Source organism: Mesoplodon mirus (assembly GCF_964341445.2).
Source record: "Mesoplodon mirus genome assembly, contig: SUPER_3_unloc_2, whole genome shotgun sequence".
NCBI classification, from domain to species: domain Eukaryota; kingdom Metazoa; phylum Chordata; class Mammalia; order Artiodactyla; family Ziphiidae; genus Mesoplodon; species Mesoplodon mirus.
The window spans coordinates 4,089,872-4,161,960 of record NW_028295808.1 but is presented as its reverse complement, the minus strand read 5'-3'; positions in this window follow the sequence as shown (position 1 = coordinate 4,161,960).

The window sequence follows — 72,089 nt, the reverse complement described above, 5'->3', positions numbered from 1 at the left end:
TCCATAGTTATAGTTTCCACGGTGACAGTCCTAACAGTGAAATTGTCCATGGGGACACTGCCCATGGTGAAAGTGCCCATGGTCACAACACTCACGGTGATAGTGCTCACGGTGAGAGTGGCCATGGTGACAGTGACCATGGTGACACTTCTAATGGTGATACTGCCCATGATGACAGTGCTCATGGTGACAGTCCACATTGTGCCAGTGCCCAAGGTGACAGTGCTCATGGTGACAGTGCCCAAAGTCACAATACCCATGGTGACAGTGCCCAGGCTGACAGTTCTCAAGGTGATAGTGCCCATGGTGACAGTGCACATGGTGATACAGAGAATGGGGACAGTGCTTATGGTGACAGTGGTCATGGTTGCAGTACCCATGGTGATAGTGCTGAAACTGACAGTGCCCTTGGGGATAGTGCCCATGGTGAGTGTGCTCGTGTTAATAGTGCCCATGGTGGCAGTTCCCATTGTGAAAGTGCTCATGATGACAGTGCCCATGTTGGTAGTTCCCATGGTGACAGTGCTCATGGTGATAGTGACCATGTTAACAGTGCACATGGTGGCTGTGCCCTTGGTGACAGTGCCCATGATGACAGTATTCATGGTGACAGTGCTCACGGTGATAGTGCCCATGGTGACAGTGCACATGGTGGTAGTCCACATGGTGGCAGTGAAAAATGGTGACAGTTCCCATGCTGACAGTTCTCATTGTGACAATGCACACGGTCACAACCGATGCTGACACTGCTCATGGTAGCTGTACCCGTGGTGACAGGGCTCATGGTGATAGTGCCCATGTTAACAGTGCCCATGGTGACACTGCCCATGGTGACAATGCCCATGATGACAGTGCCCATAGAGTCAGTGCCCACGGAGCCATTGCCTATGGTAACAGTGCTCACAGTGACAGTACCCATGGTAACAGTGACCACGGTGAGAGTGCTCATGGTGATAGTGGCTATGGTGACAGATCACACTGTGACAGTCCGCATTGTGCCAGTACCAATAGTGACAGTGCCCATGGTGACATTGACCACGGTAAGAGTGCTCACGGTGCTAGTGCTCACAGTAATAGTGCTCATGGTGACAGTGCCAACAGTGACGGTGCTCACGGTGACAGTGCCCATGGTGATAGGGCCCATGGTGAGAGTCCGCCCATTGATAGCGCCCATGGTTGCAGTTCCCATTGTGAAAGTGCTCATGATGACATTGCCCATGTTGATAGTTCCCATGGTGACAGTGCTCACGGTGATAGTGACCTTGGTAACTGTGCACATGGTGGCCGTGCCCTTGGTGACACTGCCAATGATGACAGTACTCATGGTGACAGTTCTCATGGTAATAGTTCCCATGGGGACAAGGCTCAGGTTGGCAGTGAAAAATGGTGAAAGTGCCCATGTTGACAGTTCTCATGGTGACAGTGCACACGGTGACAACCCATGCAGACAGTACTCACGGTGAGAGTTCTCATGGTTGCAGTACCCATGGTGACAGTGCTCACAGTGATACTGCCCATAGTGGCAATGCCCATGGTGACAGTGCCCATGGTGACACTGCCCATGATGACAGTGCCCATGGTGAAAGTTCCCACGGCGCCATTGCCTATGGTGACAGTGCTCATGGTAACAGTGCCCATGGTACAGTGACCATGGTGAGAGTGCTCACAATGATAGTGCCCATGGTGACAGGGCTCATGGTGCCAGGCCGCATTGTGCCAGTACCCATGGCGAAAGTGGTCATGGTGACACTGACCACAGTGAGAGTGCTCACTGTGATAGAGCTCACGGTAATAGTGCTCATGGTGACAGTGCAAATGGTGACAATACCCATGGTGACAGTACTCATGTTGAAAATTCCCATGGTGGCAGTTCTCATGGTGACAGTGCTCATAATAGCAGTGCCCAAGGTGGCAGTCCTCGTGGTGACAGTGCTAATGGTGACAGTGCTCTTGGTGGCAGTTCCCATGGGGACAGTACCGATGGTGACCCTGTGCATTGTTACAGTGCCCATGGTAACCGTGCTCACGGTGGTAGTGCACATCGTGACAGTGCCCATGGTGGTAGTTCACCTGGTGACAGTGCTAAATAGTGACAGTGCACATGCTGACAGTGCTCACGGTGATAGTGCCCATGGTGACAGTGCCCACGGTGATAATGGGTATTATTACAGTGTTCATCGTGACAGAGCCCAAGGTGGCAGTGGCCATGGTGACAGTGCCCACAATGACATTGCCCATGGTAACAGTGCCGACAGTGACAGTGCCCATGGTGACACTTCTCACAGTGAATGTTCCCATGGGGACAGTTACCATGATGAGATTTCTCACGGTGATAGTGCCCGTTGTGACAGTGCTCACAGTGACAATGCCCATGGTGCCAGTGCCCATAGAGACATTCCACACGGTCACATTTCTCACGGTGACAGTGCCTATGGTGACACTGCACCTGGTGGCAGTGCAAAATGGTGACAGTGCCCATGGTGACATTGCTCATAGTGACTTTGCTTACAGAGATAGTCCTTACGGTGACAGTGTGCATGGTGACACTGCACACAGTTGCAGTGTTTATGGTGACAGTGTTCACGGTGATACTTTCCATGGTGATAGTGCCCATGGTGACACTGCACATGGTGGCAGTGATAAATGGTGACAGTGCCCCTGTTGACAGTTCTCATGGTGAGAGTGCACATGGTGACAACCCGTGCAGACTGTACTCACGGTGACAGTTCTCATGTTTGCAGTATCCATGGTGACAGTGCTCACAGTGATAGTGCCCATGGTGAGAGTGCCCATGATGACAGGGCCCATGGTGCCATTGCCTATGGTGACAGTGCTCATGGTAACAGTGCCCAAGGTGACAGTGACCATGGTGAGAGTGCTCACACTGATGGTGCCCATGGTGACAGTGCTCACGGTGCCTATCTACATTGTGCCAGTACCCATGGCGACAGTGCTCATGGTGACAGTGACCACAGTGAGAGTGCTCATAGTGATAGTGCTCACGGTAATAGTGCTCATGGTGACAATGCAAATGGTGACAATACCATGGTGACAGTACTCATGTTGAAAATACCCATGGTGGCAGTTCTCCTAGCGACAGATCTCATGGTGACAGTGCTCATAATAGCAGTGCCCAGGTGCCAGTGCTCGTGGTGACAGTGCTAATGGTGACAGTGCTCTTGGTGGCAGTTCCCATCGGGACAATACTGATGGTGACGCTGTGCATTGTTACAGTGCCCATGGTAACCGTGCTCACGGTGATAGTGCACATCGTGACAGCGCCCATGGTGGTAGTTCACCTGGTGACAGTGCTAAATAGTGACAGTGCACGTGCTGACAGTGCTCACGGTGATAGTGCCCATGGTGACAGTGCACACGGTGATAATGGGCATTGTTACAGAGTTCATGGTGACAGCACACGGTGGCAGTGGCCATGGAGACAGTGCCCACAATGACAGTGCCCATGGTGACAGTGCCGACAGTGACAGTGCCCATGGTGACACTTCTCAGGGTGACAGTGCCCATGGGGACAGTTAGCATTGTGAGATTTCTCACGGTGACAGTGCCCGTTGTGACAGTGCTCACAGTGACAATGCCCATGGTGCCAGTGCCCATAGAGTCATTCCGCACGGTCTCATTTCTCACAGTGAAAGGGCCTATGGTGATATTAACCATGGTGACACTGCACATGGTGGCAGAGCAAAATGGTGACAGTGCCCATGGTGACATTGCTCATGGTGACTTTCCTTATGGTGATAGTCCTTACAGTGACCGTGCGCATGGTGACACTGCACACAGTGACAGTGTTCATGGTGACAGTGTTCACAGTGATAGTTCCCATGGTGAGATTGTCCATGGTAACTGTGCCCATAGTCACAATTCTCATGGTGTAGTGCTCACAGTGACAGTGCCCATGGTGTCATGCCCATGGTGACAGTGCTCATGGTGACAGTGCTCATGTTGGCAGTGCCATAAATAACAGTGCTCATTGTGGCAGTGCTCATGGTGTCCGTGCTCATGGTGACAGTGCCCATGTTTACAGTGTTTATGGTGATAGATGTCACGGTGTCAGTGCCCACGGGGACAGTGCCAAGGCTGACAAAGCCCAGGGTGATACTTCCCATTGGGACAGTGCCCACGGTGACAGTGCCCATGGTGACAGCGCCCAGTGTGACAAGGCTCATGGTGACAGTGCTCACGGTGACGGTGCCCATGGTGACAGTGCCGATGGTGAGAGTGCCATTAGTTACAGTGCTCATGGTGAAACTGCCCACGGAGACTTCGCCCATGGTGATAGTGCTCATGGTGACAACCCCACGGTGACAGTGTCAATGTTGATAGTCCCCGTGGTGACAGGTCTTACATTGAATGTGACCATGGTGTCTGTGCTCATGGTGACAGTGCTCTAGGTTATAGTCTCCATGTTGACAGTGCCGATGGTGACAATTCTCACGGTGACAGGGCCTATGTTGAAAATTCTCATAGTGACAGTGTTCACGGTGACAGTGCCCATGGTGCTATTACCCATGGTGACAGTTCTCATAGTGAAACTGCCCATGGTGACACTGCACATGGTGGCAGTGCAAAATGGTGACAGTGCCCATGGTGATATTGCTCATGGTGACATTGCTTACGGTGATAGTGTGTATGGTGAAACTGCACACAGTGACATTGCTCATGGTGACAGTGTTCACGGTGTTAGTTCCTATCGTGAATGTGACCTTGGGGACAGTGCCCATTGTCACAATTCTCATGGTGTAGTGCTCACGGTGACAGTGCCCATGGTGACAATACACAGGGTGACACTATTCATGGTGACATTGCTCATGGTGAGAGTGCCCATGTTCACAACTGTCACGGTGATAGTTCCCATGGTGACAATACCCAGGGTAACAGAGCTGATGGTAAAAGTGTTCACGGTGACAGTGCCCATGATGACAGTACCTAAGGTGACAATTCCCATGGTGAGACTGCTCATAGACAGTGCCCATGGTGACAATACCCAGCGTGTCCTGTCCATGGTGACAGTGATCATGGTGACACTTCTCATGAGGACAGTGCCATAAGTGACAGTGCTCATTGTGGCAGTGCTCATGGTGACCGTGCTCATGGTGACAGTGCCATGGTGACAGTGCCTATGGTGATAGATATCATGGTGGCCGTGCCCAGGGTGACATTGCCCACGGTGACAAAGCCCATGGTGATACTTCCCATTGTGACAGTGCCAACGGTGGCAGAGCCCATGGTGACAGTGCCCAAGATCACAGTGCCCATGGTGAGGGTGCTAACGGTGACTCTGCCCATGGTGACAGCACCCAGTGTGACAATGCCCATTGTGACAGTGCTCACGGTGACCATGCCGATGGTGATAGTGCCAATAGTGAGAGTGCTCACGGTGACACTGCCCATGGAGACACTGCCCATGGTGATAGTGCTCATCATGACAACCCCTCGGAGGCAGTGCCAATGGTGAGAGTCCCCGTGGTGACAGTTCTCACGGTGAAAGTGATCCTATTGATATTTCTCATGGTGACAGTGCTCTTGGTGACAGTGCTCAAGGTGATAGTCTGAATGTTGACAGTGCCCATGGTGACTCTTCTCACGGTGACAGTGCCTATGGTGATTATGCTCTTAGTGACAGTGCTCATGGTGACAGTGCCCATGGTGACAGTGACCACGGTGACTGTTCTCACCGTGGTAGTGCCCATGGTGACAGTGTTCATGATGATAGTCCGCATTAAGGCTGTGCCGTGGTGACAGTGCTCATGGTGATAGTTCTCACGGTGATAGTACGCACGTTGACAGTGCCAAAGGTGACAATACCCAGGTGATAGTAATCATGGTGAAAGTGCCCATGGTGGCAGTTCTCATACTGACAGTTCTTGTGACACTGCTCATGGTGGCAGTGCTCTTGGTGACAGTGCTCTTGGTGACAGTGCTCATGGTGGCAGTGCCCATGGTGAGACTCCCGATGGTGACACTGCCCATGGTGACAGTGCACATGGTCATGGTGCATCTGGTGGCAGTGCAAAATAGTGAGAGTGCCCATGATGATATTGCTCATGGTGATAGTGCCCATGGTGAGAGTGCCCATGGTTCCAGTGCTCATGGTGACAGTGCCCATTGTGACAGTGGCCCTGGTGACAGTGCACACCGTGAGAGTGCCCATGGTGTCTGTGCCCATGGTGACAGTTCTTATCATGAGAGTGTTCACGGTAGCAGTGTTCATGGTAATAGTGCTCACGGAGACATTGCCCACAATGAGAGTGCCCATGGTGAGAATACTGACTGTGAAAGTGCCCATGATGACTTTTCTCTCTGCGACAGTGCCCATGGGGACAGTTAGCACGGTGAGATTTCTCACAGTGATAGTGCACATGGTTTCAGTGCTAATAGTGAAAAGACCCACGGCGCCAGTGCCCATCATGGCATTGCTCACGGTGATAGTTCTCATGGTGACAGTGCCCATGGTGATACTACCCATGGTGACAGTACTCAGTGATCAAGTGCTCATGGTGACAGTGCCTAAGGTGATAGTGCACACGGTGGCAGTGCAAAATTGCGACAGTGCCCATGGGGACATTGCTTAATGTGATAGTCCTTGTGGTGACATTGCGCATGGTGACATTGCCCACCACGACAGTTCTCTTGTTGACAGTGCTCATGGTGATAGTGCCAATGTTGGAAGTGCCCATCGTGAAAGTGCCCATGGTGACAGTTCTTATGATGAGAGTGGTCAGAGTGGCAGTGCTCATGGTGAAAGTGCCCATGGTGACAGAGCCCACGGTGACAGTGTCCATAGTTATAGTGTCCACGGTGACAGTCCTAACAGTGAAATTGTCCATGGGGACACTGCCCATGGTGAAAGTGCCCATGGTCACAACACTCACGGTGATAGTGCTCACGGTGAGAGTGGCCATGGTGACAGTGACCATGGTGACACTTCTAATGGTGATACTGCCCATGATGACAGTGCTCATGGTGACAGTCGACATTGTGCCAGTGCCCAAGGTGACAGTGCTCATGGTGACAGTGCCCAAAGTCACAATACCCATGGTGACAGTGCCCAGGCTGACAGTTCTCAAGGTGATAGTGCCCATGGTGACAGTGCACATGGTGATACAGAGAATGGGGACAGTGCTTATGGTGACAGTGGTCATGGTTGCAGTACCCATGGTGATAGTGCTGAAACTGACAGTGCCCTTGGGGATAATGCCCATGGTGAGTGTGCTCGTGTTAATAGTGCCCATGGTGGCAGTTCCCATTGTGAAAGTGCTCATGATGACAGTGCCCATGTTGGTAGTTCCCATGGTGACAGTGCTCATGGTGATAGTGACCATGTTAACAGTGCACATGGTGGCTGTGCCCTTGGTGACAGTGCCCATGATGACAGTATTCATGGTGACAGTGCTCACGGTGATAGTGCCCATGGTGACAGTGCACATGGTGGTAGTCCACATGGTGGCAGTGAAAAATGGTGACAGTTCCCATGCTGACAGTTCTCATTGTGACAATGCACACGGTCACAACCGATGCTGACACTGCTCATGGTAGCTATACCCGTGGTGACAGGGCTCATGGTGATAGTGCCCATGTTAACAGTGCCCATGGTGACACTGCCCATGGTGACAATGCCCATGATGACAGTGCCCATAGAGTCAGTGCCTACGGAGCCATTGCCTATGGTAACAGTGCTCACAGTGACAGTACCCATGGTAACAGTGACCACGGTGAGAGTGCTCATGGTGATAGTGGCTATGGTGACAGATCACACTGTGACAGTCCGCATTGTGCCAGTGCCCAAGGTGACAGTGCTCATGGTGACAGTGCCCAAAGTCACAATACCCATGGTGACAGTGCCCAGGCTGACAGTTCTCAAGGTGATAGTGCCCATGGTGACAGTGCACATGGTGATACAGAGAATGGGGACAGTGCTTATGGTGACAGTGGTCATGGTTGCAGTACCCATGGTGATAGTGCTGAAACTGACAGTGCCCTTGGGGATAGTGCCCATGGTGAGTGTGCTCGTGTTAATTGTGTCCATGGTGGCAGTTCCCATTGTGAAAGTGCTCATGATGACAGTGCCCATGTTGGTAGTTCCCATGGTGACAGTGCTCATGGTGATAGTGACCATGTTAACAGTGCACATGGTGGCTGTGCCCTTGGTGACAGTGCCCATGATGACAGTATTCATGGTGACAGTGCTCACGGTGATAGTGCCCATGGTGAGAGTGCACATGGTGGTAGTCCACATGGTGGCAGTGAAAAATGGTGACAGTTCCCATGCTGACAGTTCTCATTGTGACAATGCACAAGGTCACAACCGATGCAGACACTGCTCATGGTAGCTGTACCCGTGGTGACAGTGCTCATGGTGATAGTGACCATGTTAACAGTGCCCATGGTGACACTGCCCATGGTGACAATGCCCATGATGACAGTGCCCATGGAGTCAGTGCCCACGGAGCCATTGCCTATGGTAACAGTGCTCACAGTGACAGTACCCATGGTAACAGTGACCACGGTGAGAGTGCTCATGGTGATAGTGGCTATGGTGACAGATCACACTGTGACAGTCCGCATTGTGCCAGTACCAATAGTGACAGTGCCCATGGTGACATTGACCAAGGTGAGAGTGCTCACGGTGCTAGTGCTCACAGTAATAGTGCTCATGGTGACAGTGCCGACAGTGACGGTGCTCACGGTGACAGTGCCTATGGTGATAGTGCCCATGGTGAGAGTCCGCCCATTGATAGTGCCCATGGTGGCAGTTCCCATTGTGAAAGTGCTCATGATGACATTGCCCATGTTGGTAGTTCCCATGGTGACAGTGCTCACGGTGATAGTGACCTTGGTAACTGTGCACATGGTGGCCGTGCCCTTGGTGACAGTGCCAATGAAGACAGTACTCATGGTGACAGTTCCCATGTGGACAAGGCACAGGTTGGCAGTGAAAAATGGTGAAAGTGCCCATGTTGACAGTTCTCATGGTGACAGTGCACACGGTAACAACCCATGCAGACAGTACTCACGGTGACATTTCTCATGGTTGCAGTACCCATGGTGACAGTGCTCACAGTGATACTGCCCATGGTGGCAGTGCCCATGGTGACAGTGCCCATGGTGACACTGCCCATGATGACAGTGCCCATGGTGAAAGTTCCCACGGTGCCATTCCCTACGGTGACTGTGCTCATGGTAACAGTGCCCATGGTGACAGTGACCATGGTGAGAGTGCTCACACTGATAGTGCCCATGGTGACAGGGCTCATGGTGCCAGGCCGCATTGTGCCAGTACCCATGGCGACAGTGGTCATGGTGACACTGACCACAGTGAGAGTGCTCACTGTGATAGAGCTCACGGTAATAGTGCTCATGGTGACAGTGCAAATGGTGACAATACCCATGGTGACAGTACTCATGTTGAAAATACCCATGGTGGCAGTTCTCATGGTGACAGTGCTCATAATAGCAGTGCCCAAGGTGGCAGTCCTCGTGGTGACAGTGCTAATGGTGACAGTGCTCTTGGTGGCAGTTCCCATGGGGACAGTACCGATGGTGACCCTGTGCATTGTTACAGTGCCCATGGTAACCGTGCTCACGGTGGTAGTGCACATCGTGACAGTGCCCATGGTGGTAGTTCACCTGGTGACAGTGGTAAATAGTGACAGTGCACATGCTGACAGTGCTCACGGTGATAGTGCCCATGGTGACAGTGCCCACGGTGATAATGGGTATTATTACAGTGTTCATCGTGACTGAGCCCAAGGTGGCAGTGGCCATGGTAAGAGTGCCCACAATGACAGTGCCCATGGTAACAGTGCCGACAGTGACAGTGCCCATGGTGACACTTCTCACAGTGAATGTGCCCATGGGGACAGTTACCATGATGAGATTTCTCATGGTGATAGTGCCCATTGTGACAGTGCTCACAGTGACAATGCCTATGGTGCCAGTGCCCATAGAGACATTCCGCACGGTCACATTTCTCACGGTGAAAGTGCCTATGGTGACACTGCACCTGGTGGCAGTGCAAAATGGTGACAGTGCCCATGGTGACATTGCTCATAGTGACTTTGCTTACAGTGATAGTCCTTACGGTGACAGTGTGCATGGTGACACTGCACACAGTTGCAGTGTTTATGGTGACAGTCTTCACGGTGATACTTTCCATGGTGATAGGGCCCATGGTGACACTGCACATGGTGGCAGTGATAAATGGTGACAGTGCCCCTGTTGACAGTTCTCATGGTGACAGTGCACATGGTGACAACCCGTGCAGACTGTACTCATGGTGACAGTACTCACGGTGACAGTTCTCATGTTTGCAGTATCCATGGTGACAGTGCTCACAGTGATAGTGCCCATGGTGAGAGTGCCCATGATGACAGGGCCCATGGTGCCATTGCCTATGGTGACAGTGCTCATGGTAACAGTGCCCAAGGTGACAGTGACCATGGTGAGAGTGCTCACACTGATGGTGCCCATGGTGACAGTGCTCACGGTGCCTGTCTACGTTGTGCCAGTACCCATGGCGACAGTGCTCATGGTGACAGTGACCACAGTGAGAGTGCTCATAGTGATAGTGCTCACGGTAATAGTGCTCATGGTGACAATGCAAATGGTGACAATACCATGGTGACAGTACTCATGTTGAAAATACCCATGGTGGCAGTTCTCATAGCGACAGATCTCATGGTGACAGTGCTCATAATAGCAGTGCCCAGGTGCCAGTGCTCGTGGTGACAGTGCTAATGGTGACAGTGCTCTTGGTGGCAGTTCCCATCGGGACAATACTGATGGTGACGCTGTGCATTGTTACAGTGCCCATGGTAACCGTGCTCACAGTGATAGTGCACATCGTGACAGTGCCCATGGTGGTAGTTCACCTGGTGACAGTGCTAAATAGTGACAGTGCACATGCTGACAGTGCTCACGGTGATAGTGCCCATGGTGACAGTGCACACGGTGATAATGGGCATTGTTACAGAGTTCATGGTGACAGCACATGGTGGCAGTGGCCATGGAGACAGTGCCCACAATGACAGTGCCCATGGTGACAGTGCCGACAGTGACAGTGCCCATGGTGACACTTCTCACGGTGACAGTGCCCATGGGGACAGTTAGCATGGTGAGATTTCTCATGGTGACAGTGCCCGTTGTGACAGTGCTCACAGTGACAATGCCCATGGTGCCAGTGCCCATAGAGTCATTCCGCATGGTCACATTTCTCACAGTGAAAGTTCCTATGGTGATATTAACCATGGTGACACTGCACATGGTGGCAGAGCAAAATGGTGACAGTGCCCATGGTGACATTGCTCATGGTGACTTTGCTTACAGTGATAGTCCTTACAGTGACAGTGCGCATGGTGACACTGCACACAGTGACAGTGTTCATGGTGACAGTGTTCACGGTGATAGTTCCCATGGTGAGATTGTCCATGGTAACAGTGCCCATAGTCACAATTCTCATGGTGTAGTGCTCACAGTGACAGTGTCCATGGTGTCATGCCCATGGTGACAGTGCTCATGGTGACAGTGCTCATGTTGGCAGTGCCATAAATAACAGTGCTCATTGTGGCAGTGCTCATGGTGTCCGTGCTCATGGTGACAGTGCCCATGTTTACAGTGTTTATGGTGATAGATGTCACGGTGTCAGTGCCCACGGGGACAGTGCCAAGGCTGACAAAGCCCAGGGTGATACTTCCCATTGGGACAGTGCCCACGGTGACAGTGCCCATGGTGACAGCGCCCAGTGTGACAAGGCACATGGTGACAGTGCTCACGGTTACGGTGCCCATGGTGACAGTGCCGATGGTGAGAGTGCCATTAGTGACAGTGCTCATGGTGAAACTGCCCATGGAGACATCGCCCATGGTGATAGTGCTCATGGTGACAACCCCACGGTGACAGTGCCAATGTTGATAGTCCCCGTGGTGACAGGTCTTACATTGAATGTGACCATGGTGTCTGTGCTCATGGTGACAGTGCTCAAGGTTAGAGTCTCCATGTTGACAGTGCCGATGGTGACAATTCTCACGGTGACAGGGCCTATGTTGAAAATTCTCATAGTGACAGTGTTCACGGTGACAGTGCCCATGGTGCTATTACCCATGGTGACAGTTCTCATAGTGAAACGGCCCATGGTGACACTGCACATGGTGGCAGTGCAAAATGGTGACAGTGCCCATGGTGCTATTGCTCATGGTGACATTGCTTACGGTGATAGTGTGTATGGTGAAACTGCACACAGTGACATTGCTCATGGTGACAGTGTTCACGGCGTTAGTTCCTATCGTGAATGTGACCTTGGGGACGGTGCCCATTGTCACAATTCTCATGGTGTAGTGCTCACGGTGACAGTGCCCATGGTGACAATACACAGGGTGACAGTATTCATGGTGACATTGCTCATGGTGAGAGTGCCCATGTTCACAACTGTCACGGTGATAGTTCCCATGGTGACAATACCCAGGGTAACAGAGCTGATGGTAAAAGTGTTCACGGTGACAGTGCCCATGATGACAGTACCTAAGGTGACAATTCCCATGGTGAGACTGCTCATAGACAGTGCCCATGGTGACAATACCCAGCATGTCCTGTCCATGGTGACAGTGATCATGGTGACACTTCTCATGAGGACAGTGCCATAAGTGACAGTGCTCATTGTGGCAGTGCTCATGGTGACTGTGCTCATGGTGACAGTGCCCATGGTGACAGTGCCTATGGTGATAGATATCATGGTGGCCGTGCCCAGGGTGACATTGCCCACGGTGACAAAGCCCAGGGTGATACTTCCCATTGTGACAGTGCCAACGGTGGCAGAGCCCATGGTGACAGTGCCCAAGATCACAGTGTCCATGGTGAGAGTTCTAACGGTGACTCTGCCCATGGTGACAGCACCCAGTGTGACAATGCCCATTGTGACAGTGCTCACGGTGACCATGCCGATGGTGATAGTGCCAATAGTGAGAGTGCTCACGGTGACACTGCCCATGGAGACACTGCCCATGGTGATAGTGCTCATCATGACAACCCCTCGGAGGCAGTTCCAATGGTGAGAGTCCCCGTGGTGACAGTTCTCACGGTGAAAGTGATCCTGTTGAAATTTCTCATGGTGACAGTGCTCATGGTGACAGTGCTCAAGGTGATAGTCTCCATGTTGACAGTGTCCATGTTGATTGTTCTCACGGTGACAGTGCCTATGGTGATTATGCTCTTAGTGACAGTGCTCATGGTGACAGTGCCCATGGTGGCAGTGACCACGGTGACTGTTCTCACCGTGGTAGTGCCCATGGTGACAGTGTTCATGATGACAGTCCGCATTAAGGCTGTGCCCACGGTGACACTGCTCATGGTGATTGTTCTCACGGTGATAGTACGCACGGTGACAGTGCCAAAGGTGACAATACCCAGGTGATAGTAATCATGGTGAAAGTGCCCATGGTGGCAGTTCTCATACTGACAGTTCTTGTGACACTGCTCATGGTGGCAGTGCTCGTGGTGACAGTGCTCTTGGTGACAGTGCTCATGGTGGCAGTGCCCATGGTGAGACTCCCGATGGTGACACTGCCCATGGTGACAGTGCACATGGTCATGGTGCATCTGGTGGCAGTGCAAAATAGTGAGAGTGCCCATGATGATATTGCTCATGGTGATAGTGCCCATGGTGAGAGTGCCCATGGTTCCAGTGCTCATGGTGACAGTGCCCATTGTGACAGTGCCCCTGGTGACAGTGCACACCGTGAGAGTGCCCATGGTGTCTGTGCCCATGGTGACAGTTCTTATCATGAGAGTGTTCATGGTAGCAGTGTTCATGGTAATAGTGCTCACGGAGACATTGCCCACAATGAGAGTGCCCATGGTGAGAATACTGACTGTGACAGTGCCCATGATGACTTTTCTCTCTGCGACAGTGCCCTTCGGGACAGTTAGCATGGTGAGATTTCTCACAGTGATAGTGCACATGGTTTCAGTGCTAATAGTGAAAAGACCCACGGCGCCAGTGCCCATCATGGCATTGCTCACGGTGATAGTTCTCACGGTGACAGTGCCCATGGTGATATTACCCATGGTGACAGTACTCAGTGATCAAGTGCTCATGGTGACAGTGCCTAAGGTGATAGTGCACACGGTGGCAGTGCAAAATGGCGACAGTGCCCATGGGGACATTGCTTAATGTGATAGTCCTTGTGGTGACATTGCGCATGGTGACATTGCCCACCACGACAGTTCTCTTGTTGACAGTGCTCATGGTGATAGTGCCAATGTTGGAAGTGCCCATCGTGAAAGTGCCCATGGTGACAGTTCTTATGATGAGAGTGGTCAGAGTGGCAGTGCTCATGGTGAAAGTGCCCATGGTGACAGAGCCCACGGTGACAGTGTCCATAGTTATAGTGTCCACGGTGACAGTCCTAACAGTGAAATTGTCCATGGGGACACTGCCCATGGTGAAAGTGCCCATGGTCACAACACTCACGGTGATAGTGCTCACGGTGAGAGTGGCCATGGTGACAGTGACCACGGTGACACTTCTAATGGTGATACTGCCCATGATGACAGTGCTCATGGTGACAGTCCACATTGTGCCAGTGCCCAAGGTGACAGTGCTCATGGTGACAGTGCCCAAAGTCACAATACCCATGGTGACAGTGCCCAGGCTGACAGTTCTCAAGGTGATAGTGCCCATGGTGACAGTGCACATGGTGATACAGAGAATGGGGACAGTGCTTATGGTGACAGTGGTCATGGTTGCAGTACCCATGGTGATAGTGCTGAAACTGACAGTGCCCTTGGGGATAGTGCCCATGGTGAGTGTGCTCGTGTTAATTGTGTCCATGGTGGCAGTTCCCATTGTGAAAGTGCTCATGATGACAGTGCCCATGTTGGTAGTTCCCATGGTGACAGTGCTCATGGTGATAGTGACCATGTTAACAGTGCACATGGTGGCTGTGCCCTTGGTGACAGTGCCCATGATGACAGTATTCATGGTGACAGTGCTCACGGTGATAGTGCCCATGGTGAGAGTGCACATGGTGGTAGTCCACATGGTGGCAGTGAAAAATGGTGACAGTTCCCATGCTGACAGTTCTCATTGTGACAATGCACAAGGTCACAACCGATGCAGACACTGCTCATGGTAGCTGTACCCGTGGTGACAGTGCTCATGGTGATAGTGACCATGTTAACAGTGCCCATGGTGACACTGCCCATGGTGACAATGCCCATGATGACAGTGCCCATGGAGTCAGTGCCCACGGAGCCATTGCCTATGGTAACAGTGCTCACAGTGACAGTACCCATGGTAACAGTGACCACGGTGAGAGTGCTCATGGTGATAGTGGCTATGGTGACAGATCACACTGTGACAGTCCGCATTGTGCCAGTACCAATAGTGACAGTGCCCATGGTGACATTGACCAAGGTGAGAGTGCTCACGGTGCTAGTGCTCACAGTAATAGTGCTCATGGTGACAGTGCCGACAGTGACGGTGCTCACGGTGACAGTGCCTATGGTGATAGTGCCCATGGTGAGAGTCCGCCCATTGATAGTGCCCATGGTGGCAGTTCCCATTGTGAAAGTGCTCATGATGACATTGCCCATGTTGGTAGTTCCCATGGTGACAGTGCTCACGGTGATAGTGACCTTGGTAACTGTGCACATGGTGGCCGTGCCCTTGGTGACAGTGCCAATGATGACAGTACTCATGGTGACAGTTCCCATGTGGACAAGGCACAGGTTGGCAGTGAAAAATGGTGAAAGTGCCCATGTTGACAGTTCTCATGGTGACAGTGCACACGGTAACAACCCATGCAGACAGTACTCACGGTGACATTTCTCATGGTTGCAGTACCCATGGTGACAGTGCTCACAGTGATACTGCCCATGGTGGCAGTGCCCATGGTGACAGTGCCCATGGTGACACTGCCCATGATGACAGTGCCCATGGTGAAAGTTCCCACGGTGCCATTCCCTACGGTGACTGTGCTCATGGTAACAGTGCCCATGGTGACAGTGACCATGGTGAGAGTGCTCACACTGATAGTGCCCATGGTGACAGGGCTCATGGTGCCAGGCCGCATTGTGCCAGTACCCATGGCGACAGTGGTCATGGTGACACTGACCACAGTGAGAGTGCTCACTGTGATAGAGCTCACGGTAATAGTGCTCATGGTGACAGTGCAAATGGTGACAATACCCATGGTGACAGTACTCATGTTGAAAATACCCATGGTGGCAGTTCTCATGGTGACAGTGCTCATAATAGCAGTGCCCAAGGTGGCAGTCCTCGTGGTGACAGTGCTAATGGTGACAGTGCTCTTGGTGGCAGTTCCCATGGGGACAGTACCGATGGTGACCCTGTGCATTGTTACAGTGCCCATGGTAACCGTGCTCACGGTGGTAGTGCACATCGTGACAGTGCCCATGGTGGTAGTTCACCTGGTGACAGTGGTAAATAGTGACAGTGCACATGCTGACAGTGCTCACGGTGATAGTGCCCATGGTGACAGTGCCCACGGTGATAATGGGTATTATTACAGTGTTCATCGTGACTGAGCCCAAGGTGGCAGTGGCCATGGTAAGAGTGCCCACAATGACAGTGCCCATGGTAACAGTGCCGATAGTGACAGTGCCCATGGTGACACTTCTCACAGTGAATGTGCCCATGGGGACAGTTACCATGATGAGATTTCTCATGGTGATAGTGCCCGTTGTGACACTGCTCACAGTGACAATGCCCATGGTGCCAGTGCCCATAGAGACATTCCGCACGGTCACATTTCTCACGGTGAAAGTGCCTATGGTGACACTGCACCTGGTGGCAGTGCAAAATGGTGACAGTGCCCATGGTGACATTGCTCATAGTGACTTTGCTTACAGTGATAGTCCTTACGGTGACAGTGTGCATGGTGACACTGCACACAGTTGCAGTGTTTATGGTGACAGTCTTCACGGTGATACTTTCCATGGTGATAGTGCCCATGGTGACACTGCACATGGTGGCAGTGATAAATGGTGACAGTGCCCCTGTTGACAGTTCTCATGGTGACAGTGCACATGGTGACAACCCGTGCAGACTGTACTCATGGTGACAGTACTCACGGTGACAGTTCTCATGTTTGCAGTATCCATGGTGACAGTGCTCACAGTGATAGTGCCCATGGTGAGAGTGCCCATGATGACAGGGCCCATGGTGCCATTGCCTATGGTGACAGTGCTCATGGTAACAGTGCCCAAGGTGACAGTGACCATGGTGAGAGTGCTCACACTGATGGTGCCCATGGTGACAGTGCTCACGGTGCCTGTCTACGTTGTGCCAGTACCCATGGCGACAGTGCTCATGGTGACAGTGACCACAGTGAGAGTGCTCACTGTGATAAAGCTCACGGTAATAGTGCTCATGGTGACAGTGCAAATGGTGACAATACCCATGGTGACAGTACTCATGTTGAAAATACCCATGGTGGCAGTTCTCATGGTGACAGTGCTCATAATAGCAGTGCCCAAGGTGGCAGTCCTCGTGGTGACAGTGCTAATGGTGACAGTGCTCTTGGTGGCAGTTCCCATGGGGACAGTACCGATGGTGACCCTGTGCATTGTTACAGTGCCCATGGTAACCGTGCTCACGGTGGTAGTGCACATCGTGACAGTGCCCATGGTGGTAGTTCACCTGGTGACAGTGCTAAATAGTGACAGTGCACATGCTGACAGTGCTCACGGTGATAGTGCCCATGGTGACAGTGCCCACGGTGATAATGGGTATTATTACAGTGTTCATCGTGACAGAGCCCAAGGTGGCAGTGGCCATGGTAAGAGTGCCCACAATGACAGTGCCCATGGTAACAGTGCCGACAGTGACAGTGCCCATGGTGACACTTCTCACAGTGAATGTGCCCATGGGGACAGTTACCATGATGAGATTTCTCATGGTGATAGTGCCCGTTGTGACACTGCTCACAGTGACAATGCCCATGGTGCCAGTGCCCATAGAGACATTCCGCACGGTCACATTTCTCACGGTGAAAGTGCCTATGGTGACACTGCACCTGGTGGCAGTGCAAAATGGTGACAGTGCCCATGGTGACATTGCTCATAGTGACTTTGCTTACAGTGATAGTCCTTACGGTGACAGTGTGCATGGTGACACTGCACACAGTTGCAGTGTTTATGGTGACAGTCTTCACGGTGATACTTTCCATGGTGATAGTGCCCATGGTGACACTGCACATGGTGGCAGTGATAAATGGTGACAGTGCCCCTGTTGACAGTTCTCATGGTGACAGTGCACATGGTGACAACCCGTGCAGACTGTACTCATGGTGACAGTACTCACGGTGACAGTTCTCATGTTTGCAGTATCCATGGTGACAGTGCTCACAGTGATAGTGCCCATGGTGAGAGTGCCCATGATGACAGGGCCCATGGTGCCATTGCCTATGGTGACAGTGCTCATGGTAACAGTGCCCAAGGTGACAGTGACCATGGTGAGAGTGCTCACACTGATGGTGCCCATGGTGACAGTGCTCACGGTGCCTGTCTACGTTGTGCCAGTACCCATGGCGACAGTGCTCATGGTGACAGTGACCACAGTGAGAGTGCTCATAGTGATAGTGCTCACGGTAATAGTGCTCATGGTGACAATGCAAATGGTGACAATACCATGGTGACAGTACTCATGTTGAAAATACCCATGGTGGCAGTTCTCCTAGCGACAGATCTCATTGTGACAGTGCTCATAATAGCAGTGCCCAGGTGCCAGTGCTCGTGGTGACAGTGCTAATGGTGACAGTGCTCTTGGTGGCAGTTCCCATCGGGACAATACTGATGGTGACGCTGTGCATTGTTACAGTGCCCATGGTAACCGTGCTCACGGTGATAGTGCACATCGTGACAGCGCCCATGGTGGTAGTTCACCTGGTGACAGTGCTAAATAGTGACAGTGCACATGCTGACAGTGCTCACGGTGATAGTGCCCATGGTGACAGTGCACACGGTGATAATGGGCATTGTTACAGAGTTCATGGTGACAGCACACGGTGGCAGTGGCCATGGAGACAGTGCCCACAATTACAGTGCCCATAGTGACAGTGCCGACAGTGACAGTGCCCATGGTGACACTTCTCACGGTGACAGTGCCCATGGGGACAGTTAGCATGGTGAGATTTCTCACGGTGACATTGCCCGTTGTGACAGTGCTCACAGTGAAAATGCCCATGGTGCCAGTGCCCATAGAGTCATTCCGCACGGTCACATTTCTCACAGTGAAAGTGCCTATGGTGATATTAACCATGGTGACACTGCACATGGTGGCAGAGCAAAATGGTGACAGTGCCCATGGTGACATTGCTCATGGTGACTTTGCTTATGGTGATAGTCCTTACAGTGACAGTGCGCATGGTGACACTGCACACAGTGACAGTGTTCATGGTGACAGTGTTCACGGTGATAGTTCCCATGGTGAGATTGTCCATGGTAACAGTGCCCATAGTCACAATTCTCATGGTGTAGTGCTCACAGTGACAGTGTCCATGGTGTCATGCCCATGGTGACAGTGCTCATGGTGACAGTGCTCATGTTGGCAGTGCCATAAATAACAGTGCTCATTGTGGCAGTGCTCATGGTGTCCGTGCTCATGGTGACAGTGCCCATGTTTACAGTGTTTATGGTGATAGATGTCACGGTGTCAGTGCCCACGGGGACAGTGCCAAGGCTGACAAAGCCCAGGGTGATACTTCCCATTGGGACAGTGCCCACGGTGACAGTGCCCATGGTGACAGCGCCCAGTGTGACAAGGCACATGGTGACAGTGCTCACGGTTACGGTGCCCATGGTGACAGTGCCGATGGTGAGAGTGCCATTAGTGACAGTGCTCATGGTGAAACTGCCCATGGAGACATCGCCCATGGTGATAGTGCTCATGGTGACAACCCCACGGTGACAGTGCCAATGTTGATAGTCCCCGTGGTGACAGGTCTTACATTGAATGTGACCATGGTGTCTGTGCTCATGGTGACAGTGCTCAAGGTTAGAGTCTCCATGTTGACAGTGCCGATGGTGACAATTCTCACGGTGACAGGGCCTATGTTGAAAATTCTCATAGTGACAGTGTTCACGGTGACAGTGCCCATGGTGCTATTACCCATGGTGACAGTTCTCATAGTGAAACGGCCCATGGTGACACTGCACATGGTGGCAGTGCAAAATGGTGACAGTGCCCATGGTGCTATTGCTCATGGTGACATTGCTTACGGTGATAGTGTGTATGGTGAAACTGCACACAGTGACATTGCTCATGGTGACAGTGTTCACGGCGTTAGTTCCTATCGTGAATGTGACCTTGGGGACGGTGCCCATTGTCACAATTCTCATGGTGTAGTGCTCACGGTGACAGTGCCCATGGTGACAATACACAGGGTGACAGTATTCATGGTGACATTGCTCATGGTGAGAGTGCCCATGTTCACAACTGTCACGGTGATAGTTCCCATGGTGACAATACCCAGGGTAACAGAGCTGATGGTAAAAGTGTTCACGGTGACAGTGCCCATGATGACAGTACCTAAGGTGACAATTCCCATGGTGAGACTGCTCATAGACAGTGCCCATGGTGACAATACCCAGCATGTCCTGTCCATGGTGACAGTGATCATGGTGACACTTCTCATGAGGACAGTGCCATAAGTGACAGTGCTCATTGTGGCAGTGCTCATGGTGACTGTGCTCATGGTGACAGTGCCCATGGTGACAGTGCCTATGGTGATAGATATCATGGTGGCCGTGCCCAGGGTGACATTGCCCACGGTGACAAAGCCCAGGGTGATACTTCCCATTGTGACAGTGCCAACGGTGGCAGAGCCCATGGTGACAGTGCCCAAGATCACAGTGTCCATGGTGAGAGTTCTAACGGTGACTCTGCCCATGGTGACAGCACCCAGTGTGACAATGCCCATTGTGACAGTGCTCACGGTGACCATGCCGATGGTGATAGTGCCAATAGTGAGAGTGCTCACGGTGACACTGCCCATGGGGACACTGCCCATGGTGATAGTGCTCATCATGACAACCCCTCGGAGGCAGTGCCAATGGTGAGAGTCCCCGTGGTGACAGTTCTCACGGTGAAAGTCATCCTGTTGAAATTTCTCATGGTGACAGTGCTCATGGTGACAGTGCTCAAGGTGATAGTCTCCATGTTGACAGTGTCCATGGTGATTGTTCTCACGGTGACAGTGCCTATGGTGATTATGCTCTTAGTGACAGTGCTCATGGTGACAGTGCCCATGGTGGCAGTGACCACGGTGACTGTTCTCACCGTGGTAGTGCCCATGGTGACAGTGTTCATGATGACAGTCCGCATTAAGGCTGTGCCCACGGTGACACTGCTCATGGTGATTGTTCTCACGGTGATAGTACGCACGGTGACAGTGCCAAAGGTGACAATACCCAGGTGATAGTAATCATGGTGAAAGTGCCCATGGTGGCAGTTCTCATACTGACAGTTCTTGTGACACTGCTCATGGTGGCAGTGCTCGTGGTGACAGTGCTCTTGGTGACAGTGCTCATGGTGGCAGTGCCCATGGTGAGACTCCCGATGGTGACACTGCCCATGGTGACAGTGCACATGGTCATGGTGCATCTGGTGGCAGTGCAAAATAGTGAGAGTGCCCATGATGATATTGCTCATGGTGATAGTGCCCATGGTGAGAGTGCCCATGGTTCCAGTGCTCATGGTGACAGTGCCCATTGTGACAGTGCCCCTGGTGACAGTGCACACCGTGAGAGTGCCCATGGTGTCTGTGCCCATGGTGACAGTTCTTATCATGAGAGTGTTCATGGTAGCAGTGTTCATGGTAATAGTGCTCACGGAGACATTGCCCACAATGAGAGTGCCCATGGTGAGAATACTGACTGTGACAGTGCCCATGATGACTTTTCTCTCTGCGACAGTGCCCTTCGGGACAGTTAGCATGGTGAGATTTCTCACAGTGATAGTGCACATGGTTTCAGTGCTAATAGTGAAAAGACCCACGGCGCCAGTGCCCATCATGGCATTGCTCACGGTGATAGTTCTCACGGTGACAGTGCCCATGGTGATATTACCCATGGTGACAGTACTCAGTGATCAAGTGCTCATGGTGACAGTGCCTAAGGTGATAGTGCACACGGTGGCAGTGCAAAATGGCGACAGTGCCCATGGGGACATTGCTTAATGTGATAGTCCTTGTGGTGACATTGCGCATGGTGACATTGCCCACCACGACAGTTCTCTTGTTGACAGTGCTCATGGTGATAGTGCCAATGTTGGAAGTGCCCATCGTGAAAGTGCCCATGGTGACAGTTCTTATGATGAGAGTGGTCAGAGTGGCAGTGCTCATGGTGAAAGTGCCCATGGTGACAGAGCCCACGGTGACAGTGTCCATAGTTATAGTGTCCACGGTGACAGTCCTAACAGTGAAATTGTCCATGGGGACACTGCCCATGGTGAAAGTGCCCATGGTCACAACACTCACGGTGATAGTGCTCACGGTGAGAGTGGCCATGGTGACAGTGACCACGGTGACACTTCTAATGGTGATACTGCCCATGATGACAGTGCTCATGGTGACAGTCCACATTGTGCCAGTGCCCAAGGTGACAGTGCTCATGGTGACAGTGCCCAAAGTCACAATACCCATGGTGACAGTGCCCAGGCTGACAGTTCTCAAGGTGATAGTGCCCATGGTGACAGTGCACATGGTGATACAGAGAATGGGGACAGTGCTTATGGTGACAGTGGTCATGGTTGCAGTACCCATGGTGATAGTGCTGAAACTGACAGTGCCCTTGGGGATAGTGCCCATGGTGAGTGTGCTCGTGTTAATTGTGTCCATGGTGGCAGTTCCCATTGTGAAAGTGCTCATGATGACAGTGCCCATGTTGGTAGTTCCCATGGTGACAGTGCTCATGGTGATAGTGACCATGTTAACAGTGCACATGGTGGCTGTGCCCTTGGTGACAGTGCCCATGATGACAGTATTCATGGTGACAGTGCTCACGGTGATAGTGCCCATGGTGAGAGTGCACATGGTGGTAGTCCACATGGTGGCAGTGAAAAATGGTGACAGTTCCCATGCTGACAGTTCTCATTGTGACAATGCACAAGGTCACAACCGATGCAGACACTGCTCATGGTAGCTGTACCCGTGGTGACAGTGCTCATGGTGATAGTGACCATGTTAACAGTGCCCATGGTGACACTGCCCATGGTGACAATGCCCATGATGACAGTGCCCATGGAGTCAGTGCCCACGGAGCCATTGCCTATGGTAACAGTGCTCACAGTGACAGTACCCATGGTAACAGTGACCACGGTGAGAGTGCTCATGGTGATAGTGGCTATGGTGACAGATCACACTGTGACAGTCCGCATTGTGCCAGTACCAATAGTGACAGTGCCCATGGTGACATTGACCAAGGTGAGAGTGCTCACGGTGCTAGTGCTCACAGTAATAGTGCTCATGGTGACAGTGCCGACAGTGACGGTGCTCACGGTGACAGTGCCTATGGTGATAGTGCCCATGGTGAGAGTCCGCCCATTGATAGTGCCCATGGTGGCAGTTCCCATTGTGAAAGTGCTCATGATGACATTGCCCATGTTGGTAGTTCCCATGGTGACAGTGCTCACGGTGATAGTGACCTTGGTAACTGTGCACATGGTGGCCGTGCCCTTGGTGACAGTGCCAATGATGACAGTACTCATGGTGACAGTTCCCATGTGGACAAGGCACAGGTTGGCAGTGAAAAATGGTGAAAGTGCCCATGTTGACAGTTCTCATGGTGACAGTGCACACGGTAACAACCCATGCAGACAGTACTCACGGTGACATTTCTCATGGTTGCAGTACCCATGGTGACAGTGCTCACAGTGATACTGCCCATGGTGGCAGTGCCCATGGTGACAGTGCCCATGGTGACACTGCCCATGATGACAGTGCCCATGGTGAAAGTTCCCACGGTGCCATTCCCTACGGTGACTGTGCTCATGGTAACAGTGCCCATGGTGACAGTGACCATGGTGAGAGTGCTCACACTGATAGTGCCCATGGTGACAGGGCTCATGGTGCCAGGCCGCATTGTGCCAGTACCCATGGCGACAGTGGTCATGGTGACACTGACCACAGTGAGAGTGCTCACTGTGATAGAGCTCACGGTAATAGTGCTCATGGTGACAGTGCAAATGGTGACAATACCCATGGTGACAGTACTCATGTTGAAAATACCCATGGTGGCAGTTCTCATGGTGACAGTGCTCATAATAGCAGTGCCCAAGGTGGCAGTCCTCGTGGTGACAGTGCTAATGGTGACAGTGCTCTTGGTGGCAGTTCCCATGGGGACAGTACCGATGGTGACCCTGTGCATTGTTACAGTGCCCATGGTAACCGTGCTCACGGTGGTAGTGCACATCGTGACAGTGCCCATGGTGGTAGTTCACCTGGTGACAGTGGTAAATAGTGACAGTGCACATGCTGACAGTGCTCACGGTGATAGTGCCCATGGTGACAGTGCCCACGGTGATAATGGGTATTATTACAGTGTTCATCGTGACTGAGCCCAAGGTGGCAGTGGCCATGGTAAGAGTGCCCACAATGACAGTGCCCATGGTAACAGTGCCGACAGTGACAGTGCCCATGGTGACACTTCTCACAGTGAATGTGCCCATGGGGACAGTTACCATGATGAGATTTCTCATGGTGATAGTGCCCGTTGTGACAGTGCTCACAGTGACAATGCCCATGGTGCCAGTGCCCATAGAGACATTCCGCACGGTCACATTTCTCACGGTGAAAGTGCCTATGGTGACACTGCACCTGGTGGCAGTGCAAAATGGTGACAGTGCCCATGGTGACATTGCTCATAGTGACTTTGCTTACAGTGATAGTCCTTACGGTGACAGTGTGCATGGTGACACTGCACACAGTTGCAGTGTTTATGGTGACAGTCTTCACGGTGATACTTTCCATGGTGATAGGGCCCATGGTGACACTGCACATGGTGGCAGTGATAAATGGTGACAGTGCCCCTGTTGACAGTTCTCATGGTGACAGTGCACATGGTGACAACCCGTGCAGACTGTACTCATGGTGACAGTACTCACGGTGACAGTTCTCATGTTTGCAGTATCCATGGTGACAGTGCTCACAGTGATAGTGCCCATGGTGAGAGTGCCCATGATGACAGGGCCCATGGTGCCATTGCCTATGGTGACAGTGCTCATGGTAACAGTGCCCAAGGTGACAGTGACCATGGTGAGAGTGCTCACACTGATGGTGCCCATGGTGACAGTGCTCACGGTGCCTGTCTACGTTGTGCCAGTACCCATGGCGACAGTGCTCATGGTGACAGTGACCACAGTGAGAGTGCTCACTGTGATAAAGCTCACGGTAATAGTGCTCATGGTGACAGTGCAAATGGTGACAATACCCATGGTGACAGTACTCATGTTGAAAATACCCATGGTGGCAGTTCTCATGGTGACAGTGCTCATAATAGCAGTGCCCAAGGTGGCAGTCCTCGTGGTGACAGTGCTAATGGTGACAGTGCTCTTGGTGGCAGTTCCCATGGGGACAGTACCGATGGTGACCCTGTGCATTGTTACAGTGCCCATGGTAACCGTGCTCACGGTGGTAGTGCACATCGTGACAGTGCCCATGGTGGTAGTTCACCTGGTGACAGTGCTAAATAGTGACAGTGCACATGCTGACAGTGCTCACGGTGATAGTGCCCATGGTGACAGTGCCCACGGTGATAATGGGTATTATTACAGTGTTCATCGTGACAGAGCCCAAGGTGGCAGTGGCCATGGTAAGAGTGCCCACAATGACAGTGCCCATGGTAACAGTGCCGACAGTGACAGTGCCCATGGTGACACTTCTCACAGTGAATGTGCCCATGGGGACAGTTACCATGATGAGATTTCTCATGGTGATAGTGCCCGTTGTGACACTGCTCACAGTGACAATGCCCATGGTGCCAGTGCCCATAGAGACATTCCGCACGGTCACATTTCTCACGGTGAAAGTGCCTATGGTGACACTGCACCTGGTGGCAGTGCAAAATGGTGACAGTGCCCATGGTGACATTGCTCATAGTGACTTTGCTTACAGTGATAGTCCTTACGGTGACAGTGTGCATGGTGACACTGCACACAGTTGCAGTGTTTATGGTGACAGTCTTCACGGTGATACTTTCCATGGTGATAGTGCCCATGGTGACACTGCACATGGTGGCAGTGATAAATGGTGACAGTGCCCCTGTTGACAGTTCTCATGGTGACAGTGCACATGGTGACAACCCGTGCAGACTGTACTCATGGTGACAGTACTCACGGTGACAGTTCTCATGTTTGCAGTATCCATGGTGACAGTGCTCACAGTGATAGTGCCCATGGTGAGAGTGCCCATGATGACAGGGCCCATGGTGCCATTGCCTATGGTGACAGTGCTCATGGTAACAGTGCCCAAGGTGACAGTGACCATGGTGAGAGTGCTCACACTGATGGTGCCCATGGTGACAGTGCTCACGTCGCCTGTCTACGTTGTGCCAGTACCCATGGCGACAGTGCTCATGGTGACATTGACCACAGTGAGAGTGCTCATAGTGATAGTGCTCACGGTAATAGTGCTCATGGTGACAATGCAAATGGTGACAATACCATGGTGACAGTACTCATGTTGAAAATACCCATGGTGGCAGTTCTCCTAGCGACAGATCTCATTGTGACAGTGCTCATAATAGCAGTGCCCAGGTGCCAGTGCTCGTGGTGACAGTGCTAATGGTGACAGTGCTCTTGGTGGCAGTTCCCATCGGGACAATACTGATGGTGACGCTGTGCATTGTTACAGTGCCCATGGTAACCGTGCTCACGGTGATAGTGCACATCGTGACAGCGCCCATGGTGGTAGTTCACCTGGTGACAGTGCTAAATAGTGACAGTGCACATGCTGACAGTGCTCACGGTGATAGTGCCCATGGTGACAGTGCCCACGGTGATAATGGGCATTGTTACAGAGTTCATGGTGACAGCACACGGTGGCAGTGGCCATGGAGACAGTGCCCACAATGACAGTGCCCATAGTGACAGTGCCGACAGTGACAGTGCCCATGGTGACACTTCTCACGGTGACAGTGCCCATGGGGACAGTTAGCATGGTGAGATTTCTCACGGTGACATTGCCCGTTGTGACAGTGCTCACAGTGAAAATGCCCATGGTGCCAGTTCCCATAGAGTCATTCCGCACGGTCACATTTCTCACAGTGAAAGTGCCTATGGTGATATTAACCATGGTGACACTGCACATGGTGGCAGAGCAAAATGGTGACAGTGCCCATGGTGACATTGCTCATGGTGACTTTGCTTATGGTGATAGTCCTTACAGTGACAGTGCGCATGGTGACACTGCACACAGTGACAGTGTTCATGGTGACAGTGTTCACGGTGATAGTTCCCATGGTGAGATTGTCCATGGTAACAGTGCCCATAGTCACAATTCTCATGGTGTAGTGCTCACAGTGACAGTGTCCATGGTGTCATGCCCATGGTGACAGTGCTCATGGTGACAGTGCTCATGTTGGCAGTGCCATAAATAACAGTGCTCATTGTGGCAGTGCTCATGGTGTCCGTGCTCATGGTGACAGTGCCCATGTTTACAGTGTTTATGGTGATAGATGTCACGGTGTCAGTGCCCACGGGGACAGTGCCAAGGCTGACAAAGCCCAGGGTGATACTTCCCATTGGGACAGTGCCCACGGTGACAGTGCCCATGGTGACAGCGCCCAGTGTGACAAGGCACATGGTGACAGTGCTCACGGTTACGGTGCCCATGGTGACAGTGCCGATGGTGAGAGTGCCATTAGTGACAGTGCTCATGGTGAAACTGCCCATGGAGACATCGCCCATGGTGATAGTGCTCATGGTGACAACCCCACGGTGACAGTGCCAATGTTGATAGTCCCCGTGGTGACAGGTCTTACATTGAATGTGACCATGGTGTCTGTGCTCATGGTGACAGTGCTCAAGGTTAGAGTCTCCATGTTGACAGTGCCGATGGTGACAATTCTCACGGTGACAGGGCCTATGTTGAAAATTCTCATAGTGACAGTGTTCACGGTGACAGTGCCCATGGTGCTATTACCCATGGTGACAGTTCTCATAGTGAAACTGCCCATGGTGACACTGCACATGGTGGCAGTGCAAAATGGTGACAGTGCCCATGGTGATATTGCTCATGGTGACATTGCTTACGGTGATAGTGTGTATGGTGAAACTGCACACAGTGACATTGCTCATGGTGACAGTGTTCACGGCGTTAGTTCCTATCGTGAATGTGACCTTGGGGACGGTGCCCATTGTCACAATTCTCATGGTGTAGTGCTCACGGTGACAGTGCCCATGGTGACAATACACAGGGTGACAGTATTCATGGTGACATTGCTCATGGTGAGAGTGCCCATGTTCACAACTGTCACGGTGATAGTTCCCATGGTGACAATACCCAGGGTAACAGAGCTGATGGTAAAAGTGTTCACGGTGACAGTGCCCATGATGACAGTACCTAAGGTGACAATTCCCATGGTGAGACTGCTCATAGACAGTGCCCATGGTGACAATACCCAGCATGTCCTGTCCATGGTGACAGTGATCATGGTGACACTTCTCATGAGGACAGTGCCATAAGTGACAGTGCTCATTGTGGCAGTGCTCATGGTGACTGTGCTCATGGTGACAGTGCCCATGGTGACAGTGCCTATGGTGATAGATATCATGGTGGCCGTGCCCAGGGTGACATTGCCCACGGTGACAAAGCCCAGGGTGATACTTCCCATTGTGACAGTGCCAACGGTGGCAGAGCCCATGGTGACAGTGCCCAAGATCACAGTGTCCATGGTGAGAGTTCTAACGGTGACTCTGCCCATGGTGACAGCACCCAGTGTGACAATGCCCATTGTGACAGTGCTCACGGTGACCATGCCGATGGTGATAGTGCCAATAGTGAGAGTGCTCACGGTGACACTGCCCATGGGGACACTGCCCATGGTGATAGTGCTCATCATGACAACCCCTCGGAGGCAGTGCCAATGGTGAGAGTCCCCGTGGTGACAGTTCTCACGGTGAAAGTCATCCTGTTGAAATTTCTCATGGTGACAGTGCTCATGGTGACAGTGCTCAAGGTGATAGTCTCCATGTTGACAGTGTCCATGGTGATTGTTCTCACGGTGACAGTGCCTATGGTGATTATGCTCTTAGTGACAGTGCTCATGGTGACAGTGCCCATGGTGGCAGTGACCACGGTGACTGTTCTCACCGTGGTAGTGCCCATGGTGACAGTGTTCATGATGACAGTCCGCATTAAGGCTGTGCCCACGGTGACACTGCTCATGGTGATTGTTCTCACGGTGATAGTACGCACGGTGACAGTGCCAAAGGTGACAATACCCAGGTGATAGTAATCATGGTGAAAGTGCCCATGGTGGCAGTTCTCATACTGACAGTTCTTGTGACACTGCTCATGGTGGCAGTGCTCGTGGTGACAGTGCTCTTGGTGACAGTGCTCATGGTGGCAGTGCCCATGGTGAGACTCCCGATGGTGACACTGCCCATGGTGACAGTGCACATGGTCATGGTGCATCTGGTGGCAGTGCAAAATAGTGAGAGTGCCCATGATGATATTGCTCATGGTGATAGTGCCCATGGTGAGAGTGCCCATGGTTCCAGTGCTCATGGTGACAGTGCCCATTGTGACAGTGCCCCTGGTGACAGTGCACACCGTGAGAGTGCCCATGGTGTCTGTGCCCATGGTGACAGTTCTTATCATGAGAGTGTTCATGGTAGCAGTGTTCATGGTAATAGTGCTCACGGAGACATTGCCCACAATGAGAGTGCCCATGGTGAGAATACTGACTGTGACAGTGCCCATGATGACTTTTCTCTCTGCGACAGTGCCCTTCGGGACAGTTAGCATGGTGAGATTTCTCACAGTGATAGTGCACATGGTTTCAGTGCTAATAGTGAAAAGACCCACGGCGCCAGTGCCCATCATGGCATTGCTCACGGTGATAGTTCTCACGGTGACAGTGCCCATGGTGATATTACCCATGGTGACAGTACTCAGTGATCAAGTGCTCATGGTGACAGTGCCTAAGGTGATAGTGCACACGGTGGCAGTGCAAAATGGCGACAGTGCCCATGGGGACATTGCTTAATGTGATAGTCCTTGTGGTGACATTGCGCATGGTGACATTGCCCACCACGACAGTTCTCTTGTTGACAGTGCTCATGGTGATAGTGCCAATGTTGGAAGTGCCCATCGTGAAAGTGCCCATGGTGACAGTTCTTATGATGAGAGTGGTCAGAGTGGCAGTGCTCATGGTGAAAGTGCCCATGGTGACAGAGCCCACGGTGACAGTGTCCATAGTTATAGTGTCCACGGTGACAGTCCTAACAGTGAAATTGTCCATGGGGACACTGCCCATGGTGAAAGTGCCCATGGTCACAACACTCACGGTGATAGTGCTCACGGTGAGAGTGGCCATGGTGACAGTGACCACGGTGACACTTCTAATGGTGATACTGCCCATGATGACAGTGCTCATGGTGACAGTCCACATTGTGCCAGTGCCCAAGGTGACAGTGCTCATGGTGACAGTGCCCAAAGTCACAATACCCATGGTGACAGTGCCCAGGCTGACAGTTCTCAAGGTGATAGTGCCCATGGTGACAGTGCACATGGTGATACAGAGAATGGGGACAGTGCTTATGGTGACAGTGGTCATGGTTGCAGTACCCATGGTGATAGTGCTGAAACTGACAGTGCCCTTGGGGATAGTGCCCATGGTGAGTGTGCTCGTGTTAATTGTGTCCATGGTGGCAGTTCCCATTGTGAAAGTGCTCATGATGACAGTGCCCATGTTGGTAGTTCCCATGGTGACAGTGCTCATGGTGATAGTGACCATGTTAACAGTGCACATGGTGGCTGTGCCCTTGGTGACAGTGCCCATGATGACAGTATTCATGGTGACAGTGCTCACGGTGATAGTGCCCATGGTGAGAGTGCACATGGTGGTAGTCCACATGGTGGCAGTGAAAAATGGTGACAGTTCCCATGCTGACAGTTCTCATTGTGACAATGCACAAGGTCACAACCGATGCAGACACTGCTCATGGTAGCTGTACCCGTGGTGACAGTGCTCATGGTGATAGTGACCATGTTAACAGTGCCCATGGTGACACTGCCCATGGTGACAATGCCCATGATGACAGTGCCCATGGAGTCAGTGCCCACGGAGCCATTGCCTATGGTAACAGTGCTCACAGTGACAGTACCCATGGTAACAGTGACCACGGTGAGAGTGCTCATGGTGATAGTGGCTATGGTGACAGATCACACTGTGACAGTCCGCATTGTGCCAGTACCAATAGTGACAGTGCCCATGGTGACATTGACCAAGGTGAGAGTGCTCACGGTGCTAGTGCTCACAGTAATAGTGCTCATGGTGACAGTGCCGACAGTGACGGTGCTCACGGTGACAGTGCCTATGGTGATAGTGCCCATGGTGAGAGTCCGCCCATTGATAGTGCCCATGGTGGCAGTTCCCATTGTGAAAGTGCTCATGATGACATTGCCCATGTTGGTAGTTCCCATGGTGACAGTGCTCACGGTGATAGTGACCTTGGTAACTGTGCACATGGTGGCCGTGCCCTTGGTGACAGTGCCAATGATGACAGTACTCATGGTGACAGTTCCCATGTGGACAAGGCACAGGTTGGCAGTGAAAAATGGTGAAAGTGCCCATGTTGACAGTTCTCATGGTGACAGTGCACACGGTAACAACCCATGCAGACAGTACTCACGGTGACATTTCTCATGGTTGCAGTACCCATGGTGACAGTGCTCACAGTGATACTGCCCATGGTGGCAGTGCCCATGGTGACAGTGCCCATGGTGACACTGCCCATGATGACAGTGCCCATGGTGAAAGTTCCCACGGTGCCATTCCCTACGGTGACTGTGCTCATGGTAACAGTGCCCATGGTGACAGTGACCATGGTGAGAGTGCTCACACTGATAGTGCCCATGGTGACAGGGCTCATGGTGCCAGGCCGCATTGTGCCAGTACCCATGGCGACAGTGGTCATGGTGACACTGACCACAGTGAGAGTGCTCACTGTGATAGAGCTCACGGTAATAGTGCTCATGGTGACAGTGCAAATGGTGACAATACCCATGGTGACAGTACTCATGTTGAAAATACCCATGGTGGCAGTTCTCATGGTGACAGTGCTCATAATAGCAGTGCCCAAGGTGGCAGTCCTCGTGGTGACAGTGCTAATGGTGACAGTGCTCTTGGTGGCAGTTCCCATGGGGACAGTACCGATGGTGACCCTGTGCATTGTTACAGTGCCCATGGTAACCGTGCTCACGGTGGTAGTGCACATCGTGACAGTGCCCATGGTGGTAGTTCACCTGGTGACAGTGGTAAATAGTGACAGTGCACATGCTGACAGTGCTCACGGTGATAGTGCCCATGGTGACAGTGCCCACGGTGATAATGGGTATTATTACAGTGTTCATCGTGACTGAGCCCAAGGTGGCAGTGGCCATGGTAAGAGTGCCCACAATGACAGTGCCCATGGTAACAGTGCCGACAGTGACAGTGCCCATGGTGACACTTCTCACAGTGAATGTGCCCATGGGGACAGTTACCATGATGAGATTTCTCATGGTGATAGTGCCCGTTGTGACAGTGCTCACAGTGACAATGCCCATGGTGCCAGTGCCCATAGAGACATTCCGCACGGTCACATTTCTCACGGTGAAAGTGCCTATGGTGACACTGCACCTGGTGGCAGTGCAAAATGGTGACAGTGCCCATGGTGACATTGCTCATAGTGACTTTGCTTACAGTGATAGTCCTTACGGTGACAGTGTGCATGGTGACACTGCACACAGTTGCAGTGTTTATGGTGACAGTCTTCACGGTGATACTTTCCATGGTGATAGGGCCCATGGTGACACTGCACATGGTGGCAGTGATAAATGGTGACAGTGCCCCTGTTGACAGTTCTCATGGTGACAGTGCACATGGTGACAACCCGTGCAGACTGTACTCATGGTGACAGTACTCACGGTGACAGTTCTCATGTTTGCAGTATCCATGGTGACAGTGCTCACAGTGATAGTGCCCATGGTGAGAGTGCCCATGATGACAGGGCCCATGGTGCCATTGCCTATGGTGACAGTGCTCATGGTAACAGTGCCCAAGGTGACAGTGACCATGGTGAGAGTGCTCACACTGATGGTGCCCATGGTGACAGTGCTCACGGTGCCTGTCTACGTTGTGCCAGTACCCATGGCGACAGTGCTCATGGTGACAGTGACCACAGTGAGAGTGCTCATAGTGATAGTGCTCACGGTAATAGTGCTCATGGTGACAATGCAAATGGTGACAATACCATGGTGACAGTACTCATGTTGAAAATACCCATGGTGGCAGTTCTCATAGCGACAGATCTCATGGTGACAGTGCTCATAATAGCAGTGCCCAGGTGCCAGTGCTCGTGGTGACAGTGCTAATGGTGACAGTGCTCTTGGTGGCAGTTCCCATCGGGACAATACTGATGGTGACGCTGTGCATTGTTACAGTGCCCATGGTAACCGTGCTCACAGTGATAGTGCACATCGTGACAGTGCCCATGGTGGTAGTTCACCTGGTGACAGTGCTAAATAGTGACAGTGCACATGCTGACAGTGCTCACGGTGATAGTGCCCATGGTGACAGTGCACACGGTGATAATGGGCATTGTTACAGAGTTCATGGTGACAGCACATGGTGGCAGTGGCCATGGAGACAGTGCCCACAATGACAGTGCCCATGGTGACAGTGCCGACAGTGACAGTGCCCATGGTGACACTTCTCACGGTGACAGTGCCCATGGGGACAGTTAGCATGGTGAGATTTCTCATGGTGACAGTGCCCGTTGTGACAGTGCTCACAGTGACAATGCCCATGGTGCCAGTGCCCATAGAGTCATTCCGCATGGTCACATTTCTCACAGTGAAAGTTCCTATGGTGATATTAACCATGGTGACACTGCACATGGTGGCAGAGCAAAATGGTGACAGTGCCCATGGTGACATTGCTCATGGTGACTTTGCTTACAGTGATAGTCCTTACAGTGACAGTGCGCATGGTGACACTGCACACAGTGACAGTGTTCATGGTGACAGTGTTCACGGTGATAGTTCCCATGGTGAGATTGTCCATGGTAACAGTGCCCATAGTCACAATTCTCATGGTGTAGTTCTCACAGTGACAGTGTCCATGGTGTCATGCCCATGGTGACAGTGCTCATGGTGACAGTGCTCATGTTGGCAGTGCCATAAATAACAGTGCTCATTGTGGCAGTGCTCATGGTGTCCGTGCTCATGGTGACAGTGCCCATGTTTACAGTGTTTATGGTGATAGATGTCACGGTGTCAGTGCCCACGGGGACAGTGCCAAGGCTGACAAAGCCCAGGGTGATACTTCCCATTGGGACAGTGCCCACGGTGACAGTGCCCATGGTGACAGCGCCCAGTGTGACAAGGCACATGGTGACAGTGCTCACGGTTACGGTGCCCATGGTGACAGTGCCGATGGTGAGAGTGCCATTAGTTACAGTGCTCATGGTGAAACTGCCCATGGAGACATCGCCCATGGTGATAGTGCTCATGGTGACAACCCCACGGTGACAGTGCCAATGTTGATAGTCCCCGTGGTGACAGGTCTTACATTGAATGTGACCATGGTGTCTGTGCTCATGGTGACAGTGCTCAAGGTTAGAGTCTCCATGTTGACAGTGCCGATGGTGACAATTCTCACGGTGACAGGGCCTATGTTGAAAATTCTCATAGTGACAGTGTTCACGGTGACAGTGCCCATGGTGCTATTACCCATGGTGACAGTTCTCATAGTGAAACGGCCCATGGTGACACTGCACATGGTGGCAGTGCAAAATGGTGACAGTGCCCATGGTGCTATTGCTCATGGTGACATTGCTTACGGTGATAGTGTGTATGGTGAAACTGCACACAGTGACATTGCTCATGGTGACAGTGTTCACGGCGTTAGTTCCTATCGTGAATGTGACCTTGGGGACGGTGCCCATTGTCACAATTCTCATGGTGTAGTGCTCACGGTGACAGTGCCCATGGTGACAATACACAGGGTGACAGTATTCATGGTGACATTGCTCATGGTGAGAGTGCCCATGTTCACAACTGTCACGGTGATAGTTCCCATGGTGACAATACCCAGGGTAACAGAGCTGATGGTAAAAGTGTTCACGGTGACAGTGCCCATGATGACAGTACCTAAGGTGACAATTCCCATGGTGAGACTGCTCATAGACAGTGCCCATGGTGACAATACCCAGCATGTCCTGTCCATGGTGACAGTGATCATGGTGACACTTCTCATGAGGACAGTGCCATAAGTGACAGTGCTCATTGTGGCAGTGCTCATGGTGACTGTGCTCATGGTGACAGTGCCCATGGTGACAGTGCCTATGGTGATAGATATCATGGTGGCCGTGCCCAGGGTGACATTGCCCACGGTGACAAAGGCCAGGGTGATACTTCCCATTGTGACAGTGCCAACGGTGGCAGAGCCCATGGTGACAGTGCCCAAGATCACAGTGTCCATGGTGAGAGTTCTAACGGTGACTCTGCCCATGGTGACAGCACCCAGTGTGACAATGCCCATTGTGACAGTGCTCACGGTGACCATGCCGATGGTGATAGTGCCAATAGTGAGAGTGCTCACGGTGACACTGCCCATGGGGACACTGCCCATGGTGATAGTGCTCATCATGACAACCCCTCGGAGGCAGTTCCAATGGTGAGAGTCCCCGTGGTGACAGTTCTCACGGTGAAAGTGATCCTGTTGAAATTTCTCATGGTGACAGTGCTCATGGTGACAGTGCTCAAGGTGATAGTCTCCATGTTGACAGTGTCCATGGTGATTGTTCTCACGGTGACAGTGCCTATGGTGATTATGCTCTTAGTGACAGTGCTCATGGTGACAGTGCCCATGGTGGCAGTGACCACGGTGACTGTTCTCACCGTGGTAGTGCCCATGGTGACAGTGTTCATGATGACAGTCCGCATTAAGGCTGTGCCCACGGTGACACTGCTCATGGTGATTGTTCTCACGGTGATAGTACGCACGGTGACAGTGCCAAAGGTGACAATACCCAGGTGATAGTAATCATGGTGAAAGTGCCCATGGTGGCAGTTCTCATACTGACAGTTCTTGTGACACTGCTCATGGTGGCAGTGCTCGTGGTGACAGTGCTCTTGGTGACAGTGCTCATGGTGGCAGTGCCCATGGTGAGACTCCCGATGGTGACACTGCCCATGGTGACAGTGCACATGGTCATGGTGCATCTGGTGGCAGTGCAAAATAGTGAGAGTGCCCATGATGATATTGCTCATGGTGATAGTGCCCATGGTGAGAGTGCCCATGGTTCCAGTGCTCATGGTGACAGTGCCCATTGTGACAGTGCCCCTGGTGACAGTGCACACCGTGAGAGTGCCCATGGTGTCTGTGCCCATGGTGACAGTTCTTATCATGAGAGTGTTCATGGTAGCAGTGTTCATGGTAATAGTGCTCACGGAGACATTGCCCACAATGAGAGTGCCCATGGTGAGAATACTGACTGTGACAGTGCCCATGATGACTTTTCTCTCTGCGACAGTGCCCTTCGGGACAGTTAGCATGGTGAGATTTCTCACAGTGATAGTGCACATGGTTTCAGTGCTAATAGTGAAAAGACCCACGGCGCCAGTGCCCATCATGGCATTGCTCACGGTGATAGTTCTCACGGTGACAGTGCCCATGGTGATATTACCCATGGTGACAGTACTCAGTGATCAAGTGCTCATGGTGACAGTGCCTAAGGTGATAGTGCACACGGTGGCAGTGCAAAATGGCGACAGTGCCCATGGGGACATTGCTTAATGTGATAGTCCTTGTGGTGACATTGCGCATGGTGACATTGCCCACCACGACAGTTCTCTTGTTGACAGTGCTCATGGTGATAGTGCCAATGTTGGAAGTGCCCATCGTGAAAGTGCCCATGGTGACAGTTCTTATGATGAGAGTGGTCAGAGTGGCAGTGCTCATGGTGAAAGTGCCCATGGTGACAGAGCCCACGGTGACAGTGTCCATAGTTATAGTGTCCACGGTGACAGTCCTAACAGTGAAATTGTCCATGGGGACACTGCCCATGGTGAAAGTGCCCATGGTCACAACACTCACGGTGATAGTGCTCACGGTGAGAGTGGCCATGGTGACAGTGACCACGGTGACACTTCTAATGGTGATACTGCCCATGATGACAGTGCTCATGGTGACAGTCCACATTGTGCCAGTGCCCAAGGTGACAGTGCTCATGGTGACAGTGCCCAAAGTCACAATACCCATGGTGACAGTGCCCAGGCTGACAGTTCTCAAGGTGATAGTGCCCATGGTGACAGTGCACATGGTGATACAGAGAATGGGGACAGTGCTTATGGTGACAGTGGTCATGGTTGCAGTACCCATGGTGATAGTGCTGAAACTGACAGTGCCCTTGGGGATAGTGCCCATGGTGAGTGTGCTCGTGTTAATTGTGTCCATGGTGGCAGTTCCCATTGTGAAAGTGCTCATGATGACAGTGCCCATGTTGGTAGTTCCCATGGTGACAGTGCTCATGGTGATAGTGACCATGTTAACAGTGCACATGGTGGCTGTGCCCTTGGTGACAGTGCCCATGATGACAGTATTCATGGTGACAGTGCTCACGGTGATAGTGCCCATGGTGAGAGTGCACATGGTGGTAGTCCACATGGTGGCAGTGAAAAATGGTGACAGTTCCCATGCTGACAGTTCTCATTGTGACAATGCACAAGGTCACAACCGATGCAGACACTGCTCATGGTAGCTGTACCCGTGGTGACAGTGCTCATGGTGATAGTGACCATGTTAACAGTGCCCATGGTGACACTGCCCATGGTGACAATGCCCATGATGACAGTGCCCATGGAGTCAGTGCCCACGGAGCCATTGCCTATGGTAACAGTGCTCACAGTGACAGTACCCATGGTAACAGTGACCACGGTGAGAGTGCTCATGGTGATAGTGGCTATGGTGACAGATCACACTGTGACAGTCCGCATTGTGCCAGTACCAATAGTGACAGTGCCCATGGTGACATTGACCAAGGTGAGAGTGCTCACGGTGCTAGTGCTCACAGTAATAGTGCTCATTGTGACAGTGCCGACAGTGACGGTGCTCACGGTGACAGTGCCTATGGTGATAGTGCCCATGGTGAGAGTCCGCCCATTGATAGTGCCCATGGTGGCAGTTCCCATTGTGAAAGTGCTCATGATGACATTGCCCATGTTGGTAGTTCCCATGGTGACAGTGCTCACGGTGATAGTGACCTTGGTAACTGTGCACATGGTGGCCGTGCCCTTGGTGACAGTGCCAATGATGACAGTACTCATGGTGACAGTTCCCATGTGGACAAGGCACAGGTTGGCAGTGAAAAATGGTGAAAGTGCCCATGTTGACAGTTCTCATGGTGACAGTGCACACGGTAACAACCCATGCAGACAGTACTCACGGTGACATTTCTCATGGTTGCAGTACCCATGGTGACAGTGCTCACAGTGATACTGCCCATGGTGGCAGTGCCCATGGTGACAGTGCCCATGGTGACACTGCCCATGATGACAGTGCCCATGGTGAAAGTTCCCACGGTGCCATTCCCTACGGTGACTGTGCTCATGGTAACAGTGCCCATGGTGACAGTGACCATGGTGAGAGTGCTCACACTGATAGTGCCCATGGTGACAGGGCTCATGGTGCCAGGCCGCATTGTGCCAGTACCCATGGCGACAGTGGTCATGGTGACACTGACCACAGTGAGAGTGCTCACTGTGATAGAGCTCACGGTAATAGTGCTCATGGTGACAGTGCAAATGGTGACAATACCCATGGTGACAGTACTCATGTTGAAAATACCCATGGTGGCAGTTCTCATGGTGACAGTGCTCATAATAGCAGTGCCCAAGGTGGCAGTCCTCGTGGTGACAGTGCTAATGGTGACAGTGCTCTTGGTGGCAGTTCCCATGGGGACAGTACCGATGGTGACCCTGTGCATTGTTACAGTGCCCATGGTAACCGTGCTCACGGTGGTAGTGCACATCGTGACAGTGCCCATGGTGGTAGTTCACCTGGTGACAGTGCTAAATAGTGACAGTGCACATGCTGACAGTGCTCACGGTGATAGTGCCCATGGTGACAGTGCCCACGGTGATAATGGGTATTATTACAGTGTTCATCGTGACTGAGCCCAAGGTGGCAGTGGCCATGGTAAGAGTGCCCACAATGACAGTGCCCATGGTAACAGTGCCGATAGTGACAGTGCCCATGGTGACACTTCTCACAGTGAATGTGCCCATGGGGACAGTTACCATGATGAGATTTCTCATGGTGATAGTGCCCGTTGTGACAGTGCTCACAGTGACAATGCCCATGGTGCCAGTGCCCATAGAGACATTCCGCACGGTCACATTTCTCACGGTGAAAGTGCCTATGGTGACACTGCACCTGGTGGCAGTGCAAAATGGTGACAGTGCCCATGGTGACATTGCTCATAGTGACTTTGCTTACAGTGATAGTCCTTACGGTGACAGTGTGCATGGTGACACTGCACACAGTTGCAGTGTTTATGGTGACAGTCTTCACGGTGATACTTTCCATGGTGATAGTGCCCATGGTGACACTGCACATGGTGGCAGTGATAAATGGTGACAGTGCCCCTGTTGACAGTTCTCATGGTGACAGTGCACATGGTGACAACCCGTGCAGACTGTACTCATGGTGACAGTACTCACGGTGACAGTTCTCATGTTTGCAGTATCCATGGTGACAGTGCTCACAGTGATAGTGCCCATGGTGAGAGTGCCCATGATGACAGGGCCCATGGTGCCATTGCCTATGGTGACAGTGCTCATGGTAACAGTGCCCAAGGTGACAGTGACCATGGTGAGAGTGCTCACACTGATGGTGCCCATGGTGACAGTGCTCACGGTGCCTGTCTACGTTGTGCCAGTACCCATGGCGACAGTGCTCATGGTGACAGTGACCACAGTGAGAGTGCTCACTGTGATAAAGCTCACGGTAATAGTGCTCATGGTGACAGTGCAAATGGTGACAATACCCATGGTGACAGTACTCATGTTGAAAATACCCATGGTGGCAGTTCTCATGGTGACAGTGCTCATAATAGCAGTGCCCAAGGTGGCAGTCCTCGTGGTGACAGTGCTAATGGTGACAGTGCTCTTGGTGGCAGTTCCCATGGGGACAGTACCGATGGTGACCCTGTGCATTGTTACAGTGCCCATGGTAACCGTGCTCACGGTGGTAGTGCACATCGTGACAGTGCCCATGGTGGTAGTTCACCTGGTGACAGTGCTAAATAGTGACAGTGCACATGCTGACAGTGCTCACGGTGATAGTGCCCATGGTGACAGTGCCCACGGTGATAATGGGTATTATTACAGTGTTCATCGTGACAGAGCCCAAGGTGGCAGTGGCCATGGTAAGAGTGCCCACAATGACAGTGCCCATGGTAACAGTGCCGACAGTGACAGTGCCCATGGTGACACTTCTCACAGTGAATGTGCCCATGGGGACAGTTACCATGATGAGATTTCTCATGGTGATAGTGCCCGTTGTGACACTGCTCACAGTGACAATGCCCATGGTGCCAGTGCCCATAGAGACATTCCGCACGGTCACATTTCTCATGGTGAAAGTGCCTATGGTGACACTGCACCTGGTGGCAGTGCAAAATGGGGACAGTGCCCATGGTGACATTGCTCATAGTGACTTTGCTTACAGTGATAGTCCTTACGGTGACAGTGTGCATGGTGACACTGCATACAGTTGCAGTGTTTATGGTGACAGTCTTCACGGTGATACTTTCCATGGTGATAGTGCCCATGGTGACACTGCACATGGTGGCAGTGATAAATGGTGACAGTGCCCCTGTTGACAGTTCTCATGGTGACAGTGCACATGGTGACAACCCGTGCAGACTGTACTCATGGTGACAGTACTCACGGTGACAGTTCTCATGTTTGCAGTATCCATGGTGACAGTGCTCACAGTGATAGTGCCCATGGTGAGAGTGCCCATGATGACAGGGCTCATGGTGCCATTGCCTATGGTGACAGTGCTCATGGTAACAGTGCCCAAGGTGACAGTGACCATGGTGAGAGTGCTCACACTGATGGTGCCCATGGTGACAGTGCTCACGGTGCCTGTCTACGTTGTGCCAGTACCCATGGCGACAGTGCTCATGGTGACAGTGACCACAGTGAGAGTGCTCATAGTGATAGTGCTCACGGTAATAGTGCTCATGGTGACAATGCAAATGGTGACAATACCATGGTGACAGTACTCATGTTGAAAATACCCATGGTGGCAGTTCTCCTAGCGACAGATCTCATGGTGACAGTGCTCATAATAGCAGTGCCCAGGTGCCAGTGCTCGTGGTGACAGTGCTAATGGTGACAGTGCTCTTGGTGGCAGTTCCCATCGGGACAATACTGATGGTGACGCTGTGCATTGTTACAGTGCCCATGGTAACCGTGCTCACGGTGATAGTGCACATCGTGACAGCGCCCATGGTGGTAGTTCACCTGGTGACAGTGCTAAATAGTGACAGTGCACATGCTGACAGTGCTCACGGTGATAGTGCCCATGGTGACAGTGCACACGGTGATAATGGGCATTGTTACAGAGTTCATGGTGACAGCACACGGTGGCAGTGGCCATGGAGACAGTGCCCACAATTACAGTGCCCATAGTGACAGTGCCGACAGTGACAGTGCCCATGGTGACACTTCTCACGGTGACAGTGCCCATGGGGACAGTTAGCATGGTGAGATTTCTCACGGTGACATTGCCCGTTGTGACAGTGCTCACAGTGAAAATGCCCATGGTGCCAGTGCCCATAGAGTCATTCCGCACGGTCACATTTCTCACAGTGAAAGTGCCTATGGTGATATTAACCATGGTGACACTGCACATGGTGGCAGAGCAAAATGGTGACAGTGCCCATGGTGACATTGCTCATGGTGACTTTGCTTATGGTGATAGTCCTTACAGTGACAGTGCGCATGGTGACACTGCACACAGTGACAGTGTTCATGGTGACAGTGTTCACGGTGATAGTTCCCATGGTGAGATTGTCCATGGTAACAGTGCCCATAGTCACAATTCTCATGGTGTAGTGCTCACAGTGACAGTGTCCATGGTGTCATGCCCATGGTGACAGTGCTCATGGTGACAGTGCTCATGTTGGCAGTGCCATAAATAACAGTGCTCATTGTGGCAGTGCTCATGGTGTCCGTGCTCATGGTGACAGTGCCCATGTTTACAGTGTTTATGGTGATAGATGTCACGGTGTCAGTGCCCACGGGGACAGTGCCAAGGCTGACAAAGCCCAGGGTGATACTTCCCATTGGGACAGTGCCCACAGTGACAGTGCCCATGGTGACAGCGCCCAGTGTGACAAGGCACATGGTGACAGTGCTCACGGTTACGGTGCCCATGGTGACAGTGCCGATGGTGAGAGTGCCATTAGTGACAGTGCTCATGGTGAAACTGCCCATGGAGACATCGCCCATGGTGATAGTGCTCATGGTGACAACCCCACGGTGACAGTGCCAATGTTGATAGTCCCCGTGGTGACAGGTCTTACATTGAATGTGACCATGGTGTCTGTGCTCATGGTGACAGTGCTCAAGGTTAGAGTCTCCATGTTGACAGTGCCGATGGTGACAATTCTCACGGTGACAGGGCCTATGTTGAAAATTCTCATAGTGACAGTGTTCACGGTGACAGTGCCCATGGTGCTATTACCCATGGTGACAGTTCTCATAGTGAAACGGCCCATGGTGACACTGCACATGGTGGCAGTGCAAAATGGTGACAGTGCCCATGGTGCTATTGCTCATGGTGACATTGCTTACGGTGATAGTGTGTATGGTGAAACTGCACACAGTGACATTGCTCATGGTGACAGTGTTCACGGCGTTAGTTCCTATCGTGAATGTGACCTTGGGGACGGTGCCCATTGTCACAATTCTCATGGTGTAGTGCTCACGGTGACAGTGCCCATGGTGACAATACACAGGGTGACAGTATTCATGGTGACATTGCTCATGGTGAGAGTGCCCATGTTCACAACTGTCACGGTGATAGTTCCCATGGTGACAATACCCAGGGTAACAGAGCTGATGGTAAAAGTGTTCACGGTGACAGTGCCCATGATGACAGTACCTAAGGTGACAATTCCCATGGTGAGACTGCTCATAGACAGTGCCCATGGTGACAATACCCAGCATGTCCTGTCCATGGTGACAGTGATCATGGTGACACTTCTCATGAGGACAGTGCCATAAGTGACAGTGCTCATTGTGGCAGTGCTCATGGTGACTGTGCTCATGGTGACAGTGCCCATGGTGACAGTGCCTATGGTGATAGATATCATGGTGGCCGTGCCCAGGGTGACATTGCCCACGGTGACAAAGCCCAGGGTGATACTTCCCATTGTGACAGTGCCAACGGTGGCAGAGCCCATGGTGACAGTGCCCAAGATCACAGTGTCCATGGTGAGAGTTCTAACGGTGACTCTGCCCATGGTGACAGCACCCAGTGTGACAATGCCCATTGTGACAGTGCTCACGGTGACCATGCCGATGGTGATAGTGCCAATAGTGAGAGTGCTCACGGTGACACTGCCCATGGGGACACTGCCCATGGTGATAGTGCTCATCATGACAACCCCTCGGAGGCAGTTCCAATGGTGAGAGTCCCCGTGGTGACAGTTCTCACGGTGAAAGTGATCCTGTTGAAATTTCTCATGGTGACAGTGCTCATGGTGACAGTGCTCAAGGTGATAGTCTCCATGTTGACAGTGTCCATGGTGATTGTTCTCACGGTGACAGTGCCTATGGTGATTATGCTCTTAGTGACAGTGCTCATGGTGACAGTGCCCATGGTGGCAGTGACCACGGTGACTGTTCTCACCGTGGTAGTGCCCATGGTGACAGTGTTCATGATGACAGTCCGCATTAAGGCTGTGCCCACGGTGACACTGCTCATGGTGATTGTTCTCACGGTGATAGTACGCACGGTGACAGTGCCAAAGGTGACAATACCCAGGTGATAGTAATCATGGTGAAAGTGCCCATGGTGGCAGTTCTCATACTGACAGTTCTTGTGACACTGCTCATGGTGGCAGTGCTCGTGGTGACAGTGCTCTTGGTGACAGTGCTCATGGTGGCAGTGCCCATGGTGAGACTCCCGATGGTGACACTGCCCATGGTGACAGTGCACATGGTCATGGTGCATCTGGTGGCAGTGCAAAATAGTGAGAGTGCCCATGATGATATTGCTCATGGTGATAGTGCCCATGGTGAGAGTGCCCATGGTTCCAGTGCTCATGGTGACAGTGCCCATTGTGACAGTGCCCCTGGTGACAGTGCACACCGTGAGAGTGCCCATGGTGTCTGTGCCCATGGTGACAGTTCTTATCATGAGAGTGTTCATGGTAGCAGTGTTCATGGTAATAGTGCTCACGGAGACATTGCCCACAATGAGAGTGCCCATGGTGAGAATACTGACTGTGACAGTGCCCATGATGACTTTTCTCTCTGCGACAGTGCCCTTCGGGACAGTTAGCATGGTGAGATTTCTCACAGTGATAGTGCACATGGTTTCAGTGCTAATAGTGAAAAGACCCACGGCGCCAGTGCCCATCATGGCATTGCTCACGGTGATAGTTCTCACGGTGACAGTGCCCATGGTGATATTACCCATGGTGACAGTACTCAGTGATCAAGTGCTCATGGTGACAGTGCCTAAGGTGATAGTGCACACGGTGGCAGTGCAAAATGGCGACAGTGCCCATGGGGACATTGCTTAATGTGATAGTCCTTGTGGTGACATTGCGCATGGTGACATTGCCCACCACGACAGTTCTCTTGTTGACAGTGCTCATGGTGATAGTGCCAATGTTGGAAGTGCCCATCGTGAAAGTGCCCATGGTGACAGTTCTTATGATGAGAGTGGTCAGAGTGGCAGTGCTCATGGTGAAAGTGCCCATGGTGACAGAGCCCACGGTGACAGTGTCCATAGTTATAGTGTCCACGGTGACAGTCCTAACAGTGAAATTGTCCATGGGGACACTGCCCATGGTGAAAGTGCCCATGGTCACAACACTCACGGAGATAGTGCTCACGGTGAGAGTGGCCATGGTGACAGTGACCACGGTGACACTTCTAATGGTGATACTGCCCATGATGACAGTGCTCATGGTGACAGTCCACATTGTGCCAGTGCCCAAGGTGACAGTGCTCATGGTGACAGTGCCCAAAGTCACAATACCCATGGTGACAGTGCCCAGGCTGACAGTTCTCAAGGTGATAGTGCCCATGGTGACAGTGCACATGGTGATACAGAGAATGGGGACAGTGCTTATGGTGACAGTGGTCATGGTTGCAGTACCCATGGTGATAGTGCTGAAACTGACAGTGCCCTTGGGGATAGTGCCCATGGTGAGTGTGCTCGTGTTAATTGTGTCCATGGTGGCAGTTCCCATTGTGAAAGTGCTCATGATGACAGTGCCCATGTTGGTAGTTCCCATGGTGACAGTGCTCATGGTGATAGTGACCATGTTAACAGTGCACATGGTGGCTGTGACCTTGGTGACAGTGCCCATGATGACAGTATTCATGGTGACAGTGCTCACGGTGATAGTGCCCATGGTGAGAGTGCACATGGTGGTAGTCCACATGGTGGCAGTGAAAAATGGTGACAGTTCCCATGCTGACAGTTCTCATTGTGACAATGCACAAGGTCACAACCGATGCAGACACTGCTCATGGTAGCTGTACCCGTGGTGACAGTGCTCATGGTGATAGTGACCATGTTAACAGTGCCCATGGTGACACTGCCCATGGTGACAATGCCCATGATGACAGTGCCCATGGAGTCAGTGCCCACGGAGCCATTGCCTATGGTAACAGTGCTCACAGTGACAGTACCCATGGTAACAGTGACCACGGTGAGAGTGCTCATGGTGATAGTGGCTATGGTGACAGATCACACTGTGACAGTCCGCATTGTGCCAGTACCAATAGTGACAGTGCCCATGGTGACATTGACCAAGGTGAGAGTGCTCACGGTGCTAGTGCTCACAGTAATAGTGCTCATGGTGACAGTGCCGACAGTGACGGTGCTCACGGTGACAGTGCCTATGGTGATAGTGCCCATGGTGAGAGTCCGCCCATTGATAGTGCCCATGGTGGCAGTTCCCATTGTGAAAGTGCTCATGATGACATTGCCCATGTTGGTAGTTCCCATGGTGACAGTGCTCACGGTGATAGTGACCTTGGTAACTGTGCACATGGTGGCCGTGCCCTTGGTGACAGTGCCAATGATGACAGTACTCATGGTGACAGTTCCCATGTGGACAAGGCACAGGTTGGCAGTGAAAAATGGTGAAAGTGCCCATGTTGACAGTTCTCATGGTGACAGTGCACACGGTAACAACCCATGCAGACAGTACTCACGGTGACATTTCTCATGGTTGCAGTACCCATGGTGACAGTGCTCACAGTGATACTGCCCATGGTGGCAGTGCCCATGGTGACAGTGCCCATGGTGACACTGCCCATGATGACAGTGCCCATGGTGAAAGTTCCCACGGTGCCATTCCCTACGGTGACTGTGCTCATGGTAACAGTGCCCATGGTGACAGTGACCATGGTGAGAGTGCTCACACTGATAGTGCCCATGGTGACAGGGCTCATGGTGCCAGGCCGCATTGTGCCAGTACCCATGGCGACAGTGGTCATGGTGACACTGACCACAGTGAGAGTGCTCACTGTGATAGAGCTCACGGTAATAGTGCTCATGGTGACAGTGCAAATGGTGACAATACCCATGGTGACAGTACTCATGTTGAAAATACCCATGGTGGCAGTTCTCATGGTGACAGTGCTCATAATAGCAGTGCCCAAGGTGGCAGTCCTCGTGGTGACAGTGCTAATGGTGACAGTGCTCTTGGTGGCAGTTCCCATGGGGACAGTACCGATGGTGACCCTGTGCATTGTTACAGTGCCCATGGTAACCGTGCTCACGGTGGTAGTGCACATCGTGACAGTGCCCATGGTGGTAGTTCACCTGGTGACAGTGGTAAATAGTGACAGTGCACATGCTGACAGTGCTCACGGTGATAGTGCCCATGGTGACAGTGCCCACGGTGATAATGGGTATTATTACAGTGTTCATCGTGACTGAGCCCAAGGTGGCAGTGGCCATGGTAAGAGTGCCCACAATGACAGTGCCCATGGTAACAGTGCCGATAGTGACAGTGCCCATGGTGACACTTCTCACAGTGAATGTGCCCATGGGGACAGTTACCATGATGAGATTTCTCATGGTGATAGTGCCCGTTGTGACAGTGCTCACAGTGACAATGCCCATGGTGCCAGTGCCCATAGAGACATTCCGCACGGTCACATTTCTCACGGTGAAAGTGCCTATGGTGACACTGCACCTGGTGGCAGTGCAAAATGGTGACAGTGCCCATGGTGACATTGCTCATAGTGACTTTGCTTACAGTGATAGTCCTTACGGTGACAGTGTGCATGGTGACACTGCACACAGTTGCAGTGTTTATGGTGACAGTCTTCACGGTGATACTTTCCATGGTGATAGTGCCCATGGTGACACTGCACATGGTGGCAGTGATAAATGGTGACAGTGCCCCTGTTGACAGTTCTCATGGTGACAGTGCACATGGTGACAACCCGTGCAGACTGTACTCATGGTGACAGTACTCACGGTGACAGTTCTCATGTTTGCAGTATCCATGGTGACAGTGCTCACAGTGATAGTGCCCATGGTGAGAGTGCCCATGATGACAGGGCCCATGGTGCCATTGCCTATGGTGACAGTGCTCATGGTAACAGTGCCCAAGGTGACAGTGACCATGGTGAGAGTGCTCACACTGATGGTGCCCATGGTGACAGTGCTCACGGTGCCTGTCTACGTTGTGCCAGTACCCATGGCGACAGTGCTCATGGTGACAGTGACCACAGTGAGAGTGCTCACTGTGATAAAGCTCACGGTAATAGTGCTCATGGTGACAGTGCAAATGGTGACAATACCCATGGTGACAGTACTCATGTTGAAAATACCCATGGTGGCAGTTCTCATGGTGACAGTGCTCATAATAGCAGTGCCCAAGGTGGCAGTCCTCGTGGTGACAGTGCTAATGGTGACAGTGCTCTTGGTGGCAGTTCCCATGGGGACAGTACCGATGGTGACCCTGTGCATTGTTACAGTGCCCATGGTAACCGTGCTCACGGTGGTAGTGCACATCGTGACAGTGCCCATGGTGGTAGTTCACCTGGTGACAGTGCTAAATAGTGACAGTGCACATGCTGACAGTGCTCACGGTGATAGTGCCCATGGTGACAGTGCCCACGGTGATAATGGGTATTATTACAGTGTTCATCGTGACAGAGCCCAAGGTGGCAGTGGCCATGGTAAGAGTGCCCACAATGACAGTGCCCATGGTAACAGTGCCGACAGTGACAGTGCCCATGGTGACACTTCTCACAGTGAATGTGCCCATGGGGACAGTTACCATGATGAGATTTCTCATGGTGATAGTGCCCGTTGTGACACTGCTCACAGTGACAATGCCCATGGTGCCAGTGCCCATAGAGACATTCCGCACGGTCACATTTCTCACGGTGAAAGTGCCTATGGTGACACTGCACCTGGTGGCAGTGCAAAATGGTGACAGTGCCCATGGTGACATTGCTCATAGTGACTTTGCTTACAGTGATAGTCCTTACGGTGACAGTGTGCATGGTGACACTGCACACAGTTGCAGTGTTTATGGTGACAGTCTTCACGGTGATACTTTCCATGGTGATAGTGCCCATGGTGACACTGCACATGGTGGCAGTGATAAATGGTGACAGTGCCCCTGTTGACAGTTCTCATGGTGACAGTGCACATGGTGACAACCCGTGCAGACTGTACTCATGGTGACAGTACTCACGGTGACAGTTCTCATGTTTGCAGTATCCATGGTGACAGTGCTCACAGTGATAGTGCCCATGGTGAGAGTGCCCATGATGACAGGGCCCATGGTGCCATTGCCTATGGTGACAGTGCTCATGGTAACAGTGCCCAAGGTGACAGTGACCATGGTGAGAGTGCTCACACTGATGGTGCCCATGGTGACAGTGCTCACGGTGCCTGTCTACGTTGTGCCAGTACCCATGGCGACAGTGCTCATGGTGACAGTGACCACAGTGAGAGTGCTCATAGTGATAGTGCTCACGGTAATAGTGCTCATGGTGACAATGCAAATGGTGACAATACCATGGTGACAGTACTCATGTTGAAAATACCCATGGTGGCAGTTCTCCTAGCGACAGATCTCATTGTGACAGTGCTCATAATAGCAGTGCCCAGGTGCCAGTGCTCGTGGTGACAGTGCTAATGGTGACAGTGCTCTTGGTGGCAGTTCCCATCGGGACAATACTGATGGTGACGCTGTGCATTGTTACAGTGCCCATGGTAACCGTGCTCACGGTGATAGTGCACATCGTGACAGCGCCCATGGTGGTAGTTCACCTGGTGACAGTGCTAAATAGTGACAGTGCACATGCTGACAGTGCTCACGGTGATAGTGCCCATGGTGACAGTGCACACGGTGATAATGGGCATTGTTACAGAGTTCATGGTGACAGCACACGGTGGCAGTGGCCATGGAGACAGTGCCCACAATTACAGTGCCCATAGTGACAGTGCCGACAGTGACAGTGCCCATGGTGACACTTCTCACGGTGACAGTGCCCATGGGGACAGTTAGCATGGTGAGATTTCTCACGGTGACATTGCCCGTTGTGACAGTGCTCACAGTGACAATGCCCATGGTGCCAGTGCCCATAGAGTCATTCCGCACGGCCACATTTCTCACAGTGAAAGTGCCTATGGTGATATTAACCATGGTGACACTGCACATGGTGGCAGAGCAAAATGGTGACAGTGCCCATGGTGACATTGCTCATGGTGACTTTGCTTATGGTGATAGTCCTTACAGTGACAGTGCGCATGGTGACACTGCACACAGTGACAGTGTTCATGGTGACAGTGTTCACGGTGATAGTTCCCATGGTGAGATTGTCCATGGTAACAGTGCCCATAGTCACAATTCTCATGGTGTAGTGCTCACAGTGACAGTGTCCATGGTGTTATGCCCATGGTGACAGTGCTCATGGTGACAGTGCTCATGTTGGCAGTGCCATAAATAACAGTGCTCATTGTGGCAGTGCTCATGGTGTCCGTGCTCATGGTGACAGTGCCCATGTTTACAGTGTTTATGGTGATAGATGTCACGGTGTCAGTGCCCACGGGGACAGTGCCAAGGCTGACAAAGCCCAGGGTGATACTTCCCATTGGGACAGTGCCCACGGTGACAGTGCCCATGGTGACAGCGCCCAGTGTGACAAGGCTCATGGTGACAGTGCTCACGGTGACGGTGCCCATGGTGACAGTGCCGATGGTGAGAGTGCCATTAGTTACAGTGCTCATGGTGAAACTGCCCACGGAGACATCGCCCATGGTGATAGTGCTCATGGTGACAACCCCACGGTGACAGTGTCAATGTTGATAGTCCCCGTGGTGACAGGTCTTACATTGAATGTGACCATGGTGTCTGTGCTCATGGTGACAGTGCTCAAGGTTATAGTCTCCATGTTGACAGTGCCGATGGTGACAATTCTCACGGTGACAGGGCCTATGGTGTAAATTCACATAGTGACAGTGTTCACAGTGACAGTGCCCATGGTGCTATTACCCATGGTGACAGTTCTCATAGTGAAACTGCCCATGGTGACACTGCACATGGTGGCAGTGCAAAATGGTGACAGTGCCCATGATGATATTGCTCATGGTGACATTGCTTACGGTGATAGTGTGTATGGTGAAACTGCACACAGTGACATTGCTCATGGTGACAGTGTTCACGGTGTTAGTTCCTATCGTGAATGTGACCTTGGGGACAGTGCCCATTGTCACAATTCTCATGGTGTAGTGCTCACGGTGACAGTGCCCATGGTGACAATACACAGGGTGACACTATTCATGGTGACATTGCTCATGGTGAGAGTGCCCATGTTCACAACTGTCACGGTGATAGTTCCCATGGTGACAATACCCAGGGTAACAGAGCTGATGGTAAAAGTGTTCACGGTGACAGTGCCCATGATGACAGTACCTAAGGTGACAATTCCCATGCTGAGACTGCTCATAGACAGTGCCCATGGTGACAATACCCAGCGTGTCCTGTCCATGGTGACAGTGATCATGGTGACACTTCTCATGAGGACAGTGCCATAAGTTACAGTGCTCATTGTGGCAGTGCACATGGTGACCGTGCTCATGGTGACAGTGCCATGGTGACAGTGCCTATGGTGATAGATATCATGGTGGCCGTGCCCAGGGTGACATTGCCCACGGTGACAAAGCCCATGGTGATACTTCCCATTGTGACAGTGCCAACGGTGGCAGAGCCCATGGTGACAGTGCCCAAGATCACAGTGCCCATGGTGAGGGTGCTAACGGTGACTCTGCCCATGGTGACAGCACCCAGTGTGACAATGCCCATTGTGACAGTGCTCACAGTGACCATGCCGATGGTGATAGTGCCAATAGTGAGAGTGCTCACGGTGACACTGCCCATGGAGACACTGCCCATGGTGATAGTGCTCATCATGACAACCCCTCGGAGGCAGTGCCAATGGTGAGAGTCCCCGTGGTGACATTTCTCACGGTGAAAGTGATCCTATTGATATTTCTCATGGTGACAGTGCTCTTGGTGACAGTGCTCAAGGTGATAGTCTGAATGTTGACAGTGCCCATGGTGACTCTTCTCACGGTGACAGTGCCTATGGTGATTATGCTCTTAGTGACAGTGCTCATGGTGACAGTGCCCATGGTGACAGTGACCACGGTGACTGTTCTCACCGTGGTAGTGCCCATGGTGACTGTGTTCATGATGATACTCCGCATTAAGGCTGTGCCGTGGTGACAGTGCTCATGGTGATAGTTCTCACGGTGATAGTACGCACGTTGACAGTGCCAAAGGTGACAATACCCAGGTGATAATAATCATGGTGAAAGTGCCCATGGTGGCAGTTCTCATACTGACAGTTCTTGTGACAGTGCTCATGGTGGCAGTGCTCGTGGTGACAGTGCTCTTGGTGACAGTGCTCATGGTGGCAGTGCCCATGGTGAGACTCCCGATGGTGACACTGCCCATGGTGACAGTGCACATGGTCATGGTGCATCTGGTGGCAGTGCAAAATAGTGAGAGTGCCCATGATGATATTGCTCATGGTGATAGTGCCCATGGTGAGAGTGCCCATGGTTCCAGTGCTCATGGTGACAGTGCCCATTGGGACAGTGGCCCTGGTGACAGTGCACACCGTGAGAGTGCCCATGGTGTCTGTGCCCATGGTGACAGTTCTTATCATGAGAGTGTTCACGGTAGCAGTGTTCATGGTAATAGTGCTCACGGAGACATTGCCCACAATGAGAGTGCCCATGGTGAGAATACTGACTGTGAAAGTGCCCATGATTACTTTTCTCTCTGCGACAGTGCCCATGGGGACAGTTAGCACGGTGAGATTTCTCACAGTGATAGTGCACATGGTTTCAGTGCTAATAGTGAAAAGACCCACGGCGCCAGTGCCCATCATGGCATTGCTCACGGTGATAGTTGTCACGGTGACAGTGCCCATGGTGATATTACCCATGGTGACAGTACTCAGTGATCAAGTGCTCATGGTGACAGTGCCTAAGGTGATAGTGCACACGGTGGCAGTGCAAAATGGCGACAGTGCCCATGGGGACATTGCTTAATGTGATAGTCCTTGTGGTGACATTGCGCATGGTGACATTGCCCACCACGACAGTTCTCTTGTTGACAGTGCTCATGGTGATAGTGTCAATGTTGGAAGTGCCCATCGTGAAAGTGCCCATGGTGACAGTTCTTATGATGAGAGTGGTCAGAGTGGCAGTGCTCATGGTGAAAGTGCCCATGGTGACAGAGCCCACGGTGACAGTGTCCATAGTTATAGTGTCCACGGTGACAGTCCTAACAGTGAAATTGTCCATGGGGACACTGCCCATGGTGAAAGTGCCCATGGTCACAACACTCACGGTGATAGTGCTCACGGTGAGAGTGGCCATGGTGACAGTGACCACGGTGACACTTCTAATGGTGATACTGCCCATGATGACAGTGCTCATGGTGACAGTCGACATTGTGCCAGTGCCCTAGGTGACAGTGCTCATGGTGACAGTGCCCAAAGTCACAATACCCATGGTGACAGTGCCCAGGCTGACAGTTCTCAAGGTGATAGTGCCCATGGTGACAGTGCACATGGTGATACAGAGAATGGGGACAGTGCTTATGGTGACAGTGGTCATGGTTGCAGTACCCATGGTGATAGTGCTGAAACTGACAGTGCCCTTGGGGATAGTGCCCATGGTGAGGGTGCTCGTGTTAATAGTGCCCATGGTGGCAGTTCCCATTGTGAAAGTGCTCATGATGACAGTGCCCATGTTGGTAGTTCCCATGGTGACAGTGCTCATGGTGATAGTGACCATGTTAACAGTGCACATGGTGGCTGTGACCTTGGTGACAGTGCCCATGATGACAGTATTCATGGTGACAGTGCTCACGGTGATAGTGACCATGGTGAGAGTGCACATGGTGGTAGTCCACATGGTGGCAGTGAAAAATGGTGACAGTTCCCATGCTGACAGTTCTCATTGTGACAATGCACACGGTCACAACCGATGCTGACAATGCTCATGGTAGCTGTACCCGTGGTGACAGTGCTCATGGTGACACTGCCCATGGTGACAATGCCCATGATGACAGTGCCCATGGAGTCAGTGCCCACGGAGCCATTGCCTATGGTAACAGTGCTCACAGTGACAGTACCCATGGTAACAGTGACCACGGTGAGAGTGCTCATGGTGATAGTGGCTATGGTGACAGATCACACTGTGACAGTCCGCATTGTGCCAGTACCAATAGTGACAGTGCCCATGGTGACATTGACCACGGTGAGAGTGCTCACGGTGCTAGTGCTCACAGTAATAGTGCTCATGGTGACAGTGCCGACAGTGACGGTGCTCAAGGTGACAGTGCCTATGGTGATAGTGCCCATGGTGAGAGTCCGCCCATTGATAGTGCCCATGGTGGCAGTTCCCATTGTGAAAGTGCTCATGATGACATTGCCCATGTTGGTAGTTCCCATGGTGACAGTGCTCACGGTGATAGTGACCTTGGTAACTGTGCACATGGTGGCCGTGCCCTTGGTGACAGTGCCAATGATGACAGTACTCATGGTGACAGTTCCCATGGGGACAAGGCACAGGGTGGCAGTGAAAAATGGTGAAAGTGCCCATGTTGACAGTTCTCATGGTGACAGTGCACACGGTAACAACCCATGCAGACAGTACTCACGGTGACAGTTCTCATGGTTGCAGTACCCATGGTGACAGTGCTCACAGTGATACTGCCCATGGTGGCAGTGCCCATGGTGACAGTGCCCATGGTGACACTGCCCATGATGACAGTGCCCATGGTGAAAGTTCCCACGGCGCCATTGCCTATGGTGACTGTGCTCATGGTAACAGTGCCCATGGTGACAGTGACCATGGTGAGAGTGCTCACACTGATAGTGCCCATGGTGACAGGGCTCATGGTGCCAGGCCGCATTGTGCCAGTACCCATGGCGACAGTGGTCATGGTGACACTGACCACAGTGAGAGTGCTCACTGTGATAAAGCTCACGGTAATAGTGCTCATGGTGACAGTGCAAATGGTGACAATACACATGGTGACAGTACTCATGTTGAAAATACCCATGGTGGCAGTTCTCATGGTGACAGTGCTCATAATAGCAGTGCCCAAGGTGGCAGTCCTCGTGGTGACAGTGCTAATGGTGACAGTGCTCTTGGTGGCAGTTCCCATGGGGACAGTACCGATGGTGACCCTGTGCATTGTTACAGTGCCCATGGTAACCGTGCTCACGGTGGTAGTGCACATCGTGACAGTGCCCATGGTGGTAGTTCACCTGGTGACAGTGCTAAATAGTGACAGTGCACATGCTGACAGTGCTCACGGTGATAGTGCCCATGGTGACAGTGCCCACGGTGATAATGGGTATTATTACAGTGTTCATCGTGACAGAGCCCAAGGTGGCAGTGGCCATGGTAAGAGTGCCCACAATGACAGTGCCCATGGTAACAGTGCCGACAGTGACAGTGCCCATGGTGACACTTCTCACAGTGAATGTGCCCATGGGGACAGTTACCATGATGAGATTTCTCATGGTGATAGTGCCCGTTGTGACACTGCTCACAGTGACAATGCCCATGGTGCCAGTGCCCATAGAGACATTCCGCACGGTCACATTTCTCACGGTGAAAGTGCCTATGGTGACACTGCACCTGGTGGCAGTGCAAAATGGTGACAGTGCCCATGGTGACATTGCTCATAGTGACTTTGCTTACAGTGATAGTCCTTACGGTGACAGTGTGCATGGTGACACTGCACACAGTTGCAGTGTTTATGGTGACAGTCTTCACGGTGATACTTTCCATGGTGATACTGCCCATGGTGACACTGCACATGGTGGCAGTGATAAATGGTGACAGTGCCCCTGTTGACAGTTCTCATGGTGACAGTGCACATGGTGACAACCCGTGCAGACTGTACTCATGGTGACAGTACTCACGGTGACAGTTCTCATGTTTGCAGTATCCATGGTGACAGTGCTCACAGTGATAGTGCCCATGGTGAGAGTGCCCATGATGACAGGGCCCATGGTGCCATTGCCTATGGTGACAGTGCTCATGGTAACAGTGCCCAAGGTGACAGTGACCATGGTGAGAGTGCTCACACTGATGGTGCCCATGGTGACAGTGCTCACGGTGCCTGTCTACGTTGTGCCAGTACCCATGGCGACAGTGCTCATGGTGACAGTGACCACAGTGAGAGTGCTCATAGTGATAGTGCTCACGTTAATAGTGCTCATGGTGACAATGCAAATGGTGACCATACCATGGTGACAGTACTCATGTTGAAAATACCCATGGTGGCAGTTCTCATAGCGACAGATGTCATGGTGACAGTGCTCATAATAGCAGTGCCCAGGTGCCAGTGCTCGTGGTGACAGTGCTAATGGTGACAGTGCTCTTGGTGGCAGTTCCCATCGGGACAATACTGATGGTGACGCTGTGCATTGTTACAGTGCCCATGGTAACCGTGCTCACAGTGATAGTGCACATCGTGACAGTGCCCATGGTGGTAGTTCACCTGGTGACAGTGCTAAATAGTGACAGTGCACATGCTGACAGTGCTCACGGTGATAGTGCCCATGGTGACAGTGCACACAGTGATAATGGGCATTGTTACAGAGTTCATGGTGACAGCACACGGTGGCAGTGGCCATGGAGACAGTGCCCACAATGACAGTGCCCATGGTGACAGTGCCGACAGTGACAGTGCCCATGGTGACACTTCTCACGGTGACAGTGCCCATGGGGACAGTTAGCATGGTGAGATTTCTCATGGTGACAGTGCCCGTTGTGACAGTGCTCACAGTGACAATGCCCATGGTGCCAGTGCCCATAGAGTCATTCCGCATGGTCACATTTCTCACAGTGAAAGTGCCTATGGTGATATTAACCATGGTGACACTGCACATGGTGGCAGAGCAAAATGGTGACAGTGCCCATGGTGACATTGCTCATGGTGACTTTGCTTACGGTGATAGTCCTTACAGTGACAGTGCGCATGGTGACACTGCACACAGTGACAGTGTTCATGGTGACAGTGTTCACGGTGATAGTTCCCATGGTGAGATTGTCCATGGTAACAGTGCCCATAGTCACAATTCTCATGGTGTAGTGCTCACAGTGACAGTGTCCATGGTGTCATGCCCATGGTGACAGTGCTCATGGTGACAGTGCTCATGTTGGCAGTGCCATAAATAACAGTGCTCATTGTGGCAGTGCTCATGGTGTCCGTGCTCATGGTGACAGTGCCCATGTTTACAGTGTTTATGGTGATAGATGTCACGGTGTCAGTGCCCACGGGGACAGTGCCAAGGCTGACAAAGCCCAGGGTGATACTTCCCATTGGGACAGTGCCCACGGTGACAGTGCCCATGGTGACAGCGCCCAGTGTGACAAGGCACATGGTGACAGTGCTCACGGTTACGGTGCCCATGGTGACAGTGCCGATGGTGAGAGTGCCATTAGTGACAGTGCTCATGGTGAAACTGCCCATGGAGACATCGCCCATGGTGATAGTGCTCATGGTGACAACCCCACGGTGACAGTGCCAATGTTGATAGTCCCCGTGGTGACAGGTCTTACATTGAATGTGACCATGGTGTCTGTGCTCATGGTGACAGTGCTCAAGGTTAGAGTCTCCATGTTGACAGTGCCGATGGTGACAATTCTCACGGTGACAGGGCCTATGTTGAAAATTCTCATAGTGACAGTGTTCACGGTGACAGTGCCCATGGTGCTATTACCCATGGTGACAGTTCTCATAGTGAAACGGCCCATGGTGACACTGCACATGGTGGCAGTGCAAAATGGTGACAGTGCCCATGGTGCTATTGCTCATGGTGACATTGCTTACGGTGATAGTGTGTATGGTGAAACTGCACACAGTGACATTGCTCATGGTGACAGTGTTCACGGCGTTAGTTCCTATCGTGAATGTGACCTTGGGGACAGTGCCCATTGTCACAATTCTCATGGTGTAGTGCTCACGGTGACAGTGCCCATGGTGACAATACACAGGGTGACAGTATTCATGGTGACATTGCTCATGGTGAGAGTGCCCATGTTCACAACTGTCACGGTGATAGTTCCCATGGTGACAATACCCAGGGTAACAGAGCTGATGGTAAAAGTGTTCACGGTGACAGTGCCCATGATGACAGTACCTAAGGTGACAATTCCCATGGTGAGACTGCTCATAGACAGTGCCCATGGTGACAATACCCAGCATGTCCTGTCCATGGTGACAGTGATCATGGTGACACTTCTCATGAGGACAGTGCCATAAGTGAGAGTGCTCATTGTGGCAGTGCTCATGGTGACTGTGCTCATGGTGACAGTGCCCATGGTGACAGTGCCTATGGTGATAGATATCATGGTGGCCGTGCCCAGGGTGACATTGCCCACGGTGACAAAGCCCAGGGTGATACTTCCCATTGTGACAGTGCCAACGGTGGCAGAGCCCATGGTGACAGTGCCCAAGATCACAGTGCCCATGGTGAGAGTTCTAACGGTGACTCTGCCCATGGTGACAGCACCCAGTGTGACAATGCCCATTGTGACAGTGCTCACGGTGACCATGCCGATGGTGATAGTGCCAATAGTGAGAGTGCTCACGGTGACACTGCCCATGGGGACACTGACCATGGTGATAGTGCTCATCATGACAACCCCTCGGAGGCAGTGCCAATGGTGAGAGTCCCCGTGGTGACTGTTCGCACGGTGAAAGTGATCCTGTTGAAATTTCTCATGGTGACAGTGCTCATGGTGACAGTGCTCAAGGTGATAGTCTCCATGTTGACAGTGTCCATGGTGACTGTTCTCACGGTGACAGTGCCTATGGTGATTATGCTCTTAGTGACAGTGCTCATGGTGACAGTGCCCATGGTGGCAGTGACCACGGTGACTGTTCTCACCGTGGTAGTGCCCATGGTGACAGTGTTCATGATGACAGTCCGCATTAAGGCTGTGCCCACGGTGACACTGCTCATGGTGATTGTTCTCACGGTGATAGTACGCACGGTGACAGTGCCAAAGGTGACAATACCCAGGTGATAGTAATCATGGTGAAAGTGCCCATGGTGGCAGTTCTCATACTGACAGTTCTTGTGACACTGCTCATGGTGGCAGTGCTCGTGGTGACAGTGCTCTTGGTGACAGTGCTCATGGTGGCAGTGCCCATGGTGAGACTCCCGATGGTGACACTGCCCATGGTGACAGTGCACATGGTCATGGTGCATCTGGTGGCAGTGCAAAATAGTGAGAGTGCCCATGATGATATTGCTCATGGTGATAGTGCCCATGGTGAGAGTGCCCATGGTTCCAGTGCTCATGGTGACAGTGCCCATTGTGACAGTGCCCCTGGTGACAGTGCACACCGTGAGAGTGTCCATGGTGTCTGTGCCCATGGTGACAGTTCTTATCATGAGAGTGTTCATGGTAGCAGTGTTCATGGTAATAGTGCTCACGGAGACATTGCCCACAATGAGAGTGCCCATGGTGAGAATACTGACTGTGACAGTGCCCATGATGACTTTTCTCTCTGCGACAGTGCCCTTCGGGACAGTTAGCACGGTGAGATTTCTCACAGTGATAGTGCACATGGTTTCAGTGCTAATAGTGAAAAGACCCACGGCGCCAGTGCCCATCATGGCATTGCTCACGGTGATAGTTCTCACGGTGACAGTGCCCATGGTGATATTACCCATGGTGACAGTACTCAGTGATCAAGTGCTCATGGTGACAGTGCCTAAGGTGATAGTGCACACGGTGGCAGTGCAAAATGGCGACAGTGCCCATGGGGACATTGCTTAATGTGATAGTCCTTGTGGTGACATTGCGCATGGTGACATTGCCCACCACGACAGTTCTCTTGTTGACAGTGCTCATGGTGATAGTGCCAATGTTGGAAGTGCCCATCGTGAAAGTGCCCATGGTGAGAGTTCTTATGATGAGAGTGGTCAGAGTGGCAGTGCTCATGGTGAAAGTGCCCATGGTGACAGAGCCCACGGTGACAGTGTCCATAGTTATAGTGTCCACGGTGACAGTCCTAACAGTGAAATTGTCCATGGGGACACTGCCCATGGTGAAAGTGCCCATGGTCACAACACTCACGGTGATAGTGCTCACGGTGAGAGTGGCCATGGTGACAGTGACCACGGTGACACTTCTAATGGTGATACTGCCCATGATGACAGTGCTCATGGTGACAGTCCACATTGTGCCAGTGCCCAAGGTGACAGTGCTCATGGTGACAGTGCCCAAAGTCACAATACCCATGGTGACAGTGCCCAGGCTGACAGTTCTCAAGGTGATAGTGCCCATGGTGACAGTGCACATGGTGATACAGAGAATGGGGACAGTGCTTATGGTGACAGTGGTCATGGTTGCAGTACCCATGGTGATAGTGCTGAAACTGACAGTGCCCTTGGGGATAGTGCCCATGGTGAGTGTGCTCGTGTTAATAGTGCCCATGGTGGCAGTTCCCATTGTGAAAGTGCTCATGATGACAGTGCCCATGTTGGTAGTTCCCATGGTGACAGTGCTCATGGTGATAGTGACCATGTTAACAGTGCACATGGTGGCTGCGACCTTGGTGACAGTGCCCATGATGACAGTATTCATGGTGACAGTGCTCACGGTGATAGTGACCATGGTGAGAGTGCACATGGTGGTAGTCCACATGGTGGCAGTGAAAAATGGTGACAGTTCCCATGCTGACAGTTCTCATTGTGACAATGCACACGGTCACAACCGATGCTGACAATGCTCATGGTAGCTGTACCCGTGGTGACAGTGCTCATGGTGATAGTGACCATGTTAACAGTGCCCATGGTGACACTGCCCATGGTGACAATGCCCATGATGACAGTGCCCATGGAGTCAGTGCCCACGGAGCCATTGCCTATGGTAACAGTGCTCACAGTGACAGTACCCATGGTAACAGTGACCACGGTGAGAGTGCTCATGGTGATAGTGGCTATGGTGACAGATCACACTGTGACAGTCCGCATTGTGCCAGTACCAATAGTGACAGTGCCCATGGTGACATTGACCACGGTGAGAGTGCTCACGGTGCTAGTGCTCACAGTAATAGTGCTCATGGTGACAGTGCCGACAGTGACGGTGCTCAAGGTGACAGTGCCTATGGTGATAGTGCCCATGGTGAGAGTCCGCCCTTTGATAGTGCCCATGGTGGCAGTTCCCATTGTGAAAGTGCTCATGATGACATTGCCCATGTTGGTAGTTCCCATGGTGACAGTGCTCACGGTGATAGTGACCTTGGTAACTGTGCACATGGTGGCCGTGCCCTTGGTGACAGTGCCAATGATGACAGTACTCATGGTGACAGTTCCCATGGGGACAAGGCACAGGGTGGCAGTGAAAAATGGTGAAAGTGCCCATGTTGACAGTTCTCATGGTGACAGTGCACACGGTAACAACCCATGCAGACAGTACTCACGGTGACAGTTCTCATGGTTGCAGTACCCATGGTGACAGTGCTCACAGTGATACTGCCCATGGTGGCAGTGCCCATGGTGACAGTGCCCATGGTGACACTGCCCATGATGACAGTGCCCATGGTGAAAGTTCCCACGGCGCCATTGCCTATGGTGACTGTGCTCATGGTAACAGTGCCCATGGTGACAGTGACCATGGTGAGAGTGCTCACACTGATAGTGCCCATGGTGACAGGGCTCATGGTGCCAGGCCGCATTGTGCCAGTACCCATGGCGACAGTGGTCATGGTGACACTGACCACAGTGAGAGTGCTCACTGTGATAAAGCTCACGGTAATAGTGCTCATGGTGACAGTGCAAATGGTGACAATACCCATGGTGACAGTACTCATGTTGAAAATACCCATGGTGGCAGTTCTCATGGTGACAGTGCTCATAATAGCAGTGCCCAAGGTGGCAGTCCTCGTGGTGACAGTGCTAATGGTGACAGTGCTCTTGGTGGCAGTTCCCATGGGGACAGTACCGATGGTGACCCTGTGCATTGTTACAGTGCCCATGGTAACCGTGCTCACGGTGGTAGTGCACATCGTGACAGTGCCCATGGTGGTAGTTCACCTGGTGACAGTGGTAAATAGTGACAGTGCACATGCTGACAGTGCTCACGGTGATAGTGCCCATGGTGACAGTGCCCACGGTGATAATGGGTATTATTACAGTGTTCATCGTGACTGAGCCCAAGGTGGCAGTGGCCATGGTAAGAGTGCCCACAATGACAGTGCCCATGGTAACAGTGCCGACAGTGACAGTGCCCATGGTGACACTTCTCACAGTGAATGTGCCCATGGGGACAGTTACCATGATGAGATTTCTCATGGTGATAGTGCCCGTTGTGACAGTGCTCACAGTGACAATGCCCATGGTGCCAGTGCCCATAGAGACATTCCGCACGGTCACATTTCTCACGGTGAAAGTGCCTATGGTGACACTGCACCTGGTGGCAGTGCAAAATGGTGACAGTGCCCATGGTGACATTGCTCATAGTGACTTTGCTTACAGTGATAGTCCTTACGGTGACAGTGTGCATGGTGACACTGCACACAGTTGCAGTGTTTATGGTGACAGTCTTCACGGTGATACTTTCCATGGTGATAGTGCCCATGGTGACACTGCACATGGTGGCAGTGATAAATGGTGACAGTGCCCCTGTTGACAGTTCTCATGGTGACAGTGCACATGGTGACAACCCGTGCAGACTGTACTCATGGTGACAGTACTCACGGTGACAGTTCTCATGTTTGCAGTATCCATGGTGACAGTGCTCACAGTGATAGTGCCCATGGTGAGAGTGCCCATGATGACAGGGCCCATGGTGCCATTGCCTATGGTGACAGTGCTCATGGTAACAGTGCCCAAGGTGACAGTGACCATGGTGAGAGTGCTCACACTGATGGTGCCCATGGTGACAGTGCTCACGGTGCCTGTCTACGTTGTGCCAGTACCCATGGCGACAGTGCTCATGGTGACAGTGACCACAGTGAGAGTGCTCATAGTGATAGTGCTCACGTTAATAGTGCTCATGGTGACAATGCAAATGGTGACAATACCATGGTGACAGTACTCATGTTGAAAATACCCATGGTGGCAGTTCTCATAGCGACAGATCTCATGGTGACAGTGCTCATAATAGCAGTGCCCAGGTGCCAGTGCTCGTGGTGACAGTGCTAATGGTGACAGTGCTCTTGGTGGCAGTTCCCATCGGGACAATACTGATGGTGACGCTGTGCATTGTTACAGTGCCCATGGTAACCGTGCTCACAGTGATAGTGCACATCGTGACAGTGCCCATGGTGGTAGTTCACCTGGTGACAGTGCTAAATAGTGACAGTGCACATGCTGACAGTGCTCACGGTGATAGTGCCCATGGTGACAGTGCACACAGTGATAATGGGCATTGTTACAGAGTTCATGGTGACAGCACACGGTGGCAGTGGCCATGGAGACAGTGCCCACAATGACAGTGCCCATGGTGACAGTGCCGACAGTGACAGTGCCCATGGTGACACTTCTCACGGTGACAGTGCCCATGGGGACAGTTAGCATGGTGAGATTTCTCATGGTGACAGTGCCCGTTGTGACAGTGCTCACAGTGACAATGCCCATGGTGCCAGTGCCTATAGAGTCATTCCGCATGGTCACATTTCTCACAGTGATAGTGCCTATGGTGATATTAACCATGGTGACACTGCACATGGTGGCAGAGCAAAATGGTGACAGTGCCCATGGTGACATTGCTCATGGTGACTTTGCTTACGGTGATAGTCCTTACAGTGACAGTGCGCATGGTGACACTGCACACAGTGACAGTGTTCATGGTGACAGTGTTCACGGTGATAGTTCCCATGGTGAGATTGTCCATGGTAACAGTGCCCATAGTCACAATTCTCATGGTGTAGTGCTCACAGTGACAGTGTCCATGGTGTCATGCCCATGGTGACAGTGCTCATGGTGACAGTGCTCATGTTGGCAGTGCCATAAATAACAGTGCTCATTGTGGCAGTGCTCATGGTGTCCGTGCTCATGGTGACAGTGCCCATGTTTACAGTGTTTATGGTGATAGATGTCACGGTGTCAGTGCCCACGGGGACAGTGCCAAGGCTGACAAAGCCCAGGGTGATACTTCCCATTGGGACAGTGCCCACGGTGACAGTGCCCATGGTGACAGCGCCCAGTGTGACAAGGCACATGGTGACAGTGCTCACGGTTACGGTGCCCATGGTGACAGTGCCGATGGTGAGAGTGCCATTAGTGACAGTGCTCATGGTGAAACTGCCCATGGAGACATCGCCCATGGTGATAGTGCTCATGGTGACAACCCCACGGTGACAGTGCCAATGTTGATAGTCCCCGTGGTGACAGGTCTTACATTGAATGTGACCATGGTGTCTGTGCTCATGGTGACAGTGCTCAAGGTTAGAGTCTCCATGTTGACAGTGCCGATGGTGACAATTCTCACGGTGACAGGGCCTATGTTGAAAATTCTCATAGTGACAGTGTTCACGGTGACAGTGCCCATGGTGCTATTACCCATGGTGACAGTTCTCATAGTGAAACGGCCCATGGTGACACTGCACATGGTGGCAGTGCAAAATGGTGACAGTGCCCATGGTGCTATTGCTCATGGTGACATTGCTTACGGTGATAGTGTGTATGGTGAAACTGCACACAGTGACATTGCTCATGGTGACAGTGTTCACGGCATTAGTTCCTATCGTGAATGTGACCTTGGGGACGGTGCCCATTGTCACAATTCTCATGGTGTAGTGCTCACGGTGACAGTGCCCATGGTGACAATACACAGGGTGACAGTATTCATGGTGACATTGCTCATGGTGAGAGTGCCCATGTTCACAACTGTCACGGTGATAGTTCCCATGGTGACAATACCCAGGGTAACAGAGCTGATGGTAAAAGTGTTCACGGTGACAGTGCCCATGATGACAGTACCTAAGGTGACAATTCCCATGGTGAGACTGCTCATAGACAGTGCCCATGGTGACAATACCCAGCATGTCCTGTCCATGGTGACAGTGATCATGGTGACACTTCTCATGAGGACAGTGCCATAAGTGACAGTGCTCATTGTGGCAGTGCTCATGGTGACTGTGCTCATGGTGACAGTGCCCATGGTGACAGTGCCTATGGTGATAGATATCATGGTGGCCGTGCCCAGGGTGACATTGCCCACGGTGACAAAGCCCAGGGTGATACTTCCCATTGTGACAGTGCCAACGGTGGCAGAGCCCATGGTGACAGTGCCCAAGATCACAGTGCCCATGGTGAGAGTTCTAACGGTGACTCTGCCCATGGTGACAGCACCCAGTGTGACAATGCCCATTGTGACAGTGCTCACGGTGACCATGCCGATGGTGATAGTGCCAATAGTGAGAGTGCTCACGGTGACACTGCCCATGGGGACACTGACCATGGTGATAGTGCTCATCATGACAACCCCTCGGAGGCAGTGCCAATGGTGAGAGTCCCCGTGGTGACAGTTCGCACGGTGAAAGTGATCCTGTTGAAATTTCTCATGGTGACAGTGCTCATGGTGACAGTGCTCAAGGTGATAGTCTCCATGTTGACAGTGTCCATGGTGACTGTTCTCACGGTGACAGTGCCTATGGTGATTATGCTCTTAGTGACAGTGCTCATGGTGACAGTGCCCATGGTGGCAGTGACCACGGTGACTGTTCTCACCGTGGTAGTGCCCATGGTGACAGTGTTCATGATGACAGTCCACATTAAGGCTGTGCCCACGGTGACACTGCTCATGGTGATTGTTCTCACGGTGATAGTACGCACGGTGACAGTGCCAAAGGTGACAATACCCAGGTGATAGTAATCATGGTGAAAGTGCCCATGGTGGCAGTTCTCATACTGACAGTTCTTGTGACACTGCTCATGGTGGCAGTGCTCGTGGTGACAGTGCTCTTGGTGACAGTGCTCATGGTGGCAGTGCCCATGGTGAGACTCCCGATGGTGACACTGCCCATGGTGACAGTGCACATGGTCATGGTGCATCTGGTGGCAGTGCAAAATAGTGAGGGTGCCCATGATGATATTGCTCATGGTGATAGTGCCCATGGTGAGAGTGCCCATGGTTCCAGTGCTCATGGTGACAGTGCCCATTGTGACAGTGCCCCTGGTGACAGTGCACACCGTGAGAGTGTCCATGGTGTCTGTGCCCATGGTGACAGTTCTTATCATGAGAGTGTTCATGGTAGCAGTGTTCATGGTAATAGTGCTCACGGAGACATTGCCCACAATGAGAGTGCCCATGGTGAGAATACTGACTGTGACAGTGCCCATGATGACTTTTCTCTCTGCGACAGTGCCCTTCGGGACAGTTAGCACGGTGAGATTTCTCACAGTGATAGTGCACATGGTTTCAGTGCTAATAGTGAAAAGACCCACGGCGCCAGTGCCCATCATGGCATTGCTCACGGTGATAGTTGTCACGGTGACAGTGCCCATGGTGATATTACCCATGGTGACAGTACTCAGTGATCAAGTGCTCATGGTGACAGTGCCTAAGGTGATAGTGCACACGGTGGCAGTGCAAAATGGCGACAGTGCCCATGGGGACATTGCTTAATGTGATAGTCCTTGTGGTGACATTGCGCATGGTGACATTGCCCACCACGACAGTTCTCTTGTTGACAGTGCTCATGGTGATAGTGCCAATGTTGGAAGTGCCCATCGTGAAAGTGCCCATGGTGAGAGTTCTTATGATGAGAGTGGTCAGAGTGGCAGTGCTCATGGTGAAAGTGCCCATGGTGACAGAGCCCACGGTGACAGTGTCCATAGTTACAGTGTCCACGGTGACAGTCCTAACAGTGAAATTGTCCATGGGGACACTGCCCATGGTGAAAGTGCCCATGGTCACAACACTCACGGTGATAGTGCTCACGGTGAGAGTGGCCATGGTGACAGTGACCACGGTGACACTTCTAATGGTGATACTGCCCATGATGACAGTGCTCATGGTGACAGTCCACATTGTGCCAGTGCCCAAGGTGACAGTGCTCATGGTGACAGTGCCCAAAGTCACAATACCCATGGTGACAGTGCCCAGGCTGACAGTTCTCAAGGTGATAGTGCCCATGGTGACAGTGCACATGGTGATATAGAGAATGGGGACAGTGCTTATGGTGACAGTGGTCATGGTTGCAGTACCCATGGTGATAGTGCTGAAACTGACAGTGCCCTTGGGGATAGTGCCCATGGTGAGTGTGCTCGTGTTAATAGTGCCCATGGTGGCAGTTCCCATTGTGAAAGTGCTCATGATGACAGTGCCCATGTTGGTAGTTCCCATGGTGATAGTGCTCATGGTGATAGTGACCATGTTAACAGTGCACATGGTGGCTGTGCCCTTGGTGACAGTGCCCATGATGACAGTATTCATGGTGACAGTGCTCACGGTGATAGTGCCCTTGGTGACAGTGCACATGGTGGTAGTCCACATGGTGGCAGTGAAAAATGGTGACAGTTCCCATGCTGACAGTTCTCATTGTGACAATGCACACGGTCACAACCGATGCAGACACTGCTCATGGTAGCTCTACCCGTGGTGACAGTGCTCATGGTGATAGTGACCATGTTAACAGTGCCCATGGTGACACTGCCCATGGTGACAATGCCCATGATGACAGTGCCCATGGAGTCAGTGCCCACGGAGCCATTGCCTATGGTAACAGTGCTCACAGTGACAGTACCCATGGTAACAGTGACCACGGTGAGAGTGCTCATGGTGATAGTGGCTATGGTGACAGATCACACTGTGGCAGTCCGCATTGTGCCAGTACCAATAGTGACAGTGCCCATGGTGACATTGACCAAGGTGAGAGTGCTCACGGTGCTAGTGCTCACAGTAATAGTGCTCATGGTGACAGTGCCGACAGTGACGGTGCTCACGGTGACAGTGCCTATGGTGATAGTGCCCATGGTGAGAGTCCGCCCATTGATAGTGCCCATGGTGGCAGTTCCCATTGTGAAAGTGCTCATGATGACATTGCCCATGTTGGTAGTTCCCATGGTGACAGTGCTCACGGTGATAGTGACCTTGGTAACTGTGCACATGGTGGCCGTGCCCGTGGTGACAGTGCCAATGATGACAGTACTCATGGTGACAGTTCCCATGTGGACAAGGCACAGGTTGGCAGTGAAAAATGGTGAAAGTGCCCATGTTGACAGTTCTCATGGTGACAGTGCACATGGTAACAACCCATGCAGACAGTACTCACGGTGACATTTCTCATGGTTGCAGTACCCATGGTGACAGTGCTCACAGTGATACTGCCCATGGTGGCAGTGCCCATGGTGACAGTGCCCATGGTGACACTGCCCATGATGACAGTGCCCATGGTGAAAGTTCCCACGGTGCCATTCCCTACGGTGACTGTGCTCATGGTAACAGTGCCCATGGTGACAGTGACCATGGTGAGAGTGCTCACACTGATAGTGCCCATGGTGACAGGGCTCATGGTGCCAGGCCGCATTGTGCCAGTACCCATGGCGACAGTGGTCATGGTGACACTGACCACAGTGAGAGTGCTCACTGTGATAGAGCTCACGGTAATAGTGCTCATGGTGACAGTGCAAATGGTGACAATACCCATGGTGACAGTACTCATGTTGAAAATACCCATGGTGGCAGTTCTCATGGTGACAGTGCTCATAATAGCAGTGCCCAAGGTGGCAGTCCTCGTGGTGACAGTGCTAATGGTGACAGTGCTCTTGGTGGCAGTTCCCATGGGGACAGTACCGATGGTGACCCTGTGCATTGTTACAGTGCCCATGGTAACCGTGCTCACGGTGGTAGTGCACATCGTGACAGTGCCCATGGTGGTAGTTCACCTGGTGACAGTGGTAAATAGTGACAGTGCACATGCTGACAGTGCTCACGGTGATAGTGCCCATGGTGACAGTGCCCACGGTGATAATGGGTATTATTACAGTGTTCATCGTGACTGAGCCCAAGGTGGCAGTGGCCATGGTAAGAGTGCCCACAATGACAGTGCCCATGGTAACAGTGCCGACAGTGACAGTGCCCATGGTGACACTTCTCACAGTGAATGTGCCCATGGGGACAGTTACCATGATGAGATTTCTCATGGTGATAGTGCCCGTTGTGACAGTGCTCACAGTGACAATGCCCATGGTGCCAGTGCCCATAGAGACATTCCGCACGGGCACATTTCTCACGGTGAAAGTGCCTATGGTGACACTGCACCTGGTGGCAGTGCAAAATGGTGACAGTGCCCATGGTGACATTGCTCATAGTGACTTTGCTTACAGTGATAGTCCTTACGGTGACAGTGTGCATGGTGACACTGCACACAGTTGCAGTGTTTATGGTGACAGTCTTCACGGTGATACTTTCCATGGTGATAGTGCCCATGGTGACACTGCACATGGTGGCAGTGATAAATGGTGACAGTGCCCCTGTTGACAGTTCTCATGGTGACAGTGCACATGGTGACAACCCGTGCAGACTGTACTCATGGTGACAGTACTCACGGTGACAGTTCTCATGTTTGCAGTATCCATGGTGACAGTGCTCACAGTGATAGTGCCCATGGTGAGAGTGCCCATGATGACAGGGCCCATGGTGCCATTGCCTATGGTGACAGTGCTCATGGTAACAGTGCCCAAGGTGACAGTGACCATGGTGAGAGTGCTCACACTGATGGTGCCCATGGTGACAGTGCTCACGGTGCCTGTCTACGTTGTGCCAGTACCCATGGCGACAGTGCTCATGGTGACAGTGACCACAGTGAGAGTGCTCATAGTGATAGTGCTCACGTTAATAGTGCTCATGGTGACAATGCAAATGGTGACAATACCATGGTGACAGTACTCATGTTGAAAATACCCATGGTGGCAGTTCTCATAGCGACAGATCTCATGGTGACAGTGCTCATAATAGCAGTGCCCAGGTGCCAGTGCTCGTGGTGACAGTGCTAATGGTGACAGTGCTCTTGGTGGCAGTTCCCATCGGGACAATACTGATGGTGACGCTGTGCATTGTTACAGTGCCCATGGTAACCGTGCTCACAGTGATAGTGCACATCGTGACAGTGCCCATGGTGGTAGTTCACCTGGTGACAGTGCTAAATAGTGACAGTGCACATGCTGACAGTGCTCACGGTGATAGTGCCCATGGTGACAGTGCACACGGTGATAATGGGCATTGTTACAGAGTTCATGGTGACAGCACACGGTGGCAGTGGCCATGGAGACAGTGCCCACAATGACAGTGCCCATAGTGACAGTGCCGACAGTGACAGTGCCCATGGTGACACTTCTCACGGTGACAGTGCCCATGGGGACAGTTAGCATGGTGAGATTTCTCACGGTGACAGTGCCCGTTGTGACAGTGCTCACAGTGACAATGCCCATGGTGCCAGAGCCCATAGAGTCATTCCGCACGGTCACATTTCTCACAGTGAAAGTGCCTATGGTGATATTAACCATGGTGACACTGCACATGGTGGCAGAGCAAAATGGTGACAGTGCCCATGGTGACATTGCTCATGGTGACTTTGCTTATGGTGATAGTCCTTACAGTGACAGTGCGCATGGTGACACTGCACACAGTGACAGTGTTCATGGTGACAGTGTTCACGGTGATAGTTCCCATGGTGAGATTGTCCATGGTAACAGTGCCCATAGTCACAATTCTCATGGTGTAGTGCTCACAGTGACAGTGTCCATGGTGTCATGCCCATGGTGACAGTGCTCATGGTGACAGTGCTCATGTTGGCAGTGCCATAAATAACAGTGCTCATTGTGGCAGTGCTCATGGTGTCCGTGCTCATGGTGACAGTGCCCATGTTTACAGTGTTTATGGTGATAGATGTCACGGTGTCAGTGCCCACGGGGACAGTGCCAAGGCTGACAAAGCCCAGGGTGATACTTCCCATTGGGACAGTGCCCACGGTGACAGTGCCCATGGTGACAGCGCCCAGTGTGACAAGGCTCATGGTGACAGTGCTCACGGTGACGGTGCCCATGGTGACAGTGCCGATGGTGAGAGTGCCATTAGTTACAGTGCTCATGGTGAAATTGCCCACGGAGACATCGCCCATGGTGATAGTGCTCATGGTGACAACCCCACGGTGACAGTGTCAATGTTGATAGTCCCCGTGGTGACAGGTCTTACATTGAATGTGACCATGGTGTCTGTGCTCATGGTGACAGTGCTCAAGGTTATAGTCTCCATGTTGACAGTGCCGATGGTGACAATTCTCACGGTGACAGGGCCTATGTTGAAAATTCTCATAGTGACAGTGTTCACAGTGACAGTGCCCATGGTGCTATTACCCATGGTGACAGTTCTCATAGTGAAACTGCCCATGGTGACACTGCACATGGTGGCAGTGCAAAATGGTGACAGTGCCCATGGTGATATTGCTCATGGTGACATTGCTTACGGTGATAGTGTGTATGGTGAAACTGCACACAGTGACATTGCTCATGGTGACAGTGTTCACGGTGTTAGTTCCTATCGTGAATGTGACCATGGGGACAGTGCCCATTGTCACAATTCTCATGGTGTAGTGCTCACGGTGACAGTGCCCATGGTGACAATACACAGGGTGACAGTATTCATGGTGACATTGCTCATGGTGAGAGTGCCCATGTTCACAACTGTCACGGTGATTGTTCCCATGGTGACAATACCCAGGGTAACAGAGCTGATGGTAAAAGTGTTCACGGTGACAGTGCCCATGGTGACAGTACCTAAGGTGACAATTCCCATGGTGAGACTGCTCATAGACAGTGCCCACGGTGACAATACCCAGCGTGTCCTGTCCATGGTGACAGTGATCATGGTGACACTTCTCATGAGGACAGTGCCATAAGTGACAGTGCTCATTGTGGCAGTGCTCATGGTGACCGTGCCCATGGTGACAGTGCCCATGGTGACAGTGCCTATGGTGATAGATATCATGGTGGCCGTGCCCAGGGTGACATTGCCCACGCTGACAAAGCCCATGGTGATACTTCCCATTGTGACAT